Source organism: Diceros bicornis, chromosome 40 (genome assembly GCF_020826845.1).
Source record: "Diceros bicornis minor isolate mBicDic1 chromosome 40, mDicBic1.mat.cur, whole genome shotgun sequence".
NCBI classification, from domain to species: domain Eukaryota; kingdom Metazoa; phylum Chordata; class Mammalia; order Perissodactyla; family Rhinocerotidae; genus Diceros; species Diceros bicornis.
The window spans coordinates 16,134,990-16,195,937 of NC_080779.1; the positions used below are offsets into that span (position 1 = coordinate 16,134,990).

Sequence of the window (60,948 nt, forward strand, 5' to 3'; positions counted from 1 at the left end):
CTGTCATGACTGGGTAGCCCTGGGCTGAGTCAGGCACCCTCCTGGTCAATTTCCTGGTCTGGGCATCCCCACCACGGTGGGCTAAACGAGCTGAGAGGTACTAGGAGCCCGCAGGAGTGAGGCTGTGGCCCTGAAGCTCACTCCCACTGCATTTGTCCCTCTGTCCATCTGTCTGTCTATCCATTCTTTGGCCCATATGGGCCGAGAAGCAGCTTTACAACGGACAGGTGGAGGTTAGTGACCTGGGCAGCCGAGCAGAGTGTGCTGGATGCAAAATACACCAGCGGCTCCAGGATGTCTCCTGGCACCTGCAGCCCAGCAAATGGACCTCTCTGTAGCCCAGGAGAGGCTCGCTGCAGGCTGCCGGCCCTGAGAGAGGACCAGGCAAGGTGGGCTGCCCTGGGCGAGGGAGGCCCTGGTCACCCACCCACCCATCATTCATTCAGCTCTAATTGACACCTGTTTTTTTTTGTTTGTTTGTTTTTTAAAGATTTTATTTATTTATTTATTTTCCCCCCAAAGCCCCAGCAGATAGTTGTATGTCATAGCTGCACATCCTTCCAGTTGCTGTATGTGGGACACGGCCTCAGCATGGCCGAAGAAGCAGTGCGTCGGTGCGCGCCCGGGATCCGAACCCGGATCAGCAGCAGCAGAGCGCGTGCACTTAACTGCTAAGCCACGGGGCCGGCCCTAATTGATACCTGTTTTGTACCTGGCACTGAGGCAACAGAGATGGAAAGAAAGGGCCCTGCCCTCAGGGGATTATTAGGGGAGGCACATGGAAAGGGCACCTCACTGAGCCCTGGGGAAGTCAGAGAAGGCCCACAGAGGCAGTGTCCTCCCAGCTGTACCTGGTAGCCGAGCAGGATTTTGGCAGAGGGAACAGCATTGGTGCTCTCAAGGAACCAAAGGGAGCTGAGTAGCCCAGGGGTCAGGATGGGCTGGGACACATCTCTGGGACCTGGGGTCAGGGTAGGCACCTAAACTTTAGCCAGAGAGCAGGGGGAGCCACTGAAGGTGTTAGGCAGAGCTCCTGCCCAAGGTGTGATTAGTGGGTCCGTTTCTGGGGCAGGAATGTGGCTGCCACGTGGCTGTGCTGTGCCCTCCAGCAAAGCCGCCCAGTTGAAGGTACGTGTGTATTTGCCTCCCTGAAAGTTGCTCCTGGACCTCCTCCAGTCAGAAAGCCAAATGCTCTTTGTGAGGATTAAATCTCATTTACCTTTAAATGCTTTAAATGGTGTTCAGCAGGAATACAGATGTGCAAAAAAAATCTACCTTTTATTTTCCACTTGAACTGAATTCCTGGCTTAAGTTCTCCTTCCATTATGTGGCAGAAATTATCTTGGTCAATTCAGGACAAGCCCAGGCGGACCTAGCTGGGCTCAGTGAGGCCCCCATAGAGGCAGATACAAATTACAAACAAGAGGCTTAATTCTCCGTGTTGAAAATAAGGGAAGAGACTTCTCCCATTCCCTTTCCTTTCAGCATTTCTTTCTCTGTACTTTTCTTTTTTTTTTTTTTAATAATTTTATTTATTTATTTATTTTTCCCCCAAAGCCCCAGTAGATAGTTGTATGTCATAGCTGCACATCCTTCTAGTTGCTGTATGTGGGACGCGGCCTCAGCATGGCCGGAGAAGCGGTGCGTCGGTGCGTGCCCGGGATCCGAACTCCGGCCGCCAGCAGCGGAGCGCACGCACTTAACCGCTAAGCCATGGGGCCGGCCCTGTACTTTTCAATGTATGCAAATTTTCATAATGACTAAATATGTGATTATTACCCTAACCAGTCTCACAACTCAGGAATACTTCCTCAAGGACCTGGGAGCCGTCTTTTGAAATGCAAACATTAAGGGAGATAGTGCATTGCATTCTGGGATGGGGGATGCAAAACTTTACCTCTACTCATCTTGGATTTGCATCTGCAACTCTAACAAAAAGACAGATTTATTTTATTTTTTATTTTTATTTTTTCTTATTGCAGTAACATTAGTTTATAACATTATATAAATTTCAGGTGTACATCATTATATTTCAATTTCTGTGTAGATTACATCATGTTCACCACCCAAAGACTAATTACAATCCATCACCACACAAATGTGCCTAATCAGCCCTTTCCCCCTCCCCACTTCCCATACTAAACACCAATCCAATCTGTCTCTATGTGATTGTTTGTTGTTGTTTTTATCTTCTACTTATGAGTGAGATCATACAGTATTTGACTTTCTTCCTCTGACTTATTTCGCTTAGCATAATACCCTCAAGGTCCACCCAAGTTGTCACAAGTGGCCAGATTTCATCGTTTCTTATGGCTGAGTAGTATTCCATTGTGTATATATACCACATCTTCTTTATCCATTCGTCCCTTGATGGGCACCTAGGTTGCTTCCAAGTCTTGGCTATTGTGAATAATGCTGCAATGAACACAGGGGTGCACGTATCTTTACACATTCATGTTTTCATGTTCTTTGGATAAATACCCAGAAGTGGAATAGCTGGATCATATGGTAGTTCTATCCTTGATTTTTTGAGGAATCTCCATACTGTTTTCCATAGTGGCTGCACCAGTTTGCACGCCCACCAGCAGTGTATGAGAGTTCCCTTCTCTCCACATCCTCTCCAACACTTGTTATTTCCTGTCTTGTTAATTATAGCCATTCTGACGGGAGTGAGGTGATATCTCATTGTAGTTTTGATTTGCATTTCCCTGATAGTTAATGATGTTGAACATCTTCTCGTGTGCTTCTTGGCCATCTGTATATCTTCTTTGGAGAAACATCTGTTCAGATATTTTGCCCATTTTTTAATTGGGTTGTTAGGTTTTTTGTTGCTGAGAAAAAGATTAAGAAAAGAAAAACAAACCATTTATTAACCTATACAATGGAAGAAACCTAAATGAAGTGTAACTCACAGCAGTGGCTTAGAACTCTGGCTAATCTAGCATCTTCAACAAAGAACAATCCATTTGTGGAGAAGTGACAGGATAAAGGAAAGCAGTTCCAAGCTTCCAAGGGCAGCAAACTGTGGGAAAGCAAATGTGTGGGAGGGAATGAATGGAGTAAAGTTTGCTTGCAGATTCCTCTGGTGCCATCTCTGGGCTGAAAAGAGTCTTGTCTCCAGTAAAAAGAGAATTTATATCCTACCTTTTGGCAGAAAAGAGGGAGGGTAGAGAGAGCTTTTCCTGCATTTGCTGCTTCTTAATTGCGTTAGCTCAAAATAATTTTTATGTCAAAAGGCATATTTTGAGATGACATTCTGGTTTCCCTTGCTGGTTTAATGCTTATTCAATAAAAAAAAAAAAAAAGGCTCCTTTTCCTACTTCCTCTGTGGAGAGGATTTCTGATTCGGGACAAGATTTTGTTTTTATTATATTTTCCCAACACCCTCCTTTTCCAAGGCTGGCCCTAGGTTCTCAAGAGGAGACTGCCCCTTGGCCCTCTCTGCCCCATTCCACTGGTTAATGCAGGCCCTGAGCACAGGCTCCAGGCTCCTGAGGTCCACCCTCTTACATGCTCACTGCCACTTCCACTCCTCTGAGGGCTCACGGAAGCTCCCTGGGGCATCTCCAGGCCTCTCCACCCACACCAGAGATTCGGTACCGCCTGCACCTCTGCTCTCGAGTCTTCAACCTATCAGGATCCCCTTTGCTCTGTAGGACACCAGAGAGTGCCACCCCAAAATATGACTGTGGGAGATCAGAATATGCCACCCCAAGATACGCCTCTTTGGCATGAGGATCATTTTGAGCTGATTATTTTGAGAAACTGGCAGACACAGGAAAAGCTCTGAAAACAGTAGAAGTTACCCTTTTGTAAGGGAAATTTACATTCATAAAGGAAATCTGTCTTTGTAAAAGTATCTCCTTCTTTGCACCAGGAAGAAAAGGATGGCTCTAAACCAAAAGAAACTCCTACGAACAGACTGGTGGTTATCATAGGGGAAGAGGGTGGGGGCAGTGCAAAAGGGGTAAAGGGGCACATGTGTATGGTGACAGATGGCAACTAGACTTTTGGTGGTGAACAAAATGTAGTCTATACAGAAGTCAAAATATAACGATGTACACCTGAAATTTATGTAATGTTATAAACCAGTGTTACCTCAATTAAAAAAAAAAGAACAAAAAGAAATTCTTATCAGCGTAGAAATCACTTAAATCTGCAGAACAAAACACTCTAGTTCACCATACTTTTCTTGGTCATCTCCCCATAACTGGCCTCCTCTACACCCTTCTCTCTTTTGTCTGTAGCTGAAGATGGTATTTAAGCCTGAGTTCTAAGCCATCTAGGAGAGTTACTCATTTTTCTCTGGGTATCTCCCATGCACACATGAAGTATGCATGTTAATAAAATTCTGTTGGTTATTCTCTTGTTGCAAGATTCCCAGCAGAGAACTTAGAAGGGTAGAGGGAAAATTATTTTTCCCTCCCCTACGGCCCCTTCTGGGGGTTTTAGCCCAGGGCAATGATGGGCCCGTCATCCTTCAGGACCCACCCTAGCCTCTAACTTTTCTGTGCTCCTCTCCTCCTCTCCTCCTTCTCTCCCAACTCAGATAATTTGCGTCTCCTTCATGGCAAGGGGGCTGCTCCACCTCACAAGCCAAGAGTAAACTTCTTTTATTTCTCTTTGCATTTTTGCTGTAACAACGCCACTTTGCAGACACGAGCCAAAGGCCTAGTTTGGGTGGGTTGTGTGATGCTGTAAGAAAACAAGAGATGGACTTTGACTGGATTGAGGTGGGTGGTGGGCCCAAGCCCATCAATTCATTCCCTAAAATCTGACGCTCAGTGGTTCCAAGTGCTGGGTGCCAGGAGGCACTTGCCCAGGGGACACTCAGATCCAGAGCAGGGTTTAGGGAAGTAAGTGGAGAGGGGATGGGGTGTGGAGACGAGCAAGGAATTCCACAGTTGAGACCACAGTCCTGTTGACTGTTCACCTGAGTTTGCCAGGGCAGCGCAATCTTAGCATTCACTTCCTGCGGTCCCATAAGGATTCATATAGTTGCTGTAACACGTTACAAATTTAGAGCCTGAGAAAATGTCATCAACCATAAGTATACTCAAGGTAATAACTCACGATGGGAAAATTCTTTTTGCAAAGATATCCTTTGTAAAGAGAAATCAGAATCAAGCTAGTAGCTAAGTCTGTGGGACCGTCCTTGCAAAGTCATGTGTTAACATTCAGAAGCAAGGCAGGCAGCAGCCTGCAGTCCAGGGCAGAGTGGCGAATTGGAAACTGGGAAAGCAGAGCTTGGATCGGAGGAGTCATCCTTGAGAGCAAGAGGAGAGGACAACGAATGAGAAGGCTGGACTCTGGGAGGCCGAGTTGAGGCCAGAGCCAGCCTAGCTGGGAGCCCACGAATTCTAAGTGCCCAGCGGAAGGGGCCAGTCTGGGTCAGCTGAGCAGAGAGGAACATGTGTGCCTTGGGAGGCATTGGGCAGAACCCCTGGGGGCACAGCCTGCTTGGTGGGTGCCGGGCACAAGGCTGGATGCATCATATGCAGGAAAGCAGAGAAGAGACCCTTGTTCTGGCCTCATGTGTCCTTTCAGACAACCTTTTAGTTACAACTTGAGAGATACTGGGGGGCATGAGTCCTTTCAGCCAGCACGAGGGTGCTGACGTCCCAGATCTTACATCTGTGTCCCTGGGCCACTCTGCCGGAGCTGGCCCCTGCCATTCTGAGGCTGAATGAGTCTGAGGCATGAAAGGCATGCTCTTTCCTGGCTGGTACACTGGGGCTGTTGTTTTCAATAGATGAAGACTGTGCCAGCTGGAAGAGGTCCATTCAACCCCAATGTCTACACATGAGGGCCAGAGCGACAGGGAGTGACTTGCCCACGTCACAGAATGAGCTGGTGGCAGACCCAGGGCTTACTGATGGATCTTAGCCCACAGACCCAGACAGATACCTCCACTCTGGGTCAAAATAGTTTTCAGTGTGTTTTCCCAAATGGACACTTGGGTTGCTTCTACCTTTTGACTATATTGTGAACGATGCTGCAATGAATAGCAAAACTCTTTGAGACCTTGCTTTCAATTCTTTGGTATATGTACTGTCAGGGAGGAAGAACTATCCCTCTACCCTTTAAGTCCTTCTGACTGGTCCAAGAACTAAATTGACATGAAACAGAATAACAGGAGAGAATCAAACAAAGTTTAATAACATGTATACATGGGAGAAACCCAGGAAAACTGAGAAACTCGCCAAAATGGCCAAAGCCACCACCTTAAATACCATCTTCAGCTAAAGACAAAAGAGGATGTTGGGGGTAGTGTTTTGGGACTTCAAAGGGGAGGAAGGCAATTCACATGGAGATGGAAAAGGAAATGTTTGATAAACAAATGTTTGCTGAGCCATTTACAGACAATGTGAAGAGAGAGAGAGAGAGAGAGAGCGTGAGAGCAAGAGCCGGGGGGGAGAGAGAGAGAACTTTGATAAAAATTGGCTTAGCAGGGATCCTCCCAGGCTATCATACCCGGAATTATCTATGGTGATGGCCTGTCCTGGGGACAGGCCTTCTATCTTAAATTCTTTTAGGCAGTTAGGGGGAAGATCAAAGTTTCCTTCAGAGTCTTTTGTTCTTAAAAATAATCAAGCCAAAGAGACACATTTTGGGGTGACCAATTCTGATCCCCCACAGTACCCAGAAGTGGAATTGCTGGATCATATGGTAGTTCTATTTTTAATTTTTTGTTGTTCTTTTTTTTTTTTTGGTGAGGAAGATTGTCCCTGAGCTAACATCTGTGCCCATCTTCCTCTATTTTGTACATGGGACACCACCACAGCATAGCTTGGTGCACAGTGTGGGGGTCCGCGCCCGGGCTCCAAACCCGTGAACCCTGGGCCGCCGAAGTGGAGCACATGAACTTAACCACTATGCCACTGGGCCAACCAAATTGTCCTCCAAAAAAGCTATGCCAATTGATACTTCCACCAGCAGTGGGAGGAGAGAACCAGTTTCCCCACGATCTTGCAAACCCTTGATTATCTGTCATTCCCCTCAGTCTGATCCTTTTGCTGCACTGATTTGCCTTTCCCTGACTGCCCATGACATTGAGCATCTTCTCACCTGCTCTGGGTACATCCTCTGCAGTGAACTGTCTGTTTGCATCTGTGTCTGTGAGGATGAGATTCAGCTGCATTTAACAGAAAGGACGACGTTACAGTGGTTTGAACACATATATTTGTTTTGTTTTCATATCAAAGAAATCCTGTCATAGGCAGTGGAGGGCTGGCCTGGTAGCTCCGTGGTCACTAGGCACCGGGACCCCTTCTTTCTTTCTATATCTTCTGCATCCTTAGGATGTGGCTTCCATTCTCAAGGTTGCCTCATGGTCACGTGGTTACCTCGCACCCACAATCTAGACTGTGGGAAGGACAGGCTCTTTTAAAGAACATTTCTATCAGTCCCACTGAGATGTCATTAGCCAGAATTGAGTCATATGACCCCACCTAGTTGCAGGGAGTCCAGATGGGCACACTGCCAGGGTCCTACTGCTGAGGAAGAAGGGGGCTGGGTGATGGGTGACAGCAGTCGGTGCCCCAAAATCCTGTCCCATCTTTCACAGTATGAGGAAACTGGAAAAGGTTGTGGGCGTGCTCGATCAGGGCCTGGTGGGTAACGGCAAGTGACAAGGAAGAGGCTCTTGCCTTCCACTTCCGACAGTACTTCCTTCTTGTCTCAGGAGTGGCGTTCTCTCCAGCAGCAGCAGATGCTAGTGGGGTTCCCAACACCCCAGCGATGAGCAAGGTCTGCCAGGGGGAGGGTGGAGGGGGCAGGAGAGTGATCCCTGGGAGAACTGGGTACCCTGAGTTACAGGGTGTGCCTACTGAGAACAGCCCATGTGGTCCCGGAGCCCACCCAGCCCCCAGCGTGGAGGGTGGGGTTAGACTAGAGCAGAGGCAGAGGGAAGGAAGCAAGCCAGAGGGAATGTGGGTGGTGCCAATCAGGAGTCCTAGGTGTCACCAATGTGCTGTGTGCCTTGGGGGATTCATCTGTCAAATGAGGATGATCATGCCCACCCTACCTGCCCCCTAGGGGAGAAACCAACAAAGTCAGTTCTTTGAGAGCAGAAATGAAACACAGCACAGTTGGGAGTGATTCATATCATGGGTGTCCCCTTGAGGGTAGTCAGCGGGCCAGTCGGGGGGACTTGTTGTAAATCAGCAAATCTTCCTCTGGGTCATGTGGATTGAGTGTAGGTGGAACCGTAGCCCCATATGATCTCCCCTCCCCTGGCCCCTGCTAAAGCCCAGCTGCTGGAGAAACTGGAAGCATAGAAGCTGAGTAGCCCGGACGCGGCACACAGGCGGAGCTGAGCGAGTGGTGAGAGAGGCTGGCGGCCATAAAGAGCTGCGTGTGTATGTGCTGGGGAAGGAGACGGCAGAAAGGAGGGCTGGGAAGGAATAGGGAGGCTGCCATCCCCTGTGCCTTAGTCAGCTCGGGCTGCTAGAACAAGGTACTGCTGGCTGGGGGGCTTAAACAACAGAAATCAGTTTTCTCACAGTTCAGGAGGCTGGAAGTTTGAGATCAAGGTGTTGGCAGCGTTGGCTTCTTCCAAGGCCTCTCTCCTTGGTTAGTAGAGGGCGTTTTCATGTTCACATGGTGTTCCCCCTCTATGCGTGTCTGTGTCTAAATGTCCTCTTTTTATAAGAACACTAGTCACATTGGATTAGGGCCCAGCCTGAGGACCCCATTTTAATTTTAATTACCTCTTTAAAGATTCTATTCCCAAATATAGTCACATTCTGAGGTCCTGGGGGTTAGGACTTCAACATATGAGTGTTTGGGGGGGACACAATTCAGCATCTAATACGTTCCATCCAATGTCTACCCTTTAATCCATCTATCTATAAGTCTAACCATCTGTACTGTGTTAAATAGTGTCCCACTCCCCACAAATTCATGTCCACCCAGAACCTCAGAATGTGACCTCATTTGGAAATAGTCCTTGCAGATGTAATTAAGGTAAGGCTCAAGATAAGAACATACTGCATTAGGGTGGTCCCTAAACCCAATGACAGCCTCCTTATAAAAGGGCACACAGAGAAGGTGATGTGAAGGTGGAGGCACAAATTGGAGTGAAACAGCTACAAGCCAAGGAAGACCAAGGCAAGGAAGGATTCTTCCCTAGACACTTCAGAGGGAGCAGGGCCATGCCAGCACCTTGATTTTGGATGTTTGGCTTCCAGAACTGTGAGAGAATACATTTTTGTTGTTAAGCCACCAAATTTCTATGGCAGCCCCTGGAAACTACTACACCATCTGTTCCTCTATGTCCTCCACCCACCCATCACCCATCCATCTGGTCATCCATGCATCATCCTCCCATCCGTCCATCATCTGCCCATCTATTACAACCCATCCATTCAACCTAGCTCCTGCCCTGGACGAGCCCACTGTGTAAAGGGGCTGAGGGCTGGACATGATGCTGTGGGAGCCCCAAGGATAAGTCTGGGGGCTGGAGAAGATGTCATCAAGGAGGGGCCATCTGAGCTGGGCTTTGAAGGGAAAGTAGGACTGTGTGAAACTGAGAAAGTAGGAAAGGCTGTGGTATGCAGAAGGAATGGTGTGAGCAGAGCAGAAGCAGGCAGGTGCCTGTCCTGGAGTGACCCACTGGTTGTACACGTCTGTCCCTCCACTGGGCTGTGACCTCTTTGATTGCAGGGTCCTCCCCAGAACCTAAGTTGGTGCTCAATGTGAGAGCGAGAGCCCATCCAAAGAGAGGAGCTGGGAGCCGCAGGGCAGAGCTGCTGCACCACAGAAATGCAGTGATGCAGACAGTGTCATCAACAAACAGTCGCCCTGCCCAGTGTGACCAGTGGGGGCTGAAGGATCTCCCTAGAGGAGTGGTTTGTGGCAGCAGTCTTTTGGAACAGGAGGCTGAGGAAAATCAGTGAGGTTGCGGAGGTGTCTGAAGTTCCGGGGGTGCCTTCACGGATGGAGCCTCTGGGGTGGGGGAGGGGTGGGTGGCACAAGGCAGGGCTGGATCTTGCAGCCCACAGCCCACAACAGCTCCTGCCTGGGCCTTGAGAAAGCCTTCTCAGAAGCACAGAGTATAAGATGAGAGGAGAGGAGAAAGGAGGAGAGAGGGGCTGGAAGGGAAACCCAGATGAATGGGGCAGAGCAGACTGAGCTTCCTGCTGGAGCAGGAGTGAAGATTAAAAATAGAGATGACCTGGGGTTGAGAAGATGAGGGAAGGGTGGGGCGGATGGAAGAGGCAAGGAGGCCATACATGGGGATGGGAAAGCGCGAGGGTAGCAGCACCCCGGCCACGCCTGTACATCCCTCCCTCCGGGCCTTTGCTACTGCCATCAATCACGTATCTGCCCTTCAAAGGCAGACGTGCCACCACCTCTCCCTTAAGGCCTCCCTGGCCTCACCTTCAAGTCAGTTATTGGACATTTACCAGCATATCACTGAAGGCAGGTAAACAAATATAAATACTATTTCAAACAAAAGTAGTAAGGAAGGAAGGAACCTAGAAATCCTTAGAGATGAGACCCACTCTGTGCCACCTATTATCTGTCTCTCAGCTCCAAGCCCACCTTCCATTCTCTGCCAGGTGACGATGAGTCTGGCACTCTGCAAACCCCATTTCTGCTTTGTTAGCCGCTCTCTGTTAGGTTGTGCCGCTGAGTTGGGGGTGGAGGGGCACTTGAGGGAGATGCGGTGCTGGAGGAAAAGGGCCTTGTGCTTTCTTGTGCACTTTCTGATCCTGCAGGCGTCTCCCGGCGGTGTCTCTTCTCCCCTGCTGGGCAGTTCCTTCTGTAACAGCAGTTTGCAGATTTTCCAACACTCAGAACAGCATCACTGTGTCCCCGGAAGACACTAGCTCCAGCTGAGCGGCACTCAGGGGTCAGTTTCTGCTCTATGGAGCCCTCTTCAAAGTCTCTAAGTTTCTCTCTTCATTCCCTTTGTTTCCCTTGGGGTGCTGGGTGCTCCTTCCCTGATGCTCAGAGCTCTCTTCTTATCCTTTCAGTATCGACAACTCTACACACCTAGTAAACAAATCTTACTACAAATAAGTGCTCTGTTCACATTATAGGTTTCTGTCTCCTGACTCTGTTTTACATAGGTGACTGAGACCCAGAGGCACAGTTTTAAGACAATATCCTGAATTCAGTGCTCTTACTCATCCTTAAGAACAGAGAAATGGCTTCCCAAACTGGGCTTCTATGTGGACAGTGTAGCAATTCTCCCGTGTTCTTGCCAAGGACATCCGCTGGGGTCGCTGAGTGCCTCAGCCCCACTGGGCTCATTTCTTCTTTCCACAGTGGTCACGTTTTCTCCTGGCACAAGGGAATGTCTTCGGGTGTCCACTCATTCCCATTTTATCTGTTTTCCTGCTCTGATCACTCCTCCAGCAAGAGGGAGGGCAGCTCCGATGCCTTAGCCTTTCCTTCCAGGCATGTCTGCCTGTTCTTGGGGTCTGCAATATTTTTAATTCCTGAGGAACTGTCACCAGGTCCCACTTTGGGAAACCCAATTGTAAACGACTTCCACTCATCCTCATCCAGGGAAAACTATCTCCAAGCAAAAAGATTCCTGTTAGGACAAAGTACTCTGGGCTTGGACTCAGAAGACTGGGAACAGTTTGCCCCATGGGCCCCCAGACAAGCAGGGAAATTTGGGAGACTGTGGTTTCCTTCCTGGCAAAATAAAATAAGCTTGTTTAGCAGAGTTCCAGAAGGACACTTTCCAGCCAACCAGCCCCAAAGAACAAAGGAAGTTTATCTTCACTGGAAATGCGACCACCACTGCCCACTGCAGCTCCAGGGTCTGAACTGTCATCGCCCAGATGGGGCAGGGGCATCATGAACAAGACACTGAATCCAAGTGAACAGTGTTGAGACATCAACCCACTAACAGAGAGGCACTGCGCGGGCTACACAGTTCTACCACCGAGAGCTACAAACGCGATCTTGTCTCATTCAATCTGACAAAGGTTTTCCCCCGATTTGAGGATTTACTCATGTGAAAATCTTACAAAGGTAGACAAATGAAATCACAGACTCGTATTTCATAAATTGCTTTTGTTGAGAAGAATAGTGTGTGATGAACTCAGGGCTGCCGGAAGAATCCAAGGGGCGAGTTGGGTGACGGTGGAGCCCAAAGGGAAGCACTGGGCTTCTCTAGTCGGATGCTGACAGTGCCCCCAGCGCCTCGGATATGTAGACGAGCAAACGGAGGCTCTCCTTTGCTTTACTGAACAGACAATTACTGGGAAACAGGACTCTGGCCTGGAAACCAGGACCCTGGAGTCCTAGTCTCATAGAGCAGCTGGTGTGTAGCAAACGCTAGTGGGAAGCAGTGAACTTCCTATTTGCCTCACAAGGCGTTAAAAGATTATGTCTGTAAAATTGTTGGCAAAGCTCCTGTAGTAGATATCATCTTATGCTTGTACAACTTCAACTTCCCCAAGGCACTGCTATACATATTAGGCCTCTGATATGTAGCGATGATGATGCCTGACAAGTGAGGAAACTGAGGCATGGGGAGGGGTCTGGTCCAACGTCCTACTGCTAGGTATCTTCAGAGATACATCTCCTGACACACACACATACACACACACTCATACTGTGTCCTACGGTTGTTCACTAATTGGCACTTTTTTTTTTTTCCATCTCACAAAGGGATTGTTTATTCACTCAACACATATTTATTGAGTACCTACTACGTGCTCTTTTAGGAGCTGAATCCAGAAGGTAAGGTCTCTCCCCTCTGGGAGCTGACATCCTGGAGTTGGATACATTTCATGACTGAGACCATTTCAGATAGCAGTAAGGGCCATGCAGACAATTAAAGAGTGTGAGGTGATGGAGGGACTCAAGGCCCACTTCAGGAGGTCAGGAAAGGCCACTCTGAGAAAGTGGCATCTTAATGAACAGGAGGGAGACTCGGGAGAGGAGGAGGGGCAGTGGGGTCAGCCACAGAAAGGGAGGTGATGGAGGTCAACAGGTGTTTGGATTCTATCTGAGTGCAGTGGGAAACACACACAAAAATCACAAAAACCAAAAAGAGGAGCAGGAGTGACCTGGTCACGGCAGAGGGGTGAAAGTCAGCATGGAAACCCTCAAGATGCCAGCAGTAAAATACTGGATTAAAAAAATATTTAGACACTGGGAGGGCCGGCCCCGTGGCTTAGCGGTTAAGTGCGTGCGCTCTGCTGCTGGTGGCCCAGGTTCGGATCTCGGGCGCGCACCAATGCACCGCTTCTCTGGCCACGCTGAGGCCGCGTCCCACATACAGCAACTAGAAGGATGTGCAGCTATGACATACAACTATCTCCTGGGGCTTTTGGGGAAAAATAAATAAATAAATAAATAAATAAAAATAAATAAAGACACTGGGAAGCAGATGGAAAGCAGAAGAGTTTTAATTAAAAACAAAACAAACGAGAACCCAACTGCAACTGGAAAGGGTAAGCGTTGCCAGTTTGTGGTTTACTGGCCCCAAGGGGCTGCCCAATCCCCACGGCTACGGCTGTGGAAAACAGTGATGGGTGAAACCATGGCTTTACTGGCTCAAGACGCCAGAGCTCAGGTTTTGGGACTGGGGAAGCAGTTGGGAATTTAAAGGGGGGAAATCCTGGCAGTGTGAGACCCTCAGAAGGAGCAGGATACCAACTCTGAGCGTCAGCTGCCTTCCCCAGCGGACAGTTCAACTAGGCACTTGTGGGGGAAACCTGGTGAAGTGTTCACTCCTGAGAGCTCTGCAGGGTGAGCTGTGAGCTGATGCTTCTTTTCCCTGAGGGCATTCCCCACCCACATGCATCTCATGTGGCAAAAACCTGAAGCTGGATGGGGGGAAGGACAGAGCCCAGAGAAGGCAGAGCAGCTGGAAGATGGGAGAATCCCCATCCTAGCAAGGAAGTCACAGAGAGGATGCGCCCCATCTCTGCCCAAATCCTTGGCCGACCACCAAACCTGACAGGCAGAAGGAAGACCTATGGACTCAGGCCTTAAAAGCAACAGTGGGTAGCTACAGAACAGCTATCAATAACCGCCTACCATAGGAGATACAAAGTCTGCAGTTTGAATCCAGGCATATTAACTGCTTACCAGAATAACTTCAGAAGAACATGACAGAACCCAAAGTCACGACAACATTTTATCTACGATATCCAATTTTCAACCAAAAATTACTAAACATGCAAAGAAACAAGAATATATAATCTATATTCAGGAAAAAGAGCAACCAATAGAAATTCACGCTAATGATGTCGGATTTAGCAACGATTTCAAAGTAGCTATTATAAATACATTGAAAGAATTAAAAAGAAAATATGTTCAAATTGAAGGAAAATATACAATCAATCAATAAATAAGGAATCCCAAAAAAGAAATAAAAACTACCTTAAAATGGAAATTCTATAGCTGAAAACTATAATAACTGAAATAAAAGTTTTGCTATATGGGCTCAAGAGCAGATTGGAGATGGCAGAAAAAAGACTCGGTGAACTTGAAGAGAAATCGATAGAAATCACCTGAGAACAGAGGAAAAAAAGATTGAAGAAAAATGAAGGCACATCATTAGCTTTCAGGGAAATGCAAATTAAAACCATAATGAGACAGTTATAATAAGATAGAATAACACCTATTGGCAAAGATGTGGAGAAACTGGACCATTTATTTGGACACTGCTGGTGGGGATGTAAAATGGGTGCAGCCCCTTTGGAAAACAGTCTGGCAGTTCTTCAAAAGGTTAAACTGAGTTACTATATGACCCTGCACTTCCACTCTTAGGTATATGTCTAAAATTAAAAACATGTCCACACAAAAACTTGTACATGAATGTTTATAGCAGCATTATTCACAGTAGCCAAAAAGTGGAAACAATCTAAATGTCCAGCAACTGAGGAATGGATAAACAAAACGTGGTCTATCCATACAATGCAATATTATTCAGCCATAAAAAAGAATGGGGTACTGACACATGCTACAACATGGATCAACCTTGAAAACGTTATGCTAAGTGAATGAAGCTAGACACAAAAGACCATATATTATGATTCCATTTATGTGAATGTCCAGAAAGGGCAAATCTATAGACAGAAAGTAGGTTAGTGGTTGCTTTCTCCCCCAACCCCTCATCCTGCTGCCTAGAATATGGACATAATGGCTGGATTCCAGCAGCCACATTGGAACACAAGGATGGTTACACACTAGGGATGGCAGAGAGGAAAGCTGGAATGATCCTTGGTCTCTTATGATTTCATGGAACCGCCACATCAGCCCTGGACTACCTTCCTCCCAATGTATTTTATATGAAATAAACTATCTTGCATACCTAGTGATATTATATGCAGCCAAATGAATTCTAACAGAGCAACCATGTAAATGAGGGGGAGAGGCTTGGGAAAAACAGGGTGGAGGGGCGAGGGGAGTTCACTGAAGAAGCTGGTACCACCCTCACCAGTTTTATCGGCCGTTCAGGCTCAGCCCAGATCCCACCATAGAGAAGTGTCTGCAATGAGAGAGGGAGCACACTTGGCTAGTTCTACTCCCAGGAAAGAGGAGAGTGCAAGGACCAGCGCTCACCTGGCACGGGGAAAGATGCTGGAGGCTTCAGTCCCAGCAGGACAGGGTGTGGATTCTCACTGAGCATCACTGCTTTTCCTCTATAGCATGTTCACAAGTCTAACCCTCTCAATACAGCAGAGTGGGTATGATTTTGGACACAATTTAGAAAGCATATTCCTGAGGGGAAGAGATTGTTTTTTGTTTTGTGTGGTTTTTGGCTTAGGAAGCAAGTTCTTTATTATCAGGAGTAACTGCTAATTATATATTTCACTGCTTCTGACCTAACATCCAAGATCTCTATTTACCCAATGAATGGTGATAGGATGTTCTGGCAGAGCCCCAGGACCAGCCAGAGCTAGAATTACTTGGATCAACATCTACACGTACTGCGCCTGTGATCTGAGCAGCATATAGCACAGCAAAGAACAAAGACTCTAGAAGCAGATTTCCTGATTCCAGGCCAAACTCTTGACAGTAAGCTGTCTGCCCTCATGCAAGTTACTTTACCTTTGTGTACCTGTTTCTCCTCTGAAAATGGAGTGATAATGATATGTTCCACATGGGGATGCTGAAAAGGCTAAATGAGGTAATCCACAGAAGATACTTAGTAACCACTTAACAAATGTTAGCAATTTTTACTACCATCCCACTCCAGCAGAATTCATAGGCCCAATGCACCAATCTCAAAATCTGAATCCCCAGCCAGTGAATTCTCTCCTCCGCTCTGCTACAAAACGAATCATCTCAGCCCCTAAGCGTTTCCTGCCTCATACCAACATGCGGGTGTCTTGTCCAGCTAACAAGACTGCATCCCCCTCAAGCACAAGGACCAGGTCTAACACTTCCCTAGTGGGCACTCAAATATTTTGCCAAGCATATTTTTCAGCATGATTTTATTCTTAAGCAGTATACATACATTTATAAGTGTACTATGATATACCTTATGTACACGGATTAGGTGGCTGCTAAAGGACAAGTGCCTCCTAGGACATCATCTTCTACAAGAGTCAAGTGTGCAGAAAAACAGGTCAACTTAGGAGACGAAAACTAGACATGGATACAAAGAGTGAACACAGCGTCCTCACCCTCTCGTCCCTCCTGGGTGGTCACCCCAAGAGAGAGATGTTACTCAAGGTCAGAGCTTCAGGGTACTGGTTCCTAGACGGGAGGAATGAAGGGGAGAAGGACAGACAGAGGCACCTGGGCAGTGGCTACAGCCTCGCCACATGCCCTGACACCACAGCACCCAGAGTGGAGACGTGCCGGTCAGTGAAGAGGTGACAAACCCCCTGCTGCCACCTGCTCACCGGCGGACTCATCCTCTTGCCTCACAAGAACATCGGAAAGATCCTCGGTTCCTTCCAGCTCTAGATTCTGAAGAAAGATCAAACACACGTGAACTTTGATACTCTGAGAACATCAGAATCATAAAACAAATTCTAATCGAGGCAGCAAGGTAGTGACTACAAAGAATCAGGTTTGTCCCATGATTATAAGTAAAATTATGTCACAGCAAATATCATTTGCATGATAAGCTGGTTCCAAATCCTTGCCAATCACAGGGAAAAAACCAAAAAGCAAGCCTTCTCTGGCTCTGGTTCCTACAACGATCTCTCTCTGTAAAAGGTCCGAGAGCTAAGCTGTTTGCCCTGGAAGGAGTAAGGGAAGTAGATGGGGAGGCCACCAGGAGCCACAACACGTCTGTTAACCCTGTCCACATGTGGCCTTCTCCAAGCCCTCCTGCCCCACAATCTCACCCTTGGTGACGTCCATGACAGCTGCTCTCTCCCATCTCCGGATAGCCCTTCCCCTACCTCCCAATTCTTCCCCCACCCACCTACCCCACGAATTCTCCAATCCCAGGCAATTGTTCCCTCAGACTAAACAACTATCGGAAGCCCTCCTTGCTTAACTTCACCAGCAACCAGGTGTGATTTCTGCAGCTCAGGTTCTAGAAATTGGTTAAGTTTGGCTAATGAGTCACACACGACTAGAACCCAGGGCCATGGAGGCAGAGGGCCCAGCGTCTATCACGGATCCCAAGCCCCATCACAATGCATATCTACACGGGAAAGCTCATGACCAGAGTGGTTGACAAAGAATACAGACAGGAGTGACACAGAAGAAGGCAGGTCAAAAAGAGGGCCATGTTCTGGTACTAAGCGTTGTGAGATCTCTCTCGGTGCCTTTAAGCTCTGAGTTATCACAGATCTCCAGAGATTGTCAAGGGAACTGTCAGGGCCAATGTTACCAGTCAAATCTCCTTAAATAGCCCAAAGCCAGGCCCCCGTAATGGCCTCAGTGCTCAGCCCCACAGGACATCTGGGGCCATCTCCCTATTCTTCAAATGCTGAGCGCTCTGAGGCCCCTTAAAGAGAGACTGGATTACAGCAAAATGAACAAAGCCGGCCCTGCCGCTGGGGGCAGCGGAGCAGTGCTGGAGCCAGACACTGCCAGCCCCGGTGAAGCCACGGAATCACAACACTCCTCAGCGGTGTTTCCCTGGCTCAGTCTAGTTGGGAACCAAGCGACAGCCAGAGAGCTGCTCTCCCCCAGGGGAGAGGCAGGTTTCTGCGGAGACACACAGCCCAGGGCAGCATGCTTCTTGGACTGGGCAACTGAGTGAAATCTGTAACACTCTGAATTTGGACTCAGGGTAAGTTTCTGAGCTTTGGAGGCACCGTACACTTCAGGAGCCTGTGTGTGCTGGATCACACGCAGCGGGAGAGGCCCCCAGCACCTATGTCCATAAGGATGGTGTGAGATTCCAGCCACCCCCGGAAAAGCTTAGCAGTGACACTTCTGAACGTCAGGTGGATGGCTTGTGTGCCCCCTTCCTCAGATGGGGAACTCTCTTCAGAGCCACTTGTGGATTTCTTGTCAGGATAATGATTTATCTTTTTATTCATTTTTTTCTCTTAGTCATTCTTTCTTCATGTAGTTTGCTTCTGACATCAGATACCTTAGGCTGTGTCAGGAATCACACGGAGACACTCTCACGACCCTCTCCCATGACCACACACATGCTGCATGCCCCGCGGCCTTGCCGTCATGACTTCTGAACAGGACACCTCGTCTCTCCCGTCAGCCTCTACTGCTTACTGCCTTCAACCAGCAGCCGTGTGAGTTCAGCATTCCTGGGCCACAAACATCCTCAATGGCTGATGCATACCGTTCACTTTTGGGAGCTAAGCTGGGTTATTTTGTTCAGGCCTCAGTTGCGAATACCCAGATGGTGGTTCCAGGCCTAACAGCACCACAGTCGAACACACACAGCACGTTGTCCTGGCTCAGTGGCTCTGCTATACCTGTTCCCCACCCAAAATCAAAACTAGCTTCTGTCAAATGGACAGTTTCTTCTTCTTCAGTGAGGTCATGAGCTTAGAAACTGGCAAGAGAAAAAGTGGTTCCTGATTCCTGGTGGCAGGTCCACTTGGGTTGCCTGGCAGCTGTGCTACAGGCCATCCTACAGGGGAACCTCCCTGCTTTCGGCCTGACAGTCAATCCAAGGCAAAGCCAGAGCTGGGAAATGGAGCCAATCATCACCACTCCTCATTTCATTGTGAGGTCAGACACCGGCACACAGGAAAACCTGGGTGCTTCTGCCAGCACCCCCTTTATGCTACCATTCCATTACAATCTTATCAATCCTCTCAAACTATACTTCAAGGTTCAGACAGGTATCACACTCTCATACCCACCCCGCCCCTCCAGGGCAGGGCACCCTCCTAGAGAAGGGTTAGAATCTGCAGTGGTGGTGCCCAGTGGCAGCTATGCATCCCCAGCCCTAGTGAGGCTCATGGCATACGCTACAGCCCAGCCCACGGGCCTCTATAGTAAGTGCCAAAGTCAGTGTTAGGGACCAGCTGCCTGGGGACTCTCAAGGACATCAAGTCTCAACGAGTACCAAATGTACAGGCTTACTGGCCGCCTCACTGGGGTGTCTCCCAGGTGGGATCAACAGGCTCCTGAGAAGATGGTCTCTGCCTGCTCCTTCACTAGCTGTCCCACAGCCGCTCAGCTCTGTCGGCTGGCCTCACACTATGAGGAGCCTGGCACGTTGTCACAGTTGGCACTTCTGCTGTCACCTTCCTTGTGACAGATATCTATTCCCAAGACTCTCACTGTACTTGGTGACTCCACTTTGCCGGCCACTGCCTCCATGTCTTACTACTCTCTCCCCCTGCGTGTGTCTCCCTTTCATCCTCACCTCTGCCCACCCCCTCTTTTCTCCACCACGTTGCCCATGTGTCTTGACTTTGGCACTGGCAGGACCTGGCCTTTAAAGCCCTTGATACCCAATGATGTAAAAGTACTTTATGTTTTCAAGTTGGGAACTGAGACATCACCATTTTAGCATCTAAAATTTTCCCATTTGGGTCCTCCTCACCATTTTCATTGCTAATCATACCTGACGACCTTTTCCTAAGTTACTTGGAGGTGCCTGGTCGATCCTCTGGGTTGAAGGTATTGCATAAGTCACTGTATTTAAGATATCCTATGAGGTTGCCCATGAAAGATCTAATAAAAAGCTCAAATAGGCTGACACACATAGAGAATACTCTCACGCTTACCAGATTTACCTACCTTTTCATTGGCTAAATGTAGGAGACAGGCAAAGGCCAGAGGTACAGAGAGGTTCTGAGCCATGACGGGAGGCAGGCTGTGAAACAAAGAGCCAAGTATTTAGCTAGGTCACTGCAATTCTGGAAACAAAGGCTCTTTCATCAAGTATGAATACACATGTCCAATGAATATACTAATGAGAAACAAAGAAATATTTCAGATGCATTTTATAAGCAGGTTTTTCTAGTTTCTTATTTGGAAATAAAATATTTCCTATTCCATTCCAGCCACTGGCACAGAAAAAAGCCTTTTTAAAGTTAGTCTGTATTAACTCATTTATCAATGCAGAGAAGAAAAACTGCTAGAAGTGTTAAAACAGCAGGTGGTGTGCGGAGGGGTCTGTGTGTCACACTGACAGCCAGGCTGGAGCACTCTCAGCTGGGGCCAGGGGAGGGGACGGCGAGCCCTGTGTCTGCTGGCACACACCTCTTCCGCAGGTCCTTGGTGAGCCCGCTGAGCCTCTTCCCATTGGCCACCTCCACCAACTCCCCTGCTTTTCCATTTTCACTGTGGTTTGCCTAACAGGAGGAGGACATGTACGTATCAGACATTTGGGGCCAGGTCACCTTGGAGAGAGCAACATAAACCTGCAAAGTTGTATCTCCAGAAAGAAAAGTCTATATCTGAACAAAACCAAAACAATTCCTTAGTTATATTTTGAAGAAAAAGGATCCATAAAGGGACTAAGTGCCTCAGCCCTGGACCCCAACACTGGCATCTACCGAATTATGGTAAACATAGATGTCAATGCCAGTATAATTCCAGCAAAGGAGAAATTGTAAAAACGCTTCTAGGTCCTTCTGAAAAGAAAAAAAGAAAAAAATGACAAAATAATGACAAAGAGCCATGATCACTTATAGCTTCACCTGGACCACACAGGCAAGGGCAGCACAGAGTACACATCTAAAAGTAGATTTGAGCTTTCCACTTAAAACACTCACACAAAATAGGGGCTGCCTCCTTGCTAGCAGCCAAGCAGTTATGAAAGGATATTATGCCTGGAATTTGAGTAAAATAACTCAGAATGTGTACATGGTGCCAGGGGTGGGGGGTTAGGTGGGGACGACAGGACTGGGTGACACTATAGATAAAACATTGATAATTATTGGAAGTGGGTGTTCCTTATACTATTCTTCGTTCTCCCTACTTTTGAATATGTTAGAATAGCTTCTTAACAAAAGGTTTTTGTTTTTTTTTAAATAAACCTTTAATTAACCAGACTCCCTGGAGGATAGAGTATTTCGAGTCATTTAAATTCAAAGGTTAGGGGCCAGCCTGGTGGCACCGCAGTTAAGTGCTCGCGCTCCGCTTCGGTGGCCCAGGGTTCACAGGTTCGGATCCCCGGCATGCACTGACACACTGCTTGTCGAGCCATGCTGTGGCGGCATCCCATATAAAGTAGAGGAAGATGGGCACGGATGTTAGCCCAGGGCCAGTCTTCCTCAGCAAAAAGAGGAGGATTGGCATCAGATGTTAGCTCAGGGCTAATCTTCCTCACAAAAAAATAAATAAATAAATAAATAAATCGAAGGTTAAGCAGAACCCCTTTCCTCATTTTTAAAACAAGTACATTTCTCTTACATTTGCATCCTATTCCATTTTAGTTGGATAAAACCTTATGACTATGACTGAAGCTTTATCTGATATCCAAGACTACACAGCTCAGGGCCCTCAATCAAATCATGAATTTTCACTTCTCAGCCAGCAGGAGAAGGTATGAGAGAATGGGTTGAGTTGGGAAAGCTCAGAACATTCCCTGAGCAGAAGAGGTCTGAAAGAGATGGAAGGACTCTAGTTGACTGTGAGTTCCATTTAGTTGGAACAAGTTAATCAAGGTTTCACCTTGCTCTGAAGGAGAAAGAGACAATTTGACAGCATAATAAGTTTTTTTTAATTACTTTCCTACTTAGAATACATTTCCCAAATCAGAATTATTAGATTAAAGGACTTAAACATTTTATGGAACATGAGATGTTAGAAATTTCCTATCTAAAAGGGTCATTTATCAACTTAAATTGCACCAACAGTGAATAAGCACTCTAATTTTTTCTTAACTCCATACTGAAAAACAATGTTTAATTGCAAAAGCTGTTATTGTAAAGCAGCATGAAGATGCTTTCATTTGTATTTTTTGATTACCAGCAGGGCTGAATGATCTTCCAGGCACCAGTTTGCCATCTGTATCACCTTTTGTGTGACCTGCCTGCTCATATACGTGGTTCACCTCTCTTTCAGAGGTGTGATGTCTTCCTTGTGTTTCTGAACGAATGCTTTCTGCATTAGCACTATTGCTCCTGGAGGGTTGGATGTCAGCCTCTCCCTTCCCACACGCTGGGCACCTGGAGAATAAGTGGGACCCGTTACCTCTGCGTCTGCTTGCTTCGAGGAGGCTGCCAACAAACTCCACATGCTCTGCTTCAACTTCTTCATGTCCATCTTTTTGGCAGTCTTGGCGTACTGAATTTCAATTTTATTTACCTGAAATAGGAATGTGACAAAGTAAAAGCAAGCAGAAGAAAGAAACATTTACTATCAACTCAATGTAACATGAAAGTCTGGACTCAAAGATCATCTAGTTAAAACCAAGGAGTCATAGAGCTTTCTTTGGATATAATAAAATAGAGTCCCTCATTTCAATCTAATTTCTTTTTGATCAAGTGCAATCTACATTAAAGCTAACCTGGAATTCCAGTGTAAAAGAGATAAGTGAATCAAACATATATGAAAGCACTAAGCCTGTCACCTGGTATGGAACAGATGGATACTTAATTCATGATAATTTAATATGAATTGAATCTGGCCAAGATTTTCCACAGCCAAATAGCTAGGCTCACCCAATCAACATAGAAACCCATTTTCTCTACCTACAGCCTTCATTCACATAACTCTACTTGTGTGACTGGTTCACCCCTAGTCATATGTTTTCCATGATCTTTGGAGAGATGGCTAGTTCCAAACATACCTAATTAGCATCAGCTCATTCCCTACAGCTCTCTGTAAGAATCAGTCACTTGGGGAGCCATGGGTTATAATCGAGAAGAAAAAAAATCAAGCGAAGACCATTGTGACTCATACAGGAGGGAAATTAAACAGATCTCAGGCAAACAATATAAAATATAATTCTTGGCTTCATCTTTACCTTCTGAGGCTCAGCCACCAGATTGGACTCCCCATAAGTGGTGATATCCAATCCTTGGGCTTCAGGCAGGTCACCGTTCTCCTGTGTTGTCTTAGGTGAATGGCAAGGATCAGCTGTAACATCAAGGGTCCCAACTGGTCCCACAAATAAGTCATCTGACTCTTCAGAATCACTGTCTGCAGCCTGGGCAAGGAAAGAGCTCTTGAAGTTTGGCAGAAGCTGCCTGAGGGGCTGAGAAATACCTTCAAGACAGACTCTGTCTTCACACAGCAAAAGCAGAGCTCCTGATGAGTCAAGCCCTGGATGGACTTCTAGGTGCCTCTAGTTATCTTCCTGTTGCACATAAACCCTACTAGGAAGGTACGTGTTGACTAAGACCTCTGGAGTGAGAATTAAAAGGAACTCAATAATCACACCTGCTACAGTGTCCGCTTTGCTTCTAATAAATTTAGGATTTCATTTTACAGAAAGCATTCCTGAAACACCAGAGATGTGAACTGTGGGCCAGCTGGCAGCAGGGGTCCTGCTGGGAGCTGGTGAGAAAGTCGTTCTTGGACTGAGCCCAGTGGGAACAGATCAGATCTCTGGGGTGGGGCCCAGGAAGTGGTTTTTTAATAGGCTCTCCAGGTGATTCTTCTGCATGCTAAAAGTTTGAGAAGCACTGGTAAAGGGGTCAGTCTGGATTTTCACTAAAATACAACAACCTAACTCTCCTCCAAGTGAGAAAACAAGGTGACTAAACACTTCTTCCAATTCTTTTCCCTCTCCTCACATACAGGGACACAGACGAGGCCAATATTTTCCCGTCTGTGACATACATTTGCTATCTTGCTAGCAGATTCACAGAAGGAATATTGAGATTAGTCTAACCAAGAACTAAAGATGGGGAGTAGCTTGCCCAAGTTCACCGTGTGAGAACCAAAATCAGAGCTACAAGCTTGGTCTCCTGAGATCCACCCCATTAGCACACACCATCTTCACATGTTTATGTGTTTCGTCTCCCCAGCCAAAAGATTAGCTCCTGAAAGGAGGAAGAGTGTTTCTTTTCCTTTGAAATCCCAAAATAGCAAGATGAGTGTTGTGCACAGGGGATGATGCCCTCCCACGCTGACTGCTTTACCAGAGTATGACCACTTTTTCCTGCACGCAGGGCTCAAAGTGAGGCAGGCCAGGGTGTCGGCTGTTTCCTCGGCTCTGCTCAGTTCCCTGAGGCCTGAGGCAGGGCAGGCAGCCACAAATCCCACGGGATTCAGAAGTTCCTACAGCCTTCCACCATATAGGAAAGGGGCGGGGAGTGGAGCAGGAAAGAGACTCGTATGCTTAGCAGAGAGGACAAGGCTCTTCCCTTTTACCTGTAATCCAGGGCAGAAGTTGGAGGTGTCGTTCGGGTTGTTGTAATCATAGTCTCCAATTTCCTCATAGTGCATGGTCCCTGCCCTCTTGCCTTGGACCATTCTAAGTAACTAGAATGAAAGAAAGAACAACTGCAGAAAGCAATTTCTAGAAAAGCAGCTAGCTACTACAAGAGGTTGGGGAAATAATCTTAGTCCCTATGATCAATGTCCTAGAATTTTAGAGTTCCAAGGGCCCTGAGAAGTCATCTAAGCCAGCCAACTTTTCAACTGCACAACTCCATTCTAGAGCAAGCCCAGGGTAGCAGGGCTCAGAGCTGCCATCCATCCCAAATAAACCAGAGCAACTGGTTTGCAACTAGGTCTGCACACAATTTTATTTGAAAAACGGTTCCTTCACTAAAAACAAAACTGCCTATAGCTATCTGAAAAGAAGTCAATTGTTGCTGCTTGAACAATTCTGACAGAAAACTCAATCACTGCTTTCATTCATAAGCAGCCTGCCCACTCCTGAGGCCATCACTTCTCCCTCCTTAGCGACAGGGAGAAACATCCAGCTCTTCTCCCCGTCATTACACCCATGGGCCCTTGTTCCGCCTTCCAGAGCTTCACAGAACAAGTTTGCCTCCTCTTTTGGGAGTGCCTGTTGACCACAGCCCTTGAGATATTTGCAGGCCCTTAGACCAGTGACTTTTATCTGGGGTATGTATCTTTGGGGTAAAGAAAATGGGGTTAAAGGTGTGTACAATTTACAAAAGCACACTGAATATTTTAATACAACTATATACTCCAAAAGCAGCTGAAAAAAACTCAGTGTTTTTGCAATACGAATCCAAAAATAACATTAAACATGCATATTTATTGAATTAAAAAATGCCCACTTTCTTCCACTTTTCCTCATATGACACAATGTCTAAATCCCTCTCCATTTGGAATACTCTCCTCTGGACACACTCTAAATTGTCCACAGTCTACAAGAAGTGATTCACGAAGGGTACGTGCCCCTCATGTGTTGGCTGGTTGCTATTAGAATCGCCCTTTAAGATATTAAACTGGATGGGTGGCTGATCTGTATAGTCTCTAGCCAAACAGAGTGTTTAATAACCCAGCATTTACTTTCCAGTGTTCAATAGTCATTTCCCAGTGCAGCTCTGCTGGAAGCAGGAGGGGTCCCCGGTTCCTGCTGCCTGGCTGCCCACTACACAGACGGAAATTTATTCCTGTGAATAATCAGGAGCAGAAGTTCTTTCCTCTATAAGACACAATCATGGGGGGAAAAATTCCCAAAAACCAACTCCTGGAGTGCAATGATCCAATGACTTTGTTCTATCACCTTCACATCTGAAAATGCAAATGACCACTTAGGCCACATTCTTCAAATGCTCATAATAAGGGCTTGAGGGAGGGAAGGGCACCTTGTGGCCACAGAAAACAGCTGGAGGCCGGGCCAGGCTTGGTGCAAGTGTCCTACTATCTTCCTTCAGCTCCCCAGCAGCCTGGCCCTGCTCCTCTGCCTTAGGACCCTATTTTCTCTCTCTTTTTTTTTTTTTGCGAGGAAGATCAGCCCTGAGCTAACATCCATGCCAATCCTCCTCTTTTTGCTGAGGAAGACCAGCCCTGAGCTAACATCTATTGCCAACCCTCCTCTTTTTCCCTTTTCTCCCCAAAGCCCTAGCAGATAGTTGTACGTCGTAGTTGCACATCCTGCTAGTTGCTGTGTGTGGGACGCCGCCTCGGCATGGCCCGACAAGCGGTGCATCAGTGCGCGCCTGGGATCCGAACCTGGGCTGCCAGTAGCCAAGCGCACACATTTAACCGCTAAGCCACGGGGCCGGCCCCAGGACTCTATTTTCCGATTAGAGCAAGCTGCTGCTGGCATCTAACCAATCCTGACCGTAGCCATAGTTGCTACTACTGCTGCAATTTTGCATCTTTCTGCATTTCCTTTTTTTATTGACGAAAATTGACACATAACATTATATTAGTTCTTTCTAGATTTGTAAGAGTATTTCTGTTAAATGAATAGTATTGATTAGAAAGAAAATTATATCAAGGTTGGTTTATAAAAACAGAATGTGAGATATCAGTGACTTCAGGGAACTGTATACATATCATTAAGACCTTGTAGAGAAACAGGGAAAATGAGGAAGAGGAAACTGTAAGCTGTCTGTATACCTGACACCACAAGATGAAAACCAGGAATGCAAATGAGCAGAGGGTTCAGATACAACAGAACTTAGCATGAACCGCTGCCTGGTTACCTGGCAGCAGGACGTGCACTTGCTACTAGCATCAGCAGAAGAGCCACAGGCAAATGAAGTGAACAGTGACCGGCGTGCAGCACCAGGTAGTCTGGAGCGCTCGTGCCAACAGGCATAGACAGAGCCCGGGCAGGTCGTGCAGCACGAGGGAACTCCTTGAGGACTGCAGTCAGATGCCTGGCACCTACTTTACCCCTATGTGTCACAGTGGGCGTGAGTCTACACCCTGACTGTGGGGGAGGCAATGTGGGCTAGGGAAGGCATCTGGCTAGTCAATCTACAACTTCAATGAGAAAGTGCGAGAATCCAGAAATAACTAACATCCTGTAAAAACCTCAACAAAAGATTTTATGTTTATCCCCCTAGCATTTCAGCATGTAGGCCTCGGTGTCCATCCAGCATCCTAACCAGGTGAGGTATTTCCAAAACTTTGGGTGCATCTATCCTATAAGCTTTTCCTTTCAGATTGCCTTACCCATTTGATCTCCTGGTAACTCCCCCTGGCTAACACACATTCCTCCTCATGCTCTCTCCTCTTCCTCGAAGGCACTGTCTGACAGTCACACTACCAGCCACCTGATACCTCCAATGCTATAAGCGGGTTCGACAACAGTGGCCTCAAGGAACCAAGGAACAGCCTTACCCTGGTGCCTGGTTTGAGATGCAGCTGGACAAGATTATCAGTCTCATAGTGGAAATCCATAGGAAGAGTGGTGGCTCTCCAACTCTGGTTCTCCAAAGTGGACTTGGACAGAATAGTAGCAGCCTATTAATTTAAAAAAAAAAAAAAAAAAAAGCGGTTTTTAGGCATCTTTAACAAAAATGATCAAAACATTTTTTTTTGGAAGGAGCTTGGGAAGGGTTTGGGCAGCATTAGTCTATCATCAGAGTTTCCAGTTCTATGTAAAAGAGTAATTTTGCTAGACATTTTTCATATTCTAAACTTGATTCTCTGCCACTGAGTTTGGGACTATTTCTCAATTCCTCTACGGATTGAAGGAGAATGAAGCCATCTGTTTACTCTGAGTTAAATTTATAATGAATTTGTGTGTGTGTGTGTGTGTGTGTGAGGAAGATTAGCCCTGAGCTAACATCCGTTGCTAATCCTCCCCTTATTGCTGAGGAAGATTGGCCCTGAGCTAACATCCGTGCCCATCTTCCTCTACTTTATATGGGACGCCACCACAGCAAGGCTTGACAAGCAGTGCATCAGTCCGCACCCGGGATCCGAACCTGCGAACCCTGGGCCGCTGAAGTGGAGTGCGTGAACCTAACCGCTATGCCACCAGGCCGGCGCCTAAAATGAATTTTTAAAAATCACATCTAAAATGGAAAGAGGAGGGCAAAGAGTAATTTAAGAAAGCATAAATGATAAATCCAGCACAAGTATAATAAATTGAGCACAAACCTTTGTTTTCTGAAAATATACATCAAAGTCAATATCATCGTCAAAGTCGATTTCAAAATCTTTCTTTGTATTCTTCTTTCTGTTCTCTACTTGTGAGGCAGCGTCTTCTGCAGAAATGGACACAGATGTCAACACTGTCCACCTCTGCGGCCTACATTATCATCTCCCAAGATCTACTGACAGCCTTGTCAACTGCAAGATAGCATTCATGTCTGAGCATCATAACAGCATCAGGAAAGGCAAATCACACACCTAATTTTCATCCTTTACTTATAATTTGTGTTTTTGCTAACAAAACACAATAAAGGGATACACTAGTTAATCCCTTCTTTTCAAAGACAGAATGCAAAACATATAACGCTGGCACAGCCCTTTCGCGTTCTGCAGAGTGCTGCCTTGTACAATAACTCATGTGGGCCCCCTGAGCCCGGCGGTCACTCCCCCCTACAGCCATTGTTTGAAGTCATGTGGATACGGGCGGGGGAGTACAAAGTCGTGAGCCAGCTCTCCTGACTCCAGGTACTCACTCTTCCCACTCAGAGGCCTCAACCTTAACTGATCCCTCATCTAGGCCGGGCCAACTGACTGTCCAACCAGGAGGCTGGCTTATCTGTATGCTTCCTCAGCTTATCAGGAAGTACAGCAGAACAACAACGGGCATTTCCCTTCGTCAGCTGAACTGCTGACTGGCTGGTCAACTACATTATCTCTTTTCTTAAAGTTCCATCTAGAAGTACATACGTTTATGTCGGGGTCTAAAGCGCCAGTGATCCGGGCCAGCCCACAGTGACATGGTACGGGGACTAAAATAAGAATATTCTCCAGGTCTCATGGATAGAAGAGGGCACATGGTCCTAATGTCTCCATCCCCAAGGGGAATCATTTCTTCCCTGTAAGGCACGTGAAATCATGTTTTTACATGTACAGTCATGTCCGTATTGATATATACAATAGTATATTTACATGTAAAGCAGCATATGATGCACTTGAAGGCTCTACCTACCTACCTTTCCACAAATGAGCAACAGTTCTAAGACTAAGTCCAATATAAATACTTCATCACTAATAATTCCTTAGTCTTTACTTCAAAGTGCTTTTGCTTCTCTTCATTTTATAACAATATGATCATACCTATACAAATACTTCGGATGTTTCAAAGGGCTTTATAAAATGCAAGTTTACCCACTTGAGAGACAAGAAAACAGAGGCAGAAAGAAATTCAGTTTTTACTTAAGACTATCCAGCTAGTAAAATGCCAGAGCTGGGAGCTGGACACAATTCCCTGAATCCCAGCCTCAGGATCCTTCCACACACAGGCTTCCTGTCACACAGGATGAGTCTCTCCTTCTTTCTTTACCGTCCTTCCGTAAATGAGGGCTTCAATAGCACTGCTGTGGTTCCTACTAAGTGAAAAAGATGCTATTCTAATTTATGTCCCCTAAATGGTCGGGGCCCCTCCTACTCTATCTGCTAAGCTACCTAGCTTTAGTCTTTGCTGCGTGAGAGGTGTCCAACTGGCCGGTCCAGCATGGTGGTTTGGGTTTGGATTTTCACTCTTTCTGCAGGGTACTAGAATGTGGGGGAGCTTTCTCCTTGAGGCCTCTGACCCATCAGAAAGTACATTAGTGCTGCTACACTGCCCTCTAAAGGGAAACGCAACAAGGAAATTTCAGACAGTGAGGGGCTTTTACCTGTATCGAGCCATATACATCAATCCTCTTTATATAAAGCCTTACAGAACAAGCTAAAAAAGCTTTAAAAGGGGACTTTGCCTTTATCTACAGAATCTTTTTTTGAAAACCAGGAAGCTATATTTGTATTTCTATTGTGTAACTAAAACAATTTTAAAAATTAAAATATACTAAAAAATTCATATTTAGTCTATAGAATGCCTAGCCTATGTTATTAGGTAACAACTGTAGGCATTGTGAACTCCAGAGGGAGAAAGAAGATGGCTTCAGCAGCAGCCCCACTCAACTCACACGGACACTCTTCTGTTCAAGTTTTGGCAGTCGGGCTGGGAATTTATTGGGAACTTATGGGCAAAGCGATCAAGTGCTTGGCTCCCAACCCCTGCGAGTCAGTGCGCCAGGGCTGGATTGAGGGCCTTGAGGCTTGAACTCTAGCCATTTAATAATTGTCTCAGTACACAATGCTGCGTGGCAGGCACCCTACTGGTCCCGACTCCCCCACCCAACAATTAACCCATTCCCCCCACTTTTCAAGGCCTGCTCCTCCATCAAACTTCTCTAATCCCCTCTGGAGGAACTCTATTTCTTCTATCTGCTCTCCCCCCACCCCCAACCACAGGGCCCCTCCTTCAATTTAGCATTAGTTGCACTAATACCTGCAGGTCAGAGGTCTCCTCCCTGGAGACCTCTGGCTCCTAGCACGTCACCTAGCACACAGCAGAACGCCTCATTCTTGCATGCATGGAGCAGGCTGTGGTCTGGGCTGCGGTCTTGAACCATAGCGAGCATCTTACAAAAGCATGCCTGCACCGCAGAGAGACCAGCTAGAGAACACGGGGCCCACGGCTGTAGGATGGAGGAGTGCACCCAGGCTGCTCTTGGACGTAAAGCACTTTCTCAGACGTGTCCTTCTTAATGCAGGATGTGCACAGTTGTCAAAGTGTTGCCATCCAGAGACCAATAACATGGGGCATCCTGCATAACACTGGTATTTATAATTTGGCTTAGCTCCCACCCCACCTTGAGCTAGAGAAGCCCTTAAAGGCCTTCCAGTACAATACAGTGTTTTCAACCCTGGGGGCACAGTACAATCACCCAGGGACACTTGGGTAAATGGTGATGCAAAGCCTGGCCTCAGAGACACTCAGTTAAGTGCTCTGGGGTGGAGCCTGCCATCCAACGCTCATTATGTGTGGCCACGATTGGTCAAAGGTGCTGGGCGAGTCCCAGCTCCACCCTATTGCTTAACCTCTCTGAGCCTGTTTTCTCATCTGTAAAGTGGGGATAACAGGACCTAATGATAGAGTTGTTGCAAGGATTAAGTGATTACGTTTTATATATTATATAAATTATGTGAAATAATGCAGGTAAGGCATTGGCATAGTGTCTGGCACAAAGCCAGAATAAAGAGCTCAATAAATATCAGATAGTAGTATTATCATCTAGTCTCAACCCTTCATTTTATGGATGAGAAAACAAAGACCCCAAAAGGTGATGCCACTTGCCCCCCATCACGCAGCTATCCATGGCAGAGTCAAGTCTGTTCAGTTTAAACACCTCCTGAGCTCTTGGAAAGGGCCAGCGCCATACCAAGGGTGGGGGATTTCAAGACGGACAAAGCTTTAGACTGGAACCTAAGCCCCTGCCCTTAATGCACTCAGCAGGATGGATTCCAAGATTTTGTTCTGTTTGAAACTTGGGAGAGAAATGGAGAGCTTTGTGCAAAATTTGCTCAAAATAACCATCTCTAGTTAACCATCTCCAGTTTGCTCAAAATAACAAAATGAAAGTGACTAAAGCCCTTCACTACTGTCAGTTCCTCAGACGTCACCTCAATCTTTAGGAAAAGCGACAGCTCCTTGACATTTGAAAATGATATCAAAAGAGCGCATCCCATCAACCTGCCTACCATTCCTCACTTCTTAGAAGATGGGATGGGAGCAGGGACAAAATCGCAGGTACACCAACAGTACAAACCAGAGAGGAAGGAGCCAACGGGCACAGATGGGTAATTTTACCTTGAGGTGCCAAACATTCAGCCCCTCGACCTCTACTTGGATTTGAAGAGACATTATCAATCTGATCCTTTTCCACCTGAGCAGACAAACTGAGCTCAAGAAAGCAATCTCTTTTATCCTGGAGACATTCAAGCACGCTCTTGAAGGGATTTTTGCCTCAGTGGGAAATTACAGAACAACTCCTAAAGTTTTACCCATACTAAACCAGCTCACCTGTCCCCAGTCCCGGGCTTGCAAAGATGCTGCTATAGGCCCAGGAGTCATCAGAGGGTCTGCTCGTTCTAGTCTAGAGGAATCTGCTACACCCAGGCCCATTCAAGACCTTTAGAGTCCCTCAGCTCTCCAGGATTGTGGGAGCCTGCTTCCAAATCATATTCAAAATTAAAACAATACTAATCTATTATTTTATATAATCTATAACAAAAGCCAACAAAGTTCTGATTTTATTATGACACTTACTAGAGTAATCAAAAATTTAAATCACTACAGACCAATTCTCCCACCTCCCCTCCCACTCAATCTGCTCAATTTTATTTGCATCATTCATTTTCACTGCTCTGCTGGTGCCCAGTCTTCCTTTCTGGTAACCCAGCACTGCCCAGCCCCCTCTCTGCCTGATCCTTCAGGTAGGGGCCCCTTTTTTTACGTAAGCAATGCACAAGCCTACTTCTGTGTATAACCGATATAGAGTGATGTAGCCAAAAGCCAGACTACGTATAGAGTGTAGAGAGGGAGCATGCTCCACGCTACTAAAATGCAAGTGGTAACAAAAGCCACCACTGAAGTAGCTACTATATCCCTGGTACTTTTTTCCAGCACTTTACATATTTTAGTTCTACCTAAACTCCCTCTATGTCAATTTTATAACCAGTAACTGGCTGAGCAGACATTCAAAGGCAGGTGTGATTCCACCATGAGTCAGAATGGCTCAGCCAGTGTGGACAACATGGCCCACCAGCCTGGCCAATCAGAGAGATGAAATTAGATGATTCCAGCAGGGACTCTGTTAAGGACTATGGAAAACTCCTATGGGAACAATTCACATGGCCCCGACAGCCTTACTGGCAGCTTTGAATGTGGCAGGGCTCCTCTGAGCTCCCGACTTCTGCAGGATCCCCAGCTGTGGTGTGGTCGGGTTCATCGTTGGCATCAAAGTCGTCCTCCAGGGGCCCCTTCAGGGAGTCCCCGCAGTCACTCTCCTCTGCCTTGGCATTGATGTCGAATACCTCATCATTCTTCTTAAACTTGTCTACCAGGGCCGACACCGACTGGAGGGGACAAAGAGAGGCTTCTCTGGTACTCCTTGTTCCCATAACCACCCCAGTCACCGCTGGAGGAACGGCCTCCCTGGATGTGCCTTCTCCCCTCCCCAGCCCCCAGAGCCAGTGTTCTCACGACAGTAAAGCGCTGAGGAAGTTTATATTGTGTGGCACAGGATGAAGCTGTATTGTCATTAGGCACATTTTGTAAAACATGAAACAGGAATCTGCATCCATTAACTACATGTTTAGAGAAAACAGTTTTCCATGGAGACCATTTATTTTGGAAGTGGTAGTAAGTAGGCTAAAGGGGGCCATGCTAAAAATACACAGAGGAAAGCTTTACACATGACAATTTCTCAGGAAGCTCTGTGCCAAGAGACTCAACCCCAAAGAGCAGGAAATTCCTCGAGCTTGACAGCAGCCTAAGAGACCAGAGGCCACTGGGATAACCACATCCAAGAGTAAATCTGATAAAAACTGTGCACCCAGAATGGCAGGGTTGCCTCACCCTAGGGAAGCAGAGAAGAGGGGACATGAAACTGATCCCAGGATCATGCAGCTGTCTAATGCTCCTGCTGGAGTTCACAATCCCATCCATACCCGCTAGGTTTTAGTCCCCACACAAGTGCCAAAGGAAATATTTTCTGTACTCCTGGCTAAATAATGCCAGTTTTGGTTCCCATTGGGCAGAAATTATCTTGGGCCATCTCACTGAAACCACGAGCTGTTGGAGAAACGCCCAGAGCCCTTAGAAGTCCAGAAGTTGACCACACCTCATTATGTGTTTCACTGTCCCAATTGGTGAACTGGAAGCCCGCCAGGGAAGGGCAGATCTGGCGATTTTCCGCACACTGCTTCAGGGGCCCTGGAGAGGACAGGAAGGTTGCAAAGAGGGATCAGAGGCAGATGGAGCACACTCCTTACACCCTCACAGTGACCAGAGCAGCACCACGGAGAAGAGAGGCACAGCCCCCTCTCGTTCTCTGGCAGTCAATCTCTGTGTCACACGGACTGATGTCCAAGGAGAGGGCAGAGGCTCAGGCACACACCCACACTGGAGGTGGGTTCCACACTCGCGTTCCAAGATGTAGTAAACGCTGGGTAGAAACCCGAAGCACAGACACTTGACTCTGAAATGGACTCCGTGCCCTACTCGGGAAATCAAAAACTCTCCCTTAAAGTGTACTAAGTGCACAACCAATCATGCAATGTTACTACTTACTTTAGTCCCAAACTAAATTAGCCACAGATTACCTACCTCAAACGATTAGAGCCCCAGTTGAGAGCATAAATTTGGAAAATAGGTTGTTAGCACAAAACCGTTATATTTAGCAAAATTTACACAAGAATAGAATGGATGAGAATGGGCACCGTAACATCTGTGTGTGTTACTGGAGGAGGAGGATCAAGTTCATGCAACATACAAAAATGATTACACACCAGTACAGCTATGGTATTCCCCAACCTGTGCCTGTCACAACATTCTCAGATGGTCCCCCCAGAGGGCGGAGTGGAGGGGTAGGATGGGAGGAAGGTTAAAATCCTTGCCAACACAGTATAAACGGCTGACAACAGGACAGGGCTGTTCTCAGACCACCACAGAGGAGTCTAAAACAATTCACAATACCCTCTTCTCCTCAAGACCCCCTAGATTGGTAAAAAATAAGAACAAGGCTTCTGTGGCTCAACAAAAGTCTCTTAGAGTCCCTTTCCCAAGTCCAAACTCTGATACTGCAGGGTTAGCCCAGGGCTTCAATACGTGACTAAGAACCAGCCTCTAACGGGGCACCTGCAGGGTGTGGCACGTACACACCAAGAGCAATGGTGAGCATTAGCTACTACTGTCTTAGACTCCGCAGAAAGGAAGGAAAGCTAGTTTGTCCCAAAAGGATGCCCAATTTGGCGTTCCAGAAGAACCTTCTGAGTAATTGAAATAAGCAATATAAGAGCATGATGGGCTTACCGCATCCCATGGTTTTATAGAAACTTTTCTGATGGCTAAAATGCTCTGGTGAAAGGTATTATGTGTACTTACCTTTTAAATCCGTCATGTCCACCCAGCCTAAATCTGGGAACTCAGGAGGTGCTTCAGTGGAAAGAGCCTGGGCATCGGAAGGAAAAAGCAGCTCACTCCTGTAGTCGTGGCAGTGCAGGGTGGAGAGAAACACGCCTGCTGTGCTGCACTCATCGAATGAGGCTATAGTCCTCTGAAACATGGGATCAATCTGAGCACAAAAACAGAGAGTGACCGAAAAATTACAGGATGCAACCAAAGGAAATATGAAAGCTCATTCACTGGACCCTGCTCATTCACAGCTGCATATACTGGATTGAAACGTCTCTGTGCAAGATCAAGAGTGGAGGGGCTTTCTAACTGATCAGGTGAACTCCCATCCCAACAGACACCAACTCAAAAGAAAGGCTGCACATGCTCAGATGAATAATTGTACATCCTTAAATACACAGTAAACGGTAACAAACTTATACTGTGTCAATTTGTTTGTTTACAGTATACTTGGACACGGATCCTTCTGTTGGTCTCTTTCCACAAGCCACTGTCTGTAAACGGCTATCTCTAGAGGAACGCCATCACAACCAATTCTGCTGATTTAAAAAGCCTGTGTGATAGATCTGTTCACAAGACCCCATTAGTCCTCTGAACAGAAATATTCAAAGATTTGGAAGAACACAACCAAGAGACCCAGGAAAGGACAGGCAGAGCCAGCAGGGCTAGATGACTGGGTAAAACAGGGGAGAGGCTGTAAGAAGGCCCCCAAGACTGGGTCAAGGAACGGGAGTGGAGCAGCCACGTGACACCAACCGAAAAGGCAGAAAAGGACACAGGGCATAAGAACAAGGACAGGGCAGACACATGCACATGTGGCAAGAGGGCAGAAGCTACCTGGGACTCTACAGGTGGCCCTGCGACAGGAAATAGGTTGGGTACTAGGTTCACAGGTCTTCCTGATGTCTCAAGATGTGGCTACTATGAAGAGAGGGGGCCTTGGATATGACAACAGAAGTGGCACTCTGGCTTTCCTGGCCCCCTTATCTCTGAGCCTGACCCCACCAGAACTGAGATTCTCCTCTCACCTTCCCAACAAGCCCATCTCATCATCTTCCTAGTCCCAGAGGAGCACATGTCACCTCCACACTCTCCCTGTCTCCTTACCCCTCATCCAGTCAGTTATACAGGCTGGTGGGTTTTCCTCCTGGTGTGTCTCCACCATCTATCCCTCCCTTCCCACCCCCACTGCCACCAATACAACTCTCACCTGAGTTAACCCTTGTCTCTGGTCTCTCTCATGTCCTATCCTAAAAATACCAGTGTTGTTACTCCCATTCCCTTCCTCAAATGCTAACCAGAGCAATGGTTTCCCATCTGGAGCCCCACTCCCTAGAGGTCTTGTGCGAGTAGTTAATGAAACTCAGCCTTTCAAAGAGTCAACACAGAAACTATACATTGACTCACATTAAAGCTGAAAACACTAACATAACTTTCTTCACTTTTGTCTAGAATTATATCATGCCAGTGTGAGAACAATGGTTCTTTCATGTAAATTAGATCTGACTGACATCTTTGAAAGTAATTTGATGGGAAATGAATTATTGCTGACTGCATAGTTTGGGTAGATGAACCTTTTGAAACAAGGGTCCACAGCAAGGAAGAGAAACAGTAAAAGGCGGCCTTGGCAGACAACAGACTGCAGGATCAAGTCCGGGGTCATTTCAGCCTACGAGTGAATCCTCCACTCTAGCCAAACTTGTCACTGTCCAGCTCCCTAAAGAACTAGCACCTTCCTGTTTCGTGGCCTTTGCTTATGCCTCTGCCTAGAATCACCTTCTTGGCAATGTCCACCTGACAAACACCTACCCTTCGCTTTAAGGCCCAGTTCAAACTTCACCTCTTCGATAAAACTCTGACCTCCACCCTCTCTGATCTCCTATAGACTGTGCCTTGAACTTCCTTGCATTGTATCCATCTGTGCTCTCATGGTATAAGGAACTGGAGCATAATCAGGTTGGAATATCCCAGGACAGCAAGCATTTTGCACAATCAAGAGCTGTGTCCAAAACAGATCAGCTCATACACAAACAAGTGTTCTCCACTCGTCTACACACATCCACAGAACATCTGCTTTCTAATCTCCATGCCATTTCCAAGAGAATGCAAGTTCATAAACAGCTGAAACTTCACATTTTAAGTTTGTGACAATACCTCCCCTTTTAATCTTCCGTACTTTTGGCTATTACAAGTTTACGGCAAATTACAGAGCAAAAAAAGCTTTACAGAACTGGGATACTTGGTGTTTCTTCAAGATTCTTTTGATTTTACTTGGCATAAATATACCACGGTTTGACAACCGCAGGTTTAGAGGGAGCAGTGCTGCGTACTCTCGTTTTCTAACAATGGGAGAGGCTAGTGCAAGCCTCCTAAGCTCCCCAGAATTGGGTCTACCTGGTAACAAAAAGGATGGTTGGAAAACAGAATTTCTACCCATATTGTTAAATCGAACATTTCACTGTAGAACCAGAAGCAAAAGCAAGAATGATAGTGAAATAAATATTCAGATTATCTGAGAAGAGGAAAAAGACAAGAATCGGGGAAGGGAAGGTGGGGGAGGATTTCATGGCTCCCCTTTAGATGTGTACAACATACGCCATGGATAAAGCACTTCGCCAGAACTGATGCACTAACACAAATCCCGTACGTAGGTGGGACCAGTGTTACCTGTTTTTACAGTTTAACAGAGTGAGATTTAGAGTCTTTCCCCAGGTCACAGAGCTAAGAGAGTGGAACCAGGATCTGAACTTTACATCATTCGCCTCCAAATCTGGCACTACCCTGAGTCAGTGCCGACACACAGATAAAGGAAAAGAGCACAATTCCCTTCCCCAAAGTGCCTGCTACCCTTGCCTCTCCCCTCCCTCTTCGGTTTCGGCCTCAGTGGTTCCACGTTCCTCGGGCCGTTCCCTGCCCATCCACACACAGTCCTCACCCCACCACAGGCTGGAGCCACCAGGCAGCCCAGAGTAGAACTGCTCCATCCCTCAGAGGGCACTTAGCAAGGCCCCTCACCCCAGCCCCCGAGACCCTGTGTGCTCAGCTTCACCACTACCATCTGCGTGAGACCACTAGGACTAATCTCATCATTGCCCTTTATTTCCTTTATTTATTAGTCACACATACAAGACCCAAGACCCCCAGGATTCTACATTTCCCAGGATCTAAAACCTATACGGCTCTGACATCCCCTCTTTAGTTCTCATCTCCTCCTTCTAACTGATATTTTCCCCCAGGGCCCTTCTACACTCAGTCAGTCATCAGCAAAATTCCCTATATTCCCTACTTCTTTCTTCAAGGTTCTCTCCATCTACTTGCTCTAACTCATCCATTCTCAGTGGGGGCCATATCACTCTCAAGGGGGTGAAAACTGATTCTTGGGAGAGGGTGAAAAAAACCTTAGAAATTACAATAATTTGTGGTTCTCTGACCCTGAACCCTATCTCACAAAATCTTATTCCTTAATAATTTCAAGAGGGAGGGGTAGGAACAAAATATCCAAAAAGGCTCTGAAGGGGGGAGATAATGACAAAGGCTGAGAAGCACTGCTCTAATGAAACTCAGTGCCCGCCCAACGATGCTGCTTCTTCTCCCACAGCCCTCAAACCACTGGCCGAGAGGTGCGATGGGTGATTTCCTTGCTGCTCATTACAGCTTCCAGACTATTCTCCTTCCCAATTCCTAAAACCCTCAGCTTTGAAGGTCACATCAGACTTTACCACCCTCTGCCCATCTGTGTTGCGATCATCTTCCAATCCCCAGGTCTAGCCCCTTCTTGGAAGATTTTACTATTAGCTCTTGGCTCATTCCTATTCTCCAACTTCACTGCTGTGGTAGTTTTTGGTGATTTCAATATCCATATATTGATCCAGCCAACACTCTGGCCTCTCAGCTCATTGATACCCTCCTCCTTCAATGGTCTTGGACTTCATCCTAAGGACCCCAGGCCTCGGAGACATCCTACCGTGATCCCCATACCGCCCTGCTCCCTTACCTGTTCCCTGAATGAAATCAGGAACCATGACTGTAACCTCTCCACGTGCTCAATTCCAGTGCCCCTCTCTGATGCCCAACTCCTATCTCTCCAGCACTATGAAGTCTTGGACCCCACCAGGCCCTGCAATCCACTGTCCCTCACTCCCCTCTTTTCTCAGCTAAAATTCCATAAGCAATGACTATAACCACTCCCTTGCACATGCTCTTAACACCAGTGCCCTTTCCAGCGGTGTTATATTCACTCAGCTAAACACATCCTCTGTTAAATCCAGCTTTCTGCCTACCCCATGCCTGCACTCAGCTAACCACGGCTGGAGAAAGACACAAAGTCATGCTGACTGACCTCACTTCAAATCCATCTGCCGCTGCCCTCAAGTAGATCCTAAGTGTCGTCTGGCAAACAAACTGTATTTCCCTTGTCCATGCACTCACCCACCACCCTAACTGACTCTTTCCCATCTTTTTCTCTCCTCAAACCTCTAACACTTTCCTCCTCCATAACTCACTGTCAGTTGATGATCTGGCTTCCTATTCCATTGGGGGAAAAAAGACACAACCAGAGGAGAATACCCAGAATGCTCCCACACACGCACACTCAAACCCCATCTCCCATCAGCCGTGGGTGCTCCTCAGCCGAGCCCCAACTATGCTGTCTGTTCCTTTCTCTTCTGACATGCTCAAGGACCCCACTCCAGCATGTCTCCTCTCTTTTCTGCATCCTCAACAGTTCCTTCTCCACTAGATTGCTGCCATCGACAAGTAAACATGCTGTTCATACTCCCATTAAAACAAAGCAAACAACCTCTAGACCTTACTTTCCTCTCTACTTGCTACCCCATTACTCTGTTCCAATTTATAGCAAAACTCCTCAAAAGAAGAGCTTATACTCGGTGTCTTCATTCCACTTGTTTTCCCCCCATTATGAAAAATTTCAAGCCTACAAGAATGTTGAAACAGTAATATGAACTTCTGTGTAACTTTTACCTAGATTCCCCAAAGGGTAACACTTTTCATATTTGCTTTCTCTCCCCACCCCACCCAACAGAACCTTTTTAAAAGTAGATACTGGGCCGGCCCCGTGGCTTAGCGGTTAAGTGCGCACGCTCCACTACTGGCGGCCCCGGGTTCGGATCCCAGGCGCGCACCAACGCACCACTTCTCCGGCCATGCTGAGGCCGTGTCCCACATACAGCAACTAGAAGGATGTGCAGCTATGACATACATCTATCTACTGGGGCTGTGGGGGAAAAAAGGGGGAGGATTGGCAATAGATGTTAGCTCAGAGCCAGTCTTCCTCAGCAAAAAGAGGAGGATTAGCATGGATGTTAGCTCAGGGCTGATCTTCCTCACCAAAAAAAACAAAAACAAAATAAAAGCAGATATTACAACACTTTACCTCTCTGCTAGTTATTAAGCTATTACCTCTCAGCTCCAAACCCACCTTCCATCCTCTGCTCTGTGCTGCTGGGTCTGGGATGGTTCAGCTTTGCCAGCAGCTCCCTGTTGGGCTCCACCAATAGGGGGCACTAGAGGGAGACTGCAGGGCTAGAAAAATGAGCAAGGACTTGCTTCTTGTAGGCTTCCTGTTCCTTTGTCACCCAGCTGTGCTTCTTCTCCCCAGATGTAGTGGGTCCTATCTGTCCCAGTAGCTGAATTCAATTTGCACTTTTTCTCACAGTCACAGAACCAGCCTCACTGTGTGCCCCTCAGAGACACCAGCATCAACCAGCATGCCCTCCTCAGAGGTCTGGGTCCTCTCCTCCCGACTCAGGGACACCAGCACCAGCCAAGTGGCAGCCCTTCCTTGGAGGTATGAGTTTCAGCTCCACAGGGCCCCTCCACCAAGCTCACCAGTGGCCTCAGTTTGCCACATTTGACATGGTTGATCACTCCCTCCTCCCTGAAACTTTCTATTTGAATACCACACTCTCCTGGTTTTCCTCCTACCTACTGGATGTTTCTTCTTCAGCTCTCTGAACTCTTTAAGATTGGGGTACTCCAGGGCTCAGTCCTTTTTTTACATATGACCATTCCCTTGGTGGTCAATTCTAGTCTCGTGACCTTAAGTACCATTTACGAATGTTGTGGAGGTAAAAGAAGTAATCTAGTTCATTGTTGGTGGGAGAGTAAATTGGTACAACCTTTTTTTGAGGGGAATGGAAATTCCATGTCTCAGAATTTTCTTATAGATATACTCCCAGAAGAGTACAAAGATAATATATACAAGAACGTTCATGAGATAGTGTTTTTAACAGCAAAATTTTAAAAAATTTTGTAGTGACACCTGTTTGCTTTAAATTAATTGTGCTAATTACAAATGAGGCCTCTGGTACCATTTCTTTCAGCAGATTCTTTAGGATTTGCCAGATGGTAAGGCTGTTAAGATGAAGGACCCTGGAGCCAGACCACTTAGCTTCAAATCCTAGCTTACTTGCTAGTTGTATCATCTTGGGCAAGTTAATTAACAGCCCTGCACCTCAATTTCCTCTTCATAAAATGTCACAAGGATGTTGTGAGGATTAATGAGTCAACATAGGTCACAGGCTTAGGGCAGCAGAGCGTGCCCAGTAAGTACACAGTAAATGTTAGCTAGCATCGTCACGGCTGCAAGTACTAGGAAAGAAAATAAATGTTTTAATCAATCAGATTTCTCAGTAATTTACCATCTCTTGCTACTCAATCATTCTGAAATACTGAAGGAAAAACAGGGACTTACCCCTTCAGTCCTCACTATCAAGCTAAAGGATGATAATGCAGATACAAGTTGAATATTTTACTCCCTTGAGGCCTAAACAAGCACATACCAGAAAGGCAGGCTTAGCTCTGCCAAGTTTCAGCCTGAGGTTCCTACTTGTCAGCGACCACAGCGCGCACACAGTTCCTCACCTCACATTTTCGATCTGCCTCGGAGACGTTGAGGTTGCTTACGTTCTGCTCGATGGTTTTGTAGGAGTGCTTCTTCTTTGGCTTTGGAGCCTTTTTGATTGTTCCCGCTTCAGCAGCACTTTCCTCTAAAGGAAGGAATGAGACTGCGCACTGCAAGGATTGCTTTGGAGCATGTAATTGAACTTATTAATTCAAGATCTTCAAATCTCTAAAGAGTGATCATAATTTAAACATGTGCCTTTCTCTCAAAGCAACAGGCACATCTAATCCGCAGCTTAGAGAAACCACACTACTAGATTAAGTATCTAGCTCCTAATACAAGTCACTTTCCAAAGACCCCCAATTCAGAAGATTCCTAGTTGGTGATGTTTACTCAGTCTTGCCTAAATAAAATCTAAAAGCTTTTATAAGGTCCTTCTCTTTTCTGAAGTTAAACTCTAGTGTTTGCGTATCTTCTCATATACAATGCTGAAATGTCCATGTCTTTAACAGAACGAGAAAATTGATTTCCTGTGACTTCATTCCAGTATATTACTCAAATAACTACCTGCCACACCCTATAAAAAGCCCCTTAAATCCAGATCCCAACCCACGTACCTGCACCAAGGCTCTCGACTTCTTCCGGAGACGGCACATCTTTGCCCAGTCCCCCAAGGACTCTGAATACATCAGTGTGGACGGCGTCTACACGCACAGCATAGATCTTGGTGCTGGCATCCAGAGTGCCAGCAGCCACCTAGACAAACAAGCAGAGCTGTACTCATGGTATGCATAAAAAGGAACTTCTGAACAGGCAAAATACAGCAAGCTTCATGAAATATTTACTTGCCCTTAAGTAAAAAGTGACAAAGATTCCCCTAAGAATGATAGAGAATAAACAGAACATAACAGAAAGATATCTTCTCTACATTTCATCAGTTTAGGAAAGAAAACAAAGTAGCTAATAAAATGTGTTAAACAAGAAAGGCTCTCATGTATTTGTAGAATTCAATTATTGTGCTATGCTAAGTATTAGAAATAATTCTCATTATTAATTCAGATGCAAGAAAAAGTGGACATTCTTCTTACTTTAAAGTTGGTCGGTTCAGTGTCTTTCTGTTTAAGAATCTCTGACATAAAATCAATCAAGTGCAAGCCAAATGCATTCTTTGTAGTGATTTTCTGAAAACAGAAAATTGCAGGAAGGTTATTTATTGCTTAGGCTCATGTAAATAATGCTACCTTGACAGGAAGCCTAGTTTTTATACGCGAATACCCCACATCTCGCCCCAGATATCACTTCCCACAAACACCTGGTGACACAGCTACATCCACATGTGTACCTCCTCATTCTCAAGGCCTGGAGAGTGAAAGCACACAGTCCCTGAGTGTTCACTGTGTGCAGGCCTTGTTCTAAGCACTGCACACAAAGGGACTCAGTCACCCTCAGAACAACTCCATGAGGCAGGTACTATTCTCATTCTCATTCTACAGAGGCCACAGCTTGTAAGCAGCAGAGGCCAAGGCCACACAGCTTGTAAGTGGCAGAGACAGGATTCCACCTCAGGCTAGGTCTAGAACTCACAATTAGCTCCACAATCTCCTATCCATCTATCTAGCTCCTGAACTCACATTATTAACCCCTAAGCCATGTTGCCTCTCTGGATACACTGCAGGTGGCAGGCAACCTCTCAGAAGAAGCACCAAAAGTCTATAAGAAACAGTAAAACCATACTGAAAAACATGAGCATTAAGAAGAGTCGCTGGAGGGCCAGCCCCAGAGGCCTAGTGGTTAAGTTCAGGGAGCTCTGCTTCAGTAGCCCAGGTTCGGTTCCCGGGCACAGACCTACACCACTCATCTGTCAGTGGCCATGCTGTGGCAGCTCACATACAAAAGAGGAAGACTGGCAACAGATGTTAGCCCAGGGCAAATCTTCCTCAGCCAAAAACAAAAGAAGAGTCGCTGGAGAATAAAAGTACACAATTATCATTGATCATGCATTCTCTACAGAATAAGAAAGACTAGTTTCCCCTGTGATCAAGTTGCAAAATCTTCACTGATAAACCAGCAGACACTCACATTTTCAGTGGATAGTTTGATACAGGTGGAGTAATGCTCTGCAATCTGTGTGTTTGTAAACTTAGGAATCGTAGCTGAAACATCAATATTCCTAAATAAAAAACAAAAACAAAACACTCTGGCAAGGATCCACAACACTAACTTGTCAAAATCCAGACCCAGAACCGGTGAGGTATTGTGGAGACGCCAGACCCACATCAAGGTGGCCACCCCAAGGAAGCAGCCCAGAATACACTCACCTGCTGGAGGGGGAGGCTAGGAAATGAGGCGAGTCGGCATTTAACTGCAGGTCAGTGACCCTGGAGCGCCTCCGCTGCAGTCGCTCCTTTTCATCGTCATTCTGAGGAAAGTCTTTAAGGACTGGGGTATCAGGAATACTGAGAGAGGCTTTCCTGGGCAAGGGCATCGAGAACACTCGTTCTGAAGGTAAGGAGGCACTCTGGGGGTCTCCACGTGTATCTGAAGAAGAGTTACTCATTGTTCCTGACAGTGATGGAACAAAACACTTGCTCAAGAAACCTTCAACAACATTTCCCACATGTAAAGGGGGGCTTAGGGCCTGTCACAGGGGTGGAAGTTCACTGCACATTTCCCCCCAAGATCCTTTCCAGCTCCAATATTCTGTGGCTAGAACCTCTACAGTCTGGGTTTCTTGAGGAGTGATGGGTTTCTGATGCTTCCTTGTTGATCTGAGACAAATATCCACTATGCAGCTATTGTGAATCTAAAGCACTAAATGGGATAGAAAGGTGGGTAAGAAAAAGTCGCTGCCTCTGATAAGCTCACAAACTAACAGAACAACAGACGCATATAACCGTAACGCCAGGCAAGAGAGAGAGAAGATGCTGAGATAAGAGTGAGGTATGGGCTATCAAGTCAGACAGGCTAGGTTCTAATCCCAGCAGGGAGACACAGAATAAGCAACACAAATAGGAAAATAAATAGAATGTTCCAAAGAATCACCCACAGATTACTTGCTAACTGCAAAGGGAAAAATGTCTTTTACAACGAAAGATCTAGCAGTCAGCATGTTAACCAAGCAAACATAGCTTCTCTAAAAATGAGACTTGAAACTTACTCATCTCCTGATGGGACAAAATATAAAATTCATAGCATCACCCATGAAATACTTTTGCCAAAGATGTTTAACCTAAGACTTTAGATCTAACTTCCAGTTTATAAGAAATACAAGGGCTAGAGGGACAAGTTAAATGATATCACAAGGAAACTTTCAGACAAACTCAGAATGTGGGACAGTTTACAAGACAACCGGCTTAGTCTCTTAAACAAATCAACATCAAAAAAAAAAGTAGGTGGGGCCGGCCTGGTAGCGCAGCAGTCAAGTGCGCGTTCCATGCGCCCGGGGTTTGCAGGTTCAGATCCCGGGTGCGCACCGACGCACCACTTGTCAAGCCACGCTGTGGTGGCGTGCCATATAAAGTAGAGGAAGATGGGCACAGATGTTAGCCCAGGGCCGATCTTCCTCAGCAAAAAAGAGGAGGATTGGCATCAGAAGTTAGCTCAGGGCTGATCGTTCTCACACACACACATACAAAAAAAGTAGAACTCTTCTCGAAATGAAACCAGAGAGTCACACAAACTAAAAACAATATCTGAACTTTCAGCCAATCCCTGGTCAAACAAAAATCAGCAATAGACAACATTTAGGGGATAAACAGGGAAATGTGGAATATAGTCTGGATAACAGATAACATTAGGGAATTGATTTTTATTTCCCTAGGTGTGATAACGGTATTATGGTATATAGAAGAATATTCTTACTTCTGGGAGACCCATGAGAAACAACTTAGGGTAACGTGACACAATGTGTGCAACTTGTTACCGAATCAGCCAAAGATGTGTGTGTGTGAGGGAGGATAAAGAAAACACAGCAAAATGTTAACAAGAGTTGCATCTAGGTAGTGAGTATAAAGCTGTTTACTGTCTTAGTCTTTCAGTGTCCCAGTGTGTTTGAACCTTTTCATAAGAAGTAGTTAGAAAACAGATGGCATGTTAGAGGAGATAAAGCACAGCATGGGAGGGGAAAGAGGAGGACGGGGGAGTGGAGGTGGAAGGCCATTTTAAATACAGTGGTCAGGAAAGGCTTCACCAAGAAAGGAACATCAGAATCCAGACCGTGCAGATCTTTGGGGGAAGCTACATCGACGCAGAGGGAAGAGCAAGTACGGAGGTGGGAACGTGCCTGGCACGTCAAGGGGGCCAGTGTGGCCAAGTGGAGTGAGACAGGCTCTCCAGGGCCTGCTGCAGCAGGAGCACCAACTAGTCAGAGCAAGGGAGGACAACTGGGAGAGGCATAGGAGCCCCACTTCCGGGCCACTGTAAAGACTTTGGCTTTCACGTGGAGCAAGAAAGGAAGTGATAGGACGGTGGTGAGAAAAGAAATAAAGTGATCTAACCTATGCTTCAAGAAGATCCCTATGGCTGCTACGCTGAAAATAGACTGAAAAGGGAGCAAGAATTGACAAGCAGGAAGATCAACTAAGAGGCGACTACCAATAACCAGGACAGGAGATGAGGGTGGCTCAGACCAGAAAGGTAGCTGTGGAGGTGATAAGACGTGGTCAGACGCTGGGTATGGTCTCAAGACAGAGCCAACAAGATTTCCTGACGGATTAAATGCGGGGCATGGGAGAAAAGAGAAGAATCAGGATAACTCCAAAGTCACCCTGAACAACTGACAAAATGGAGCTGCCGTGACCTGACAGAGGAAGACCACAGGAGCAGCTTGTTTGTGGGGAAAGGAGGCAAGATCAGGGCTCAGTTTGGGACATGCCAGGCTTGAGATGCTCACTAGTCATCCAACTAGGGTAGGGTAGACAGCTGGATATTTAAGCCTAGAGTTTAGGGAAAAGTTCTGGGCTGGATATATAAATTTGGATATCGTAAGCATCCAGAGAGTATTCAAAGCCCTAAGGCTAGATGAGAACACCAAATAAATGAGTGTAGAGAGAGAAGAGCAGAAGGCTGAGATCTAGAATACCTCAAAAGTTTAAAGAGAAGGAAGGAACAAAGAACCAGCACAAGAGATGGGGAATGTGAACTAGTGAGGTAGAGAGAAAACCTGGAGAACGTGGTGTTCTAAAAGCCAGGTGAAGAGAATATTTCAGGGGAGGAAGGAGTGATGAACAAAACATTTGCTCAAGAAACCTCACCAGCACATTTCCCGTATCTAAAGAGGGGCTTGGGGCCTGTCACAGGACTGGAAGTTCACTGCACATTTCCCATCAAGACCTTTTCCAACTCTAATATTCTATGGCTAGAACCTCTATAGTTTGGGTGTCTTGAGAGGTGATGGTTTCTGACGATTCACTGCCAAATTAATGAGGTCTGAAATGAGGTCAAATTAGATGAGGCCTGAGAACTGATGATTGGTTTAGCAACCTGGAAGTTACCGGTGATCTCGACAAGAGCAGTTTTCCTAGAATAGCAGGGGGAGGAGGAGAAAGTCAAACAGGCACCTATTTAAGACAGATGGGAGAAGAAAAATTGGAGACAGCAAGTGGAGACAAGGGTTTCAAGGACTTATGCTATAAAAGGAGAGAAATGGGAGGGAGGCAGTTGAAAGGGAAGTGAGGTCAAGAAAGTAATTTTAAGACGGAAAAAATCCCAGCTTGGTAGAAAGAACGAAGCAAAGAGATTATATTCGTTTCCTATCACTGCTATACAACTTACCACAAACTTAGTGGTTTGAAACAACACAAATGTATTGTCTTGCAGTTCTGGAGTCAGAAGTCTAAAATCAAGATGTCAGCAGAGTTGCATTCTTTCTGGAGGCTTTAGGGAAGAATCTGTGTCCTTGCCTTTTTCAGCTTCTAGAGGCTGCCTACATTGCTTGGCTTGTGGTCCCTTCCTCCCATCACCTCACCCTCTGGCTTCTGTCATCACAGCTCCTTCGCTGACTCTGACCCTCCTCCCTCTCTCTTATACGGACCATTGTGATTATATTGAGCCCATCCAGATAATCCAGGATAACCTCCTCATCTCAAGATCCTTAACTTAATCATATCTGCAAAGTCCCTTTTACCATGTAAGATAACACATTCACTGGTTCTGGACATCTTTGGGGAACCAATACTCACAGAGATCATGCAGAAGAAAGGGGAAAAGTTGCTAAACAATGTACTCAAGCAGGTAAAGGTGTTGCCTTTGCTGAGAGCACAGACAGCCCATCCATAGCAACAGGAAGGCAGAGAACACAGGCACAGATGCAGAGAGGGGAGGGGGTGCAATGGCAGACTTGCGGATGTTCTCTTTTGATTGCTTTTATCTTCTTAGTAAAATAGGAGGTGAATAAAAACCAAAAACTCAGCAGCTAAGGGTGAGGGCTAGGGACGAGGTACTGGCGACTTTAGGAGAGAAAGGAGATTAGGGAACAGTCATCCAGGAGAAGGAGAGGGAAGAAGCAGGGAACACAGCATGACTGCTGGGCAGCTCTAGGGCCCCTTGAAGCTATCAGTGTGCAGTGGCTGGGGAAGAGCCGGGATTAACCAGGGTTATGATTTTGTCAAGCGGGTGTAAAGAAGCAAGACGGCAAGGAGTTACAGGTGTATGAAAGGGAGCGATTATGTTGACTGACCACGGCATGTAAGCTAAGTAAGGAGGGGAACGAGGACATGAGAGATGAGGGACAGTGAAAAGCAGAACATAGGTCTGCCGGGTCAAAAGACTGTTGGCGTCGGGGAACAAGGGGGAGGGAGGTGGAAAGATATGAGTGGAAGTGGGGTGCTTAAGATTGAGATAGAGTGGTTGCAGCTGTTGATAATGACAAAGTCACGGAGTGACTACGGTAGTCAGTGGCTATGGCCTATTATGGTAGGGCAAGAAACAAGATCACTGGAAGAAAGAGATGAAGGAACTGAGAGACCTTAAGGGAGTTTCCAGATTTAAGAATCAGAAGGCTTGGCTTCAAACCCCAGCTCCATCACTAACCAGCTGGAGAAATTTCAAGCAAGTAAATACTCCAAGCACCTGCTTCTTCATCCTCCAAATGAGAACAAGAATGTTCATCTCAGCTGGTTCAGAACTGGTGATATAAAAAAAAGCACAATATAGGGGGCCAGCCCAGTGGCGCAAGCGGTTAAGTGCACGCTCTCCGCTGCAGCGGCCCAGGGTTCGCTGGTTTGGACCCCGGGCACGCACCGACACACTGCTTGTCGAGCCATGCTGTGGCAGTGTCTCATATAAAGTAGAGGAAGACGGGCACGGATGTTAGCTCAGAGCCAATCTTCCTCAGGAAAAAGAGGAGGATTGGCATCAGATGTTAGCTCAGGGCTGATCTTCCTCACAAAGAAAAAAAAAAGTACAATATAACATTTTATAGGAACACACTAAAAACAGTGATACACAATAAATACTAAATGATTGCCCATGTGAGGGGAAAGGGAAAAGGAGTGGTGAATAGAGACAAAAGAGAATAAAAAAAAATACAAGAACTTTACATTTTCCCCGAATAGCTTCCCACCAGCTGAAGTGTATGATTAACATGACTCTCAGCTGAGGTCAAAACAAACAAAAGAAAAAGTAAAAACGGAAGGAGGCAAGAGGCATTTTTAGAGACTGAACCAAAAAGGCTTGTGACTATTCGGTGTGGGCACTGCAAGGTAAGGAAGGGAACTGGACCTTGGCAGAAGAGACCTTAACAGAAATAGGAAGCACTGAGGGAGGAACTTGTCTAGGAGGGAGACTCAAGATGGGAATTAGACACACGCTTCAATTCTTGGAATATTCTTTGATTTCCCTCGTTGCCTTTAATATCATGCACCTGTTCATTCAACAGATGGTTACTGAGCTCAAAAACACTTTCTGCAACCACTTCCTCACCTCCGGTCTGGCTCCCATCCCCCAACTTAATGAAAAGCATCTTATCACAATCACCTGCAACTTCCAGGTCACTCAATCCAACGGTCACTTTTCAGGTCTCATCTCTCTTGAGAGTCAACAGTATCTGAAACAGCTGACAACCTCCTGCTTCGTGAAACAATCTTGGCCTCTATGATACCACTTTCTTCTGAGTTTTTCCAGCTCTTCCTTCCCTATCCAGCTTCTAAATGTTGGCCCTGGGTGCTTTCTCTACAGGGTCTTCCTAGTCATCTCACGGTCATCTCACGGTTTTACGATCTACATGATGATGATGATGATGTCCAAACTTATTTCTAAATCCATGGGCCACTTTCCTGACCCATATCACTCCCCTAAGTGTCAAACTCTTATCCAAGTGTTTATTTACTCCTTCACCTGACTGTCTCTCGGGTAAGTCATTTACTATGTCCAAAACGTAACTCTAAATTTCCAAACCTCTTACCAAGACCTACAAAGTCCCTGGCTACCTGAGTGACCTCACTATTTAGCCAGTGTTCCCATCCTAGCCCAAGCCAGGCTTTCCTGCTTGCCCTTTGCACTGCCTCCTTCTGCCTGGAACACGTTGCCCAGTCTCTGCTTTAAGATCTTCCCTGAATCCCTAATCCATAGGGGCCCCTCCCCCACTCCGCTTTTCTCAATCACAGCCTCATCTGTAATTGTTTCGTTTGTTTACTGTGTCTCCTCAACTAAAATACAAGCTCCCAGAGGTTGGGATCGTGTCTGTTTTGTTCTTTACTGTATCTCTGCACCTGACCGAGGGTCTGGCCCAAAGGGAGCGCTCAGTACTTGTTGAACGAATGTAAAACCAGATGCGTGCGCGCTAAGCATACAGCGGTAACCACAACGCCTCGAGGGTCCTAACTAACGTGCACTCCAGGAACACCCCCTTCTTAATGGAGAGACACCAGGCACGGTGTAGGACCCCAGCGGGGAGGGCGCCCCACACCCCGCTCGGGAACCGACGAGTGGGGCCGGCCCGCGCGCGCTCCCGACGCTGGCCAGAGCCGCGTCCTGATTGGCGGAGCGCACTCCACCCGCCGCCTGTCCCTTCCCCGCCGCCGGCCTCACTCCCCCTCGGCCCGCAGAGAACAAGGCGGAGAACATCCGCACTCCCCGCTCAGGCCCGCTTGCCCTGCCCGCTCGGAGCACCGCTTCGCGCCGGGCCCCCCCCGCAGCGCCCCCCTCCCACCCAGCCTCACCTGGGCAGAGAGTTCCCATCTCTCTCCCCGCGTCGCTGGAGCGGTTTAAATCGCGCGCCGTAACAGCCTGCGCGCCGTAACGGCCCGAGTGACGTCGCCTGTGGGCGGGGCCAGGGGCGCGCCTGCGCAGACCTCCTTGTCCTCCGCGGGAAAAGGTTCGCGCCAGCCGCGGAGGAGTGAGACGTCGCGGATTGAGGGCTCGGGACTGGGATCCGGTGGTTGTACTGTAGCGGGTTCGTGCACCCTTCCGAAATGGTATGAAAACTCCCTGCTTTCGGCGCTGGACGCGGAACTGGGCGCTAAGGACCCAGCGTGGAGCAGGAAGGGCGAGGGCTCTGCTTTCACGGAATTTACTTTCTAATGGGGGAAGCGGATTACCAGGAAACGAGTTGATTTCCCATAGCGACCTGTGCTGTGAGGGTAGCAAAACGCTAAGGAGGTAGCAAGTGATGGGCTGGGTGTGGGACGGAGATGAAAAGGAGCCCACACCGGAATGAGGCGCGTTCCAGGCAGGGGAAGGACAGATGCAAAATGTTGCATGTAGATTTTTAAAGGAAGGCCATCGTTTTTGTTCAGAATTTTGAGAAAAGCTTCCTGGATATCTCCACCCCCCGTTCAAAAAAAAAAAGTTAAGGTTGGAAATGAGACGGGTGTCATGTGCCACCTATCCCTTCATTCTGCTTCATCTGATCCCAAGAATTGTATTATGGGAGGAAAAGGCCAGGACAATTCCTCCAAATATCCCTAGAACATCCTATAGTTTCTTATAATACACACCTGGCATTTTATAGTGTTTCTTAAGGATGCTATTGGCATTCAGGATGAAACAGTTCTTGACGTGTGGGACTCTTGCTCTCTTTGTAGGACTGTTCAGCAACCCTGACACCATTTGCCCACTCCATGCCATCAGTGCCCCTCAGTCATTCTGGCAACCAAAAAGCACTACCCTTTGTTGAAAACCACTTTTTACACCTATTTGGTTTTTCAGGAACTTGTGCTCCCAGCGACCACCTTCAAATCTTTAGCGTAAGGCAGTGTGGGATAGAGAAAAAGTTTACAGTATTCTTCGTCTCAGTGAATACAGCCTCCCAAGAACCCAAATCAGCTCACAGGAGCCATCCTGGATGCCTCCCTCCCCTCACTCTCCACACTGTACAATCCATCGTTGAGCTCTTTACTTCCTAAAAAATCTCTTCAATCCTGCATCTCTCCTTTCCATCCACATTATTTTCTTGCTCATCTGCAGCAGCCCCACACCCACTCTGACCCGCTTCTCATTGGGCCCAGGGTGGTGGTTGCTAAGGACAAATCCGACCTGTCACTTCCTCCCCAAAGTCTAAAACCACTCTCAAGTTCCACTGCTCTGGAAACTTCTAAAGTGATCTACAAGGCCCTGCAGGGTCTGGTCCCTGCAGCCTCTCCAGGCTCATCTTGCACCTTGCCTCCCCTTGCTCCCTGCCCTCCAGTCACCTGGACCTTCTTTCAGACTCACCCTCACCATGCCTGCTCCCACCACAAGGCCTCTGCACATGCCACGTCCTCCACATAGGATCCTCTTCATGCCCATCTTCACCCGGTTAGCTACCGTCAGGTTTCAGTTCACGTCACTTCCTCAAGGAGGCCTTCCCTGATATCGCTCAATTGTTCTTACTGGAGGCTTTAGTAGAACTTGTCACCTTTGCAATTTTACATCTGCTGGGGTGACTCTTTCATGTCTGGCTCCTCCATAGACTGTCACCTCCATGAGGACAAAGCTGTGTCTTTGCTCACCATTGTTTTCCCAGGGCCTGGTGCTAGCCCTGGACACAGCAAGTACTTAAGTATGTATTGAATGAACGATATTGGAAGACAAGTTTAAATCCTGGATTGGGCATCTGAACATCTCTGGGCTTCATTTTCTTCCCCATTTATAAAATAGTGATGATAAAACCGTCTTTCTCTGGGCTTGATGAGGAATTAGGTATTAGATTAAACTTGTGAGCACATGGGCTCAGAGTACACTAGAGTCCCTGTCATCTCACTCACTTGTTCCCTCTGTGCTGAATGCATTTGATTTTTTTTTTTTGGTGAGGAACATTGTCCCTGAACTAACATCTGTGCTAGTCTTCCTCTAGTTTGTATGTGGGATGCTGCCACAGCATGGCTTGATGAGCACTGTGTAGGTCTGTGCCCGGGGTTCTGAACCCGGGAACCCCGGGCCGCTGAAGTGGAGCACTGTGCATTTGAGAGAGGAGAGTGGGAACAGGTTGTGATCCTCTGGGTTCCGTGTGTGTGCCAACTAAGAGCAGTGGGGGTTGGGAGGGTGGTAGGTTGCACTGAATGAGGAGCCTCTGAAGAACTGGCTTGGAACTCCTGGCAGAGGAGGCTACTAGGTGACCCGTTAGGTGAGGCATGAGGCTGTTCTCTGGTTATAATGGAGCCTCCTGAGCTGACTGCTTGGGACTCATGTGCTGGAAGGCAGAGCCAGCTCCACCCCCTGCGTTTCTGTGGGCCAGGCCCACTGGGTGCAGGCACACAGATCATTCACCTCCCACTCTGAATGCCGTCTTTGTTGTTTGGGGTTAGGACTATGAGGGTGCCATAAGAGTGAATGATTTATCAGTGGTATCAGTGCTATGCAAAGCTCATTTCCTTTGTACAAAAATAAAGTAGTGGGGCCCCTCCCCGACTCCTTGTCTGCCAGAAAAGCAGCACTGGTTCCCCTTCCCCATTTCACTCCTCGCCAAGATTCTACTTCCTCAAAATGGAGGGCAAACAGCCTTAGCTTAGGTGAGGAACAATAGTGTCAATCAGTTGGCTACCTGAACAAGCAATCTTTTGCCTTCAAATTTGCCCCGACCTTCCAGGCTGCAGCAGGCTTATATCATAATGTAGTTCATGATATAAACCATCAAGTCACTGGGGCTCAACAGGCATGTAGTTGAAATGGCTTTGCATTCATTTTGGCCTCTGAGCAAATGCCTTTAATTTTTGTATGTGATATGAAATTCCTGACCTCCTAAAGACTGGGCTAAGAACCAACAATTTCTGTCTTCTAGAATTTCCAAACAACATGCTACCCTTTATCTTAAAATTAATATAACGTTTTTTGCTTTTCCAAGCACTTTAACCCTTACATCTTGTTTTATTCCCAAAACCATGCTGGAAGGTTGCTAGGACAGGTATTTTCTTCCAGACTCTGCTATTTACTAGCTGTGTGACCTTGGGGAAGTTGTGTACCCTTTCTGTGACTCAGTTTCCTCATAGTAAAATGGAGATAAAGCACCCACTTCATGGGGTTATAGTGTGAGGATTAAATGAGTTACCAGATGTGAAGCATTTAGCCCAGTGCGTGGACCATTGGCAGTGCTCAATGGACGCTAAGGATTCCCATTACTTTAACTGCTGTTATATCCTGGGTGCCAGCCAGGTATTGTTTCAGAATAAAACTCAGCTTCCTACATATCTGGAGAAGTTTCCACTTTCATTGTAAGAGTATTCCCAGAGCACTCCAGCTCTGTTCTTTCCATTACTACTTGTTTTTTCTATACTCTTTCTTACACCCTCTGCCCCACCCAGGCTTCACTGACTGTTCCCTTTGTAGTCTTCTGCCCACTCATAACTTTACGTTTTCTTTCTTGCCTCTTACTAGACTAGAACCCATGCAGTTCTAGAACATACCACCTTCTTTCTACCTGACAGACTTATGCCTTCTAGAGCTTACGCATGTTGTTTGCAGCCACTGAGATCTTTTAATTTGGCTGATATTTAGGGCACCATGCAAATGAATACCTTCAATGTTCCTTCATATTCTGAATTATTCTTTTCTGGCTACTGGCCATGCCACTGGGAAACCACAGGGCAGACGGGTTCAAGGTACGTTGAGAAATACCAGGATGTACTGGATGAAGCTATCAGGGTAACATGAACTTCTTGGGAACAGGCATGTGAGAATGCTGATGTGCTGTGTGTGTCATTGCACGGATGCCAACTGATACAGAAAATAGCCTCCTTTATTGATTTGGAAGCAAAACACCAGCAAATTATTTTCTAAACAAAAGGCATATGAATGTTTATAAAACATGAAAATCCCACTAGCATCGAACCAACCATCATTGCATCTTAACTCGAAAGCAGTACCTGGCAGATACCAGCAGACAACAGGGGAACACAGCAGCTATTGGCAGTGGGAGCCCCAACTATTGACTGGCATCAGCTTCTGGGACACTTGTAATTTATTTTTGCTGGGGGGAGGGTGTGGATTCTACAACCAAAGCCCATACAGCCAGGATCTAAACCCCCCTGAGTCAAATTAAATGTGGGGCCAGGTTCTCCTCCCCAGCAGATCTTCCTGGCATGCAGGGTAGGAAGAGCATTGGTATTCCCAAAACAACCACACCCACAGCTAGAGTCACATTTCTTAGCACTCCTCCTCAGGATGCCCAAGGGTTTAAAAGAAGGGAAAGATATACCAACCACATCTCCAGAATCCAGAGTTTGTTAGAACTGGACTGCTGCACAGTCCCTTCCCGTCCAACCCTGGCAATGGGCCTGGATTGTGATGACCCCACTTTACAAAACCGCAAACACAGTTCAAATAATCCCTTTGTGATCTTTGAAAAGGGAATACAAAGGCATTACCAGACTGAGAAAAAGCACAGACAGCTACACATGGTGGCTCAACCTTCTTTCCATTTAACAAACAAGTGGCTCCCCCAGAAACAGTAATTGTTCATCTCAGAGCCCCCCAAAAGATTGTCTTCATTAAGGGTTTTATAATGTTGCTTCCAGGCACTGAGAAGCTCATCAGATTTTGGCTCTTTAATTTTAGTAAATACATTATCTCAATTCTGGGACAAGTCACCATTGACAATGTTTGTTTGTCAATCAGTGCTAATAAATTATTTGGATAGTATTGGAATTTTTTTCAGACACATGAAAAGTTATATTGTCATATGAAAATAGGGCTAAATTAAGAAAATGGAATATAAACATCTTGGTTATATTTTCAGATAATGAAGTTCTGAAAAAGTAGATCCTAAAATATGAGAAGTTGCCGTCACAGTATTTGGGATAAAATGGAATGCTATCAGCTTGGATGTGAATTAAGCTAACAGTTCAACAGGGAAACCAGTTTACAAGGAATGTGTTGGGAGTCATTCACAAAAATGAATAAGCTAGAACGGAGGTATTCTCTGGTTCTCTTTTGCTTCCAGTGTTGATACAAAACACAACTTCACAGGCCCCCTCTGGATCTCAACTCTGTAGCAGCAAGATCCTCCCATAACATCCGTTTCCCTAGGCCCTCTTTGGGTCATGATGAAAGTTAAGTGAGGAGAAGAAAACCTCAGAAGACCCACCCTAGATTAGGCCCTGCAGGCTGGACCCCATCCTCATCACCACTTCACGCACTCTGTAAAGTGTCTTAATTTATCACAGCCCCTATTTGCGAGGTGAAGGTCACATATCCCACTGATGTATCTGAAAAATAAACTCTTTTGCAGCCTGAGGGATCAGAAATACCTTCTCCCCTTTTTTTAATAGCCTTTACATTAATGTGCCCCAGCCAGCGCGGCACCGGGCAGAGTTTTCACTTGGGTCAGAAGGTTGTGGAACTCTTCCACTGCCTGTGAATGTGCCAAGGGGTTTAGCACCAGGTGCTGAAAGAGATTGACAGGCTCAGCATTCCGAAATGTCTTAGGGATCGGGATGGTCAGGGGCAGAAAGGAGTTACCAATGAGGAAGTGATGGAGGGATCTTTGCTGGAGGCCACGGCCCAAGAACCAGAGGATGTCCTGGAGCCGCTGGGAAAGCATGTTGTGCTGCCAGTCCGTTAGGGGCAGCCGTAGCAACAGGTGCATGAGGGCTGTTTTGAAGTGGTAAGAGGTAAGGATGGGACGGGATGCTCCCTGGGGTAAACTCTGAAGGTCCCGGAGACTTAAAATGATCTGGAGGCACTTGAGGTGACAGGTGTTCTCCGGAGCAAAACGCCCTACTAGCTTTAGGAACAAGTGCTCACAGGCTGCAAAGGACTCTGGCCAGTCCACACTGGTGAGCTGTTCCTGGCCAGGGGCCTGACTCACCAGGTAGACCAAGGTGTCTTCCCGTTGCACCCCCAGGACCAAGCGGATTGAGAGAAAGCGGCCTGAGCGGTAGTCCAGCCTGAGCTTGCAGGTGGTGGTGGATGGTGGGAGGCTGAGCTTAAAGTCATACTTGTGGGCCACGAGGGCCCAGGCATTGCCCACCATGTTCCGGAACCACTGTACAGTCTTGCACACATCCAGGTGAGAGCCGGTGCAGAGAGCCGCCTTGATGGAGCTGCTACTCTTGCCCACGAGGGCCAAGTGGTCCCTGTGGTGGTGCACCAGGCACAGCACATCCCCCAGAAGCTTCTCACGCTTGCAAACGCATTCCGACTCCACCTGCACACAACCACAGCGGCGGCCTAGGGCTGGATCCCTCATCTCCAGCACAAACATAGTGCCCTGAGGGGGGACAATGGGCACCAGGACATCAAATTTCTGGGTCTCGTGTAGGGTTCCCCATTTCTCGAAGGCAGCCCCAATGCCCAGGCAGTCCTCCAACTGCGGGTGAGCCTCCCGGCGGCTGAGCACCCGACAGGCCTCAATGAGGTCGTCCACAAAGCTCTCCACAAACTCGCAGGTGCAGGGCAGGTCACGGATGACATTCTGGACATGGAGTTTGTAAAAGGATTCCAGGGCCTCCTTTGAGGGGAAGTCCGTAAGCCAGTTGTAGGAGGTGACAGGCACAAGACGGACTTCCTCCTCCTCATCGCTGCTGGAATCAAAGGCCGGCTCGTGCTGCATGTTCTGTCGCAGAAGCTCGAAGATGAGAAAAAGGCAACAGAGGCCAGCATTCCACAGGTTTCCCAGCATCCAGCTCAGCGGCCCCTCCTGGCCATCAGCCTGGAACGGCCACCCCATGTCTTTCTTCCCCAACACTAACTGGTCACTGGATGTGTCTCCTCTCCAGAAGTTCTCTGCCTTCTGCTTCTGCTCAGCTGCTCGCTTTCTCTCTTCAAACTCTATCTCTAACTGGCGCATCTCCTCGCTCATCCGCTTCTCCAGCTGCCGGCTTCTGGCTAGTGTGTCCAGGTCCATCCGGTCACTGACCATCAAGGGGTGGTGAACAACATACATGACTGCCAAGAACAGAAGGCTTATCACAGCCATGGAGGCCTCTGCATCTGGAGAAGTAGGAGGGTGGGAGTCAGTGGTGATCTTCGGGACTCATCTGCTCTCCAGTGCATATTCCCCAGAGCCCTGGAACCCCAAATCCTGGAAGTCAACTACTCAGGGAGAACAGAAAGCTCACAGAGCTGGGGTTGGACAGAGCAAGTCTGGTCTGTCCGGGAGGAGGTTTGGGAGAAAGGCGGGCAGCAGGATGTGCCACTCAGTAACTCGACTGCTTTCCCTCCACATGGTGTGAGTGGTATTTAGGCTTCCAGAGCGTAGACATGGGACTGTTTTCATTCCTGTGTAGGATGGGGAGGGGGACCCTTGTGGTAGGATGGCCTCACCCGACTCATCAGTCCACCATGGGCACCAGGTGTGCCCTGCACCTCCCAGAGACTGCCTTCCACGGGCAGAAAGCACTGGTCTGCCTGGGCAACACCTTTCTTCTTGCCAGGCAGCCAGCCCCAGGCCCCATCTGCGGCATCCCACTTCCTCTGTGACCTCACAATCCTCATTCTGCGCACCCTGTATCATCAGACCACTCTGTCTTCTCCCACGTGCCCAGGGGGCCAACCCCCATGGGCGCCAGGGAGGCACAGTGCCAGCAGCCACCTCTCCACTGCTTGCTGCTGTTGTCTCTGAGTTCCTAAGGGGGCTGCAGCGTGCCCCATCGGTGGGCGGGGCCAACAGGCACGCACAGCTCCACCTCTCAGCCCAGGAAACCTGTGAAGACCCGGGTGCCCAAGGCCACCTGATGACCGGCAGTGGTCGGTTCACTGCCACCCCACCCACCGCAGAGGCCTGAAGCTTCTTGCATTCTCCCCACTAGTTCACAGGCTACTGGCTTACCGAGATGATGAAGGACTATGCCGTGTGGGCGCTGAAGGCGGGGGGTGGGGGGGGATTCTCCTCCCTTTGGAACTTGGCCTTGCTTAGTCTCACCGCCTTCTCCAGGAGCCCTGTTAAAATTTACAAGGTACCTGCGGGCTTTGGCTCAAAACAGAGTGCTCCCCCCGCCTCCCCCCGCCACCCCATTCATAACTTCCTCAAATTCCACGCCCAGGGATCTGAACTCTCGTCCGCCTATCCAGACCAAACCTCTTCTGGGTTTCTCCCGGGACCTGGGGCCAGGTTACTCACCATCGGTGTTAGCAGGAACACCATCTTAAAGAGACAGTGCGGCCTGACGGCCCCCGCCTCCTTCCCGGCGGGGTGGGGGCTCCGGGTTCCTTGCGGGATCCGTCCGCGGGAGTGGCCCCGCTCCCCTCTCCCGGGGAACACACCATGTTTGTCCGAGTGTCGACGGTCTGCGCGCGGCCGGCCCCTGGGACCCCACAGTGTCGCACGCCGCTCGGAAGGCGCCAGCCCCGCGCCGCGGCTCCCGCCGTCTAGGCTCCGCCCAGCCCCGCCCAGCCCCGCACAAGCTCCTCCCACCCAGACGCCGGCCGCGGAGCGCGCAGGGGAGCCCCGCCCTGGGGCCCGGTGACCCTCCACGTGCACGCGCGCCCTTTGTGCCGGCGCGGCCCCCAGGCATTTGTGTGCAGAGAGCGGGGGCTACGGCCGCAGGCTCGCTGCTGAGGGGCGGGCTCGCCGCGGCTGCTCAGCCTTCATGGGGTGCCCGCTTCGCTCAGCTCGGTTCAGTGGAGAATATATTTACTGGGAATTTAAGTGTGAGAATCAAGGTGGCGTAACTAGGAATTGACGGGGGGGAACGTCATTCCCACTTCAGGCTGGCCCTGCGCAAAATGGTACAGGAGATGAGGTGTGTTGTCAGCATCCTTAATGTGCCTCACTCGCAGCCCACTCCCTTTCTCCTATCAAAGTGGTTCTCATGAAAGGACCAGACAGCACCCAAAGACCTGGCTTGAGGCCTTACTTGCCATTCACTAGCCACGTGGGAATAAGAATCCTAAACCTACGGGGTAGCTCTGCTGATGAGATGGGTGTATAAGAGAGTGTGGAGGCTGGACAAGTCTTATGATACATTAAGAAATAACATCAGAGTGGGTTTCCAGAAAAGGAGCTTCAGAGTATCAGAACGAGCCCCCAGCCCTCCTGTCCTGTGTCAGCTATCCAGGGAGAAAAGGAAGTGATGATCTCTTGATACTCACTAACTCAAGTCCTTGTGCTGAAAGACAATCAAGTTTCAGGCCTCCTTATCCAGTGCAATGCAGGGGGGGCCCCTAACAACTTGGACAGCACTTCCAAAAATATTGACTTAATTTTGGAGGGGGAAAGATTGTCTTCTGGATGATCATAACTGAAGTTCCAAAGTTACTCTTGGGCCGCCCCCGTGGCTTAGCGGTTAAGTGTGCGCACTCTGCTACTGGCGGCTGGGGTTTGATCCCGTGTGCGCACCGATGCACCGCTTCTCCGGCCATGCTGAGGCCGCGTCCCACATACAGC

The 60,948-nt window shown here is 47.4% G+C and overlaps 2 protein-coding genes across 9 annotated transcripts; both read right to left on the reverse strand.

Moving 5' to 3' along the window:
* Window positions 1–14,428: 14,428 nt before the first annotated feature.
* NCAPH (non-SMC condensin I complex subunit H) lies at window positions 14,429–51,446 on the reverse strand. 3 transcript variants are annotated; one of them, XM_058534540.1, is made up of 18 exons: window positions 51,368–51,446; window positions 44,528–44,771; window positions 44,289–44,379; window positions 43,298–43,390; window positions 42,827–42,965; window positions 42,230–42,354; window positions 35,318–35,507; window positions 34,056–34,147; window positions 33,083–33,288; window positions 29,053–29,201; window positions 28,312–28,418; window positions 27,547–27,669; window positions 24,643–24,753; window positions 23,291–23,473; window positions 22,516–22,629; window positions 20,578–20,669; window positions 20,113–20,188; window positions 14,429–16,899 (listed from the first exon to the last, which is right to left on the reverse strand). In XM_058534540.1, the coding sequence occupies exons 1-18, from the start codon at window positions 51,384–51,386 to the stop codon at window positions 16,792–16,794; spliced, it is 2,262 nt and encodes a 753-aa protein (XP_058390523.1). In that variant the 5' UTR covers window positions 51,387–51,446; the 3' UTR covers window positions 14,429–16,791. The 3 variants fall into 3 exon arrangements, with proteins under 3 accessions (XP_058390523.1, XP_058390524.1, XP_058390525.1); XM_058534541.1 differs by having other exon boundaries at window positions 44,528–44,747; window positions 51,368–51,445; XM_058534542.1 differs by lacking the exon at window positions 51,368–51,446 and adding an exon at window positions 50,184–51,052 and having other exon boundaries at window positions 44,528–44,747.
* A 3,895-nt stretch (window positions 51,447–55,341) lies between these two features.
* Window positions 55,342–59,914, reverse strand: ITPRIPL1 (ITPRIP like 1). 6 transcript variants are annotated; one of them, XM_058534545.1, is made up of 4 exons: window positions 59,683–59,914; window positions 59,392–59,501; window positions 58,682–58,841; window positions 55,342–58,553 (listed from the first exon to the last, which is right to left on the reverse strand). In XM_058534545.1, exon 4 carries the CDS (start codon window positions 58,537–58,539, stop codon window positions 56,899–56,901), a length of 1,641 nt encoding a protein of 546 aa, XP_058390528.1. In that variant the 5' UTR covers window positions 58,540–58,553; window positions 58,682–58,841; window positions 59,392–59,501; window positions 59,683–59,914; the 3' UTR covers window positions 55,342–56,898. The 6 variants fall into 6 exon arrangements, with proteins under 6 accessions (XP_058390528.1, XP_058390530.1, XP_058390526.1 ...); XM_058534547.1 differs by lacking the exon at window positions 58,682–58,841 and having other exon boundaries at window positions 59,392–59,487; XM_058534543.1 differs by lacking the exon at window positions 58,682–58,841.
* Window positions 59,915–60,948: the final 1,034 nt, after the last annotated feature.

Bases quoted from the DNA above. Each gene is read 5' to 3' on its own strand.
- NCAPH (XM_058534540.1), bottom strand. The intron at 34,148-35,317 runs GTAAGTACACAT...TGTCCTCTCCAG, and splicing joins GGACATGACGGATTTAAAAG to GGCCCCTGAAGCAGTGTGCG. The intron at 22,630-23,290 runs GTAAAGATGAAG...TTCCTATTTCAG, and splicing joins TGGTGGCTGAGCCTCAGAAG to GTAAATAAAATTGAAATTCA.
- ITPRIPL1 (XM_058534548.1), bottom strand. From the start codon at position 58,539: ATGGCTGTGATAAGCCTTCTGTTCTTGGCAGTCATGTATGTTGTTCAC.